Source organism: Carlito syrichta, unplaced genomic scaffold (genome assembly GCF_000164805.1).
Source record: "Carlito syrichta isolate Samal-C Ts95f unplaced genomic scaffold, Tarsius_syrichta-2.0.1 Scaffold315151, whole genome shotgun sequence".
Classification (NCBI taxonomy): domain Eukaryota; kingdom Metazoa; phylum Chordata; class Mammalia; order Primates; family Tarsiidae; genus Carlito; species Carlito syrichta.
In genome coordinates this window covers 486,606-558,694 of record NW_007259247.1, presented here as the reverse complement: position 1 = coordinate 558,694, position 72,089 = coordinate 486,606, and positions in this window count along the sequence as shown.

The following is a 72,089-nucleotide window of genomic DNA, read 5'->3' as shown; positions in this document are numbered from 1 at the left end:
AAATAAAAGTACACCATGATCAGTGGGTTTTATCCCAGGGATGCAAGGATGATTCAACATATGCAAGTCAATAATTGTAATCCACTGCCAAAACATAATTAAAAACAAAAGTCGTATAATCATTTCCATAGATACAGTAAAAGCATTTGATAAAATACAGCATCCCTTTATAATAAAAACCCTCAGCACATAGACACAGAGGAAGCATTCCTCAAAGTAATAAAATCTATATATGTCAAACCCACAAACAATGCCATCATGAATGAAGAAAATTCTAACACATTCTGCCTCAGAACTGAAACAAGGTAAGGATGCCCATTTTCATTACTACTGTTCAACACGGTACTGGAAATTTTAGCCTGAGTAATAAGACAAGAAAAAGTAATAAAGGTATCCAAATTGGAAAAGAAAAATAATTAAACTATCTCTGTATGCTGACAATATGATATTTTACCTATTGAACACTAAAAATTCCTCCACAGACTCTTGAACTTGACAAATGAATTTGGTAGTTTCAAGATACAAAACCAGCACACACAAATCAGTAGCACTGTTATGCACCAATAGTGACCAATCTGAGAATCAAAACAAGAACTCAATACAATTTACAACAGCAGTTAAAAATCTTAAATATCTGGGAATATATTTAACCCAAGAGGTAAAAGATCTGTACAAGGAGAACTATAACACTTTGATAAAAGAAATTGCGGAGGACACCCATGGAGAAACATCCCTTGCTCATGAATTAAAAGAATCAACATTGTTAAAAAGATCATATCACTCAAAGTAATTTACAGATTCAATGAAATATCTATAAAACTACCAATGTCATTTTTCACAGAATTAGAAAAAAGCAAATAAAATTGATATGGAAGCAAATAAGAGCCAGAATAGTCAAAGAAATCTTAAGCAAAAAGAACAGAGGGAGGAATCACATTACTTGACTTCAAATTATACTACAAGTCTGTAGTTACCAAAACAGCTACTGGTACAAGAGCAGATGCATGGACCAAGAGAACAGAATTGACAGTCCAGAAGTACACCCAAATGGCTACAACCAACTGCTTTTTGACAAAGCAGATCAAACATACACTGGGGAAATTACACCCTATTCAATGAATGGTGCTAGGAAAATTGGACAGCTAAATGCAGAAAGATGAAACCTGATCACTATCTCTCCCCATGTACAAAAATTAACTCAAGGTGGATTAAAGACTTAAATGTCATATCTAAAATTATAAAAATCCTAGAAGAAAACCTAGAAAAATCTTTTATGGACATCAGCCTCGGTAAAGAGTTTATAGCTAAAACCTCAAAAACAAGTGCATGTAAAACAAAAATAATTAAGTAGAACTTAAGCAAAAACGTTTCTGCACAGCAAAGGAAATAATCAACATATAGAAAGGGTGAAGAAATAGGCAACATACAGAAAGGGTGAAGATACTTGCAAACTATACATCTGACAAAGGACTAATATCTAGAATTTGCAAGAACTCAAGCAAATCAGTAAGAGAAAAGCAAATAACTCCATTAAAAAGTGGGCAAACACATGAGCAGATATCTCTCACAAGAAGATATACAAATGACCAACAAATATGTTTTTTTTTAATGCTCAACATCACTAATCATCAGGGAAATAAAAATTAAAATCACAATGAGATACCACCTCATACCATTTGGAATGTTCATTATTTAAAAAAAAAAAAAGAGAGATGCTGGTGCAGATGTGGAGAAAAGAGAACTCATAAACTGCTGGTGAGAGTGTAAGTTCATACACGTTCTATGGAAAACAGTATGGAGACTATCTAAAGAACTAAAAATAGATCTACCAATTGATCCAGCAATCCCACTAATAGGAATCTACCCTAAGGGAAATCTACTCTAAGGAACAGAGGTCATTATATAACAAAGACACCTGCACCCACATGTTCACTGCAGCACAGTTCACAATCACAATCATAATCAGCCTAAATGCCCATTGACTGATTAGTGGATAATGAAAATATAGCATGTATGCACCATGAAATGGTGCCATAAAAGTGAATAAAACACAGCCATAAAAGTGAATAAAGCCACGTCCTTTGCAGCAACATGACTAGATCTGGAGGCCATCGACCTAAATAAACTGACTCAGAAACAGCAAACCAAGCATGTGTGTTCTCACTCATATGTGGAAGCTAAGAAGGAAATAATAAACACTGAGGACACAACTATGGGAGAAATGGGGAGGGAGGTTAGGGTATAGAAACTACCCACATAGCACAATGTTCACCATCTGAGGAATGGACCACCTGAGATTCAGTTCTCACCACTACAATATGTTCATGTAATAATTATGTGTGTGTACCACTGAATCTAAAATAAAATAAAATATTAAACTCATCGATATATAGCCAAACTTCCCAAAATGTTGACTACTAACTATATTTGTCTGCTGTGCAGGTGAAAAGTATCTAGTCTGAATTGAGATGTGCTGTGAGTATAAAATTATACCTTATTTAAAATATTCAGTACAGCTGGGCTCGGTGGCTCAGCCTGTAATCCCGCGCCTTTGGGAGGCTGAGGTGAGTGGATTGCCTGAGCCCGCGGGTTCAAGACCCGCCTGGGCAGGCGAGACCTCATCTCTACAATAAATCAAAAAATCAGCCGGGCGTGGTAGCGCATGCCTGTAATTCCGGCTACTTGGAAGGCTGAGACGGAAGGATCGCCGGAGCCCAGCGGGTCGAAGCTGCGGTGGCCGGGAGCGGCCACTGCACTCCAGTCTGGGCGACAGAGTGAGACTCCAGCTCAAAATAAAATAAAATAAAATAAAATAAAATATTCAGTACAAATAAAAGAAAGATATCTTTAGCAGTTTAAAAGCATTAATTACCCATTTAAATATTAATAGTTGAATATTAATAGGTCTAATACAAATATAATATAGTGCTTATTTCATTTGCTCTTTTAACTTTTCTCTTTGACAGAGTTGTTGTAAAAACTTCATGAATTAATACGTTATATATCCTAAAAACTTCTCACAAGACATTTTACCCCAAGCAGACCAGTCTATCTCATCCTTTCAACATGTAATAATGGTTCATGTTGTTTTCAAGTCTTTGCTTCTCCTGTGGCTGTCATTAGGAATATCTCTTTGAACACATTTTTCTGCCATCAGTGTATGCACATATTTCATATATTCTTCAACGGAATTTTGCTGTTTCTCATTCCAAGGAGTAGAAACCATTTCTTCATTTACTTTCATTAAGGCTTGTGATTTTCTTTGACCCACAGAACACAGAGGAAACAAAGCTGTGGAATACTAAGCCTAGACTTTCAGAAGTCTGACAGATGCTATTTTTACTTTCTTGGAATGTTACTCCAAGTCCACTTAAGATGTTTGGACTAGCCTATTAGAGGGTGGGAAACTGAAAGGAGAAAATACAAATCAGTCCTGCTGAGCCACATCAATCATCTGACGGCAAGCCCCAAGCATCAGACAAGAGACCAATGGCATTATTAATGATGCAGCCTCAGTCAAGCCTCCAGATGTCTGCAGCCACCAGAGTAACTCTCAGGGATATCAGCAGATGAACCATCCAGCTGAACTTGACCCAAACTGCTAAATAACAGAATTACAAATTGAATGATTATTTATCTTTAGCCTGGGGCTGTTTTGTTATTCAGTAATAGACATACCATTTCACTTCCCTTTATCCTTCAAACCTAGCACTTTCTTTGAAGCAGGTTCAGCTGATGTCTTTCATGCATACTTTTCTAATTACCAGAGACCTCCAAATGTTTTCTTTTTATCAAATTGACATAATCTTTGAGAATATAGGTTTTGAATAATTATAATTTCAGATTTATTTTAAAAATATAGTCCTTGCCTTCATAACTATGTGTTTTAGTTTTTTCTGTCAGATAATGTGAGATTTGTAACATAGTGCTAGAGTTCACAGTTATGGCAGACATTGTAGTTAACGCTGCTGTCACTTGCCAGCATTACTATATGTCAAACACATATTTTAACGCTCATAACTCTAGGATATAAAAACAGTTATTATACTCTAGAGTACTTGAGACATAGAGAGGTTTATGACTTGTAGAGGGTCACAGAGTGACAGTCAGAAGAGCCAGGGTTTGACACCAGACCAATTATCTGTTGCCAGAACCCATGCTCTTAAACACTTTTGGCTAATGTCCCTGGTAAAACTACTATTTAGCAAATATTTTTCCCAAAAGAAGCAATCTATTCAGTAGTAAAATCTCTTACATAGTCTACCTTCCTAACCAAATGTTTGCAGTCTTTTTCTCTCCTATTTTTGTCATCCCTTTGCAAACTGGGAATCATCAAGCCTTTTATCTAAAGTCCTAGATTTTCTCAATCCATATTAAATTTCAAGAAAATCAAATACTCAATAGCCTTAATTACTAAAGATACCAGTAGTTTTCAAGTTTATATCTCCTAATCAAGCTTCTCTTTGTCCCATTGTTTTGCAAATAAATCAGTCAATTTTTATTACTTCAGTCAATTTTCATTATTATTAGTCAAGTAAAATGACTGTCACTCTAGAACTATTAAAAGTAACCATTTTAATTTATTCTTCATGTTGCAACAAAATATACCTTTTGAGAAATACATATTTAAGTATAACATCATGACACTTACCTGATGAAATGCATTGGAGTCTCTGCAAGTCCTGCATAGACTGGGCACTGTGTATTCCTCCAACCTCAAGTATTCCATTTCACCTATTCTCTCCCTTCTTTTCTTCTGCTCTCCATCAACATTGAACTTTGGTTTCCTTAAAAAAGCCATGCTTTCCAGCAACAGAGTGATTTCTGGCAAGACGATGTTTTTGCATTACAGAGATTATCGTAAAAATAGCGGAAGGTTAACATAAAAGTGTGTCTAAGTGTTGCCTCTGTACCCTTATTCTAGCTGCAAAGAGAATGCAAAAAGTGAATGAAAAGCAAGTCAATTTGAGGAATGACCTGATGGTCCCTTGTAAGAGCAAAATCTTACTGTGTTGCTGTGTCCCCTTTTTTTGAGTCATAGTCTCACTCTGGTGTCCATTCTGGAATGCAGTGGTATGTTCATGGCCACTTCAGCGTCTACCCATTGGGCTCAGGCAATCCTTCTGCCTCAGCCTTTCAAGTGGCTGGAACTACAGCTGGTGGTACCACGGCTGGCTACTTTTTTTATATATTGTAGAGACAAGTTCTCACTAATTTGCCCAGACTGGTCTGAACCCCTGGGCTCAGGTAATCCTCTAGCCTTGGCCTTCCAAAGTGCTGGGATTACAGGCTTGAGCCACCATGCCCATCCATGTTCCACTATTAATGAGTACTTCAAAACACAGGCTTTGTCCAAGAGACTCTGACAGCTGAGGGAAGACTCAAATAAGTGTACATGGTCCTCCATCTCCTGATCTGATATTTCTCAGATAGGTAGAAGTGAAATGCAGAATAAAGGCCACCAGATCTTAGTTTTCAAACTTGTATTTGAAGTAACTGGACAAATAACATGCTATGGTAGTAAAGGCAAGAAAGAGACTACATCAATAATATAACTGGGGTGAAACAAAATGGAATTTCAATAAAAACATACAAATACTCTCTGATTTAGAATAACAGCAAAAAATAGTTATCACACAGAAATATCGCAAAATTAAAAAGCAATATAAAATATACAAAAGAAAGAAGAATGATCTACTTTACAGAAAGAGACATGATTTTTCACAATAAATATTTCATACTCTCAATAACATTTAAGGTTAAAACATAAAACAAATATACTATTTTTGACAGAAAATTTAAGGTATAAGTTGAAGAATAGTAAAACAGAAGTAAAACTGTCATGGAACTTAGAAATAAAGAAAGAAATACTAACACAAAACAAAGAAGAATAGACACAAACCTGAGAATGAGTTGATGACATGAATGGAAGCTCTCTGAGATAATCAGACTATGGAGGAAAAAAAATCATGCAGATGAAAGGAATTAATGTACAGCAGAAATGGTGATGAAAAGGGTGACACAACATCACAGTGACTCATGTAACCAAAGTACAGATGGAAAAACATAGATAGATAATCAAAATGCAGAGAAAATAATCTTTTTAAAAATTCTGATAATGCCAACTCTTTACTGAAAACTAGGCAGTGGATTCTTATTGTCCCTAATAAAAAAGACAGTGTGTTTTAGATGACTTGGAAGTCCTTTCCAGAAAAAAGCCCTCCTACCTTTCCAGCAACATCTTGTGTTACCTTCTCGATGTCATCTATATTCTCCAGGATTTTACAACTTCTAACATGCTCACTATTTCCATTTTGCATATTACCTAAAGCTATTGTTTGTTCAGAATTCTCTTTTATCCTTCCCTATAGTTATTTTATTATTTCTTCCTGTCTTAGCTCAAACATTTTTTTTCTCTGAGAAGGCATCACAAAATAGATGATTCTTTCCATATATGAGTAGGTTTACTTGTTCCAGGGTCTTCTCTACCAAAGAATATTTGATACTATTTTGGATAATTACAAAATATTTAATCTTCACCATAATGCAATACTTATGATAGCATAGAGTGCTTCTCTCTCTCTCTTTTTTTTAATAACACTGAGTCCCTACCTCTAGCATACATTCAAGAAATTGATATTTTCATGACCGTATTTAATTTGATTAAAATAGTTCAATGGTGTTAAGCTTTGTGTCTGATCATTATACAGAAAATTGTGTGATCTAAATTTCTAAGTCAGGACTTTACAGATTTACTGGTCTCAGACGTCATTCACATAATTCATATAACAATAAATTCACAAAATAATATATATCTTGCTTATTGTACAAATTATTAACAGGTAAAAGTATGTTTTGTTTTAAAAACAATAGCATTTATATTTAAAACAATTTAAATAAAATTTAATTAAAAGCAAGTTTTAAAAAAAGTAGCAGTTATTCAATTTTGGCTAATGTTTATTACAGAAAATTTTCAGACAGAAATGTACAGAGGGGAGATAAAGAAAAGACCTATTACATGTTTCCAACTCTCAAAAATTACCACGGTTAACATTTTGCTTTACATACACCATAGATTTTGTGTGTGTTTGTGCGTTTGCATTATGCACTTGATATAAACACATATCAAGAATGGTAATATTGTATAGCCTTTTAAAAGTTGTTGTCTGATTCATCATTATGTAAGCATTTCCCATGATACCTTCATTTAATAGTTGCTTCTAAAATAAGATACCTAAGGCTACATGGTATATTGTATGGATAAAGAGTATTTAATCATTTTTGTTGTTACTGAATATTTAACTTATTTCCAGTACTTTACTAAATGTATTAATATATAAATCTTGTAATTTTTTTAATGTTCTGCCCTTAGAATAAGATTCTAAGAGTTGAATACCTATATCAAAGAATATGATTTTATTTTTATGGTAGCAATTAATTTCTAAATGAACAAAATTTATTCTCAATAATTTCAGTGTTATTTTACAAAAATTATAAACTTCCCCCCAAAAGTGTAAACACATACAGCAACATAATTCTCCACAAAGGTAATATTTGCAATTACGTGAATGTATGAAGAAAAAACATTAATAATTACTATATTACTTTAATTTTAGACAAAGTTTTGCCTGTACTTGAAAATCTCATCAATAAAAGATATAGTCCTTGTGCGTAGATCTGCAATTCACACATAAAGATGTGGTATTTAATTTTATTCAGTAAAGTATCTGTGATTATCACTGTTGTCTACAACGTGTAATTGCAAGTCTGACATATGATGGCAAGGCTCCAATGAGTTTTGAAATGTTTCCTATATTGCACCAGTGATCTAGAGTGTACGTTTAAAATGAATCTTTTCTAAATGGGTTTGTATAAAGCATACAAATGCATGAATTTTCAAAGAAGCAAAACGATTTCTCTTCCAATTCTTGAAATATATTCGTTGGATTTTGCTCCAGTAACTGCAAAGTCAGGCATCTGTTACTGTTTGGTGTGGTGTTGAATTTCATGGTTTGTTAATTTTGCATTTCTGTCTACAAAGCTAATAAAAAGAAAATGGGCAAGACTTTTATACTGCAAAATTCAGAATATTCCCCCAGGTAATTTTTTTTTATGGAATTCATTTCATATTTCTCTTTTAAGTGAATGAGATCAGTTTTCTGCTTGTTTTAGTTATCAAAAACTCTTATAGGTTACTCAAACTTTAGACCTGTTTAAAATAATGAAACTTTAGCTCCACACCATTAATTCTCCAATATTTGTTTCAGAGATTCTTTTACTATATTAAAGGGTAGGATAATATAAAATTTTACATAAAACACATCTTTACACTTTCCCAGTCCACGTTATTACTGTCATAACATTATTTTTATTATTTTCAAAACATATAGTATAATAGTTAATATCTGAGTAAAAATAAACTCAGTTGATACTATTAACATTTAAACTACCATTTTACAGACACTGAACATTTGCTAGCAGTAGGCAGAGGCCCTGCAATACTAGGGACTATGGATCCAAAGTTAAAAGTCTTAGTGTTTAAAAATTCTTACTCTAACAGAAAGAGCTCTACATATTTTTCAAAAGTCTAGTAAAGAGTTGTAGGAAGTTTTATACAAGTATACAGAGGGGAATAAAAACACAATAAAAGCCTAAGCAACCATCTGAAGTGGTCTTTACATAGTTTGGCAACTTCTAAAATTAGATATTATATTAGGGACAAGAGAAGAAAGAACTATTTGTATTCCAAGTATACAAAGTTGTATACAGGGAATTAGCAGCTTACTCACCTGTTTTAAGAGCGGGAAAGGAAAGATCAGGAGAGACAGAAGCCATTGCCAAAAGACACATGCTGCTACAACAAATCAAGTGGATTTACAAGAGGTCTTCCATAGCAGCTGTTCTGAATATCAAGAACCTCCAGGGACCTCCCTCATTACCACAGGAACCAATAATTCTGAGGAACTCCCTGCCAGCCACTTCGGCAGTCACAGCAACAAAGTGCTTGCTTCATAGGAGCTTCCCAGCTGGAGCTTTCTTTGAACATCCCTTAAGTCTACAACGCCCTCTCAAGAATAAGGATCTCCTCTCTTCTTCCACCTCACAAATATCCCACTAGTGCCTCACATTAGCAAACTCTATCCAGGATTCATACCAGAAAGAGGATTGGGGGATTGTAGTTCCCGAAAACAGATGGTGTTGATACTAAATTGATAACTAAAATCCACACAGATATTAATGTTCTTGGATTGGGTATTTGTTAGGATTATATATGCAATAACATGGTTTTAATATATTTTCTTAGCTAAGCAGTATGAACAACATAGGATCTTGATAAAGGTAAGTTAAATTCATTTAAATGAACAAATAGTTGAGTAAAGCAATATTTAGAGCCTGTAACTTTAATATATTTAAACAAACCCAAATTAGTTAAACAAAGGTGACTGATTTGTTATTATTTCATTTGTTCTTCATAATAAAAACTACCTTCTCATGATCTTTTGCAGTCACTAGGGTATGGATGAGAGTCAGGTTCTTTGTTTTTGTTTTGTTTTTAGATTAGAAAATATAGTTTATTTAGAAAGTAGGTGAGAGAGAGATTGAGAGGGAGAGAGACAGAGACAGAGACAGAGAAAAGATTCACCTCTCCAAGGTAGGAGAGAGGGCAGTAGCTCAAAGAGGACATGGCCATACCAGAGTCTGGAAAGGCAATGGTTGAGTGTCAGGCTTTTTGTACACATATTTTAGATATGTTCATTTCTTTTCATTTCTACTATCCTAGTTCATTCTGCAATTGTCTCTCTATAGAGTACTGAATTAGTCTCCTATCTGGTCTTCCTGCAACCAATTGTTCTCACCGCATCCATTTGGTCTATTCTCTATGTTAAAGTTAGAGTGACATATTCAATTTGAAAACCTGGATGATGACATATTCAGGTATACTAACTCTATTCTTACGAAGATACACATGTTATTGGAAAATTTCAGTTCAGTATTTTTCAGAAACCTTCTTTTGATATTGCATTATAAGCTGCAGTAATTTGCTTAATTCATATGAACTTCTGACTCTATTTCTAAAATAAAGTTACTGATTCAATCTTACTTCCCATTCTTGGTCTGTTGAGGATTTCTATTTATTCCTGATTCCACATTGGGAAGTTGTATGTTTCTAGGAATTCATCAATTTTCTCTTTATTGTGCCATTTGTTTGCATAGAGGTGTTCATATTTTCTCTTCTTTCCTTAATTAGTTTAATAATCTATCAATTTTATTTATCATTTCAAAAAATAAACTTTTTGGTTGTTTTTTACTTTGTATTGTTTTTATTTTCTTTCCTTTTTTTTGTTGTAATTTTGCTTAATTCTGCCTGACCTTTGTTATTTCTTTTCTTCTGCTAACTTTTAGTTTAAATTGTTCATATATTACCAGTGCCTTGAGGTATGACATTAGGTTGTCAATATGTGATCTTGAAGAGATTCTGCTCAGCAAAAAAAATAATCAACAGAGTAAACAGGCAACCAGTTTACTGAATGAGAGAAAATATTTGCAATCAATACATCCCACAAAGGACTAACATCTATTGTCTACAAAGAACTCAAATCCCCAAGAAATAACAAATAGCCCATTAAAAAGTGGGCTAATGGGGGAATTCAGGATGGCCATCTAGAAGCAGCTGAATGGTACTTCTCTCATGGAACAAGCCAAGGAAGACAGTTCCAGAGGATGGAGATCCATAGTAGTTGGAGAAGTTTGAGAGGGAGGACAAACCTAACAAAAACAGAGGACCATTAGGATACACACAGAGCTGGAAAGGGTGAGATTGGGTAACCTGTTATGGAGCTAGGGATCCTCCTTTCCATCTGGTTTATGTCAAAATCAGCAGCCTCTGGATGTGGAAAATGGTGAGTGCAGGAAATTAGGTACACAGTATTGGCTTCTGTCATAGACTAGGACTTCACCCTTCTGTCTTATGGGACACAGAAAATGGCCAGGACATGGTATAGCTATGTGTTGCCAGAATTCATATGGAACTGGGAACACATTTGAGTTCTAAACACCTACAGCCAAACCATCCCCAAAACTCATTCCATTCAGGCATTGCTCAGAGATCAGCTATTAGGCCAGAAAAGAACTATTGCCTAGTGGCTTTGGCTTGCCCAAGAGTAGGTTCTACCTATGCAGCCAGCAAGAGACACTGTTGTTGAAAGAACTTTTGATATCTGAATGAAATCAGCCATTAGCAAGGGGAGAGAAGACAGAAAGAACCCTAGTAATCTCTCTCTCTCTTTGTGGGAATGCTGTTGTGCAACAGATAACTCTGTCATTCCTGCAGTGCTGCCACAGTGACCAGGAGACCCATTCCCTCTTCCAATTCCCACTGAATGCAGACAACTGGGGATTGGGAACACAGAGCACCATATTCCAGTCTGTAGGAAAAACATTGCTATGGAAAGACAGTTTGAGCTCTGTGCACAGACAGCCTCAGACAAGAGAAGGGGAGCTGGTGGTGGTGAGAGTGGTGACCTGTCATCCTGGCAACCCTTCTCTCCCCATATGAGATCTTTTGTACAACAGAAAAGACTTGGTCAGCCTCGTAGCATGGCCATGGTGACCAAGGGATCTTTTGCACATCAGTGTTGCCAATCATGTTCGTGAGGAGTGGAGCTGGAGAGTGGTTCAGTTTGACATAGCCTCGTTGACCAGATTTTGCCTCCCAACCCCTTCAAAAACTCAGGAACAGAGGAAATATGTGAGTTTTCACAACCCCACTTATCACCTAAGTCATCTGCAACTTCCCTAGGGAAAGAAATGCCAAAAAAAAAAAAATCCACAGCCACTATCACAGCAGGCTATCTCCTGCAAGTGTCATCTCCCAACTGGAGGTCAACCTGCATGATCCAACATCTGAGACAATAATATAACCCCTGAAAAGAGGATAAGAGCAAAACCTATGCCACCATTCATCTGTCAGACTAGTCCATAGATCAAACATCAGAGAGTTTCTTCAGAGAATCCTCCAGAGGTTTTGATGACCAGTTTCCCTTATAATTCAACCCCTGGGTCTTCACATCATGGGATATCTTGCAGGTACCCTCCAGAGGCAGCAAAATCGTGGCAAACCCATAGGGCAGCTAAACCCAAAAGAGCAGTAGGACTCACAGTGTTTGTGTCCTTATGTACACAATCCCTTGGGAAGGGGAAGTGCAAAACAAGAGGGGAGCACACTGTTGGATAAAATAAAAAATAAAATAATTGCACAAAAGGCCGCCCCAACAATTGTAAACTTATCTAACTAGAAGTGCTACAACACAAAACAAACAAATTAAAAAAGAAGAATCTGTTTTCATGGATGAAGTAGAACCAGAAAAAAAAGCCACCAGCAGTCATCAAGACCTGAATGAATCATCAACCAATGACCCAAAAAGGATGTCCCATAACCTAAGCAATGGAACCCATTCAGAATGACTTATTTCTGATGACAGACATTCAGAATTCAGACTATGGACTGCAAAGATAGTCAAAGAAAACCACATGATGATGAAAGGAAAGGTCATTCAGATAGCAAAAACAGTACTGGAAATAAAAACTGAGCTGGTCAATAGAAGAAAAGTCCAATCTGAACTTGTAGAAATGAATTATTTCCTGGAACTTCAGCACAATGACAAGCCTGAGCAGCAGAATCAGCCAGGCAGAGGACAGAATCTTAGAGCTTAAGAATCAAATGATTGAGCTAACCCAGTATGACAAAAATAAGAAGAAAAGACTCAAGAAGAATGAGAAAAACCTATACAGACATTGGGAATGATGTAAAGAGACCAAATCTATGGCTATTTGGCATTGCTAAGAGAGAAGACATTGAGAACACCCTGAAATGAGTCTTCCAAGAGGGCAACCAAGAAAATTTTCCTCATCTCACTAGAGAGGCAGCCATATAGATATAAAAATTCAGATAATTTTTGTGAGGTATTGTGTAAGAAGAGCATCCCCAAGACACTCACCAATCTCTATCTATAACGTGAACATAATGGAAAAAAATCCTAAAGGCAGCTAGAGAAAAGGGACAGATCACCTACAGAAGAACTGGTACAGAATTCTCAGCAAAAACTCTACAAGCCAGAAGGGACTGGGGTCCCATCTTTAATGTTCTTAAAGAAAGACAATTCTAACCAAAACTTTCCTACACTGCCAAATTAAACTTAATTAATGAAGGAGAATTAAAATCCTTCCCAGACATCCAATACCTAATAGAATAGTCCACCTTCGGATCAACCTTACAGGAGATCATTAAGAAAGTTCCAAACACAGAAATGAAAAAAAAAAAAAAGTGATTCCACCTGCCACAAAAGCACTGGCAAACACAGAGTTAGCAGACCATGCAGTTCAATCACAAAATGTAAAAAGTAAAGCAGTCTCTTATAGCACTATGACAGAAAGTCCAACATCTCAATAATCAATTTAGACTGGGCATGGTGGCTCAAGCCTATAATTCCAGTACTCTACAATATATAAAAAAACTAGCTAGATATGGTAGCATATGCCTGTAGTTCCAGCTACTTGGAAGGCTTAGGTGGAAGGATCACCTGACCCCAGTGGGTAGACACTGGTGGCCGTGAGCATGCCACTGCACTCCAGTCTGGATGACAGAGTGAGACTCTGACTCAAAAAAACAAAAGTTATAATAATAATTAATTTAAACATGAATGAACTGATCTCATCACTAAAAAGGCAGAGTGAAAAATTGGATTTTAAAAAAAATGTGTCCCACTGCTGCCTTTAGGAAATGCATCTCACTGAAAATGATACCCACAGGCTCAAGGTAAAGGGCTGGAGAAAAACTTCCAGACAAACAGAAAACACAAAAGAGAAGGCAAAGCTATTCTTACATCATACAAAAAGACTGATAAAATGCTCAATCAACTAGCAAGACATATTCATCTTGAATATATATACATCCAACATAGGAGAACTCAGATTTATAAAACAATTGAGAGTTAAACTCAGAGAGGACATAGACTGCCATACAATTTTAGACATTTTTAAATTCTGCTAACAGCCTTAGATACATCATCAATTAAAAAAAAATCTAACAAGGGAATTCATAACCTTAATACTTGACAACCTGACCAAGTGGACCTAATAGACATCTACACACTTCACCCAAACACAAAATATACATTCTTCTCATCAACTAATTGAATACATTTCAACATCTGCCACAACTCAGGCATAAATCAAGCATGGGCAAATTTCAAATGCTTGAAATCATATCAAACATCTCAGATCACAGTGAAATAAAAATAAATATTATCACCAAACAGAAACCCTCCCAAACACACCAATACATGGAAATTAAACATGCTTCTGAATGACTTTTTGGTTAATACAGAAATCAAGGCAGAAATAAAGATCCTTGGAAACAAATGAAAACAAAGAAACAACATACCAACTCCTCTGGAATACCATGAAATCTGTGTTGAGAGGGAAGTTTATAACATTGCATGCACATATCAAGAAAATAGAAGGGTCTCAAGTAAACAGCCTAACATCACACAAAGGGAGCTAGGAAGTCAAAAGCAACCCAAATCTAAAGTTAGAAGAAACATGGAAATTATTAAAGTCATAGCTGAATGAAGTAGAGACAAAAAATTATAGAAAGAATCAATGAGACAAAAACCTGATTCTTTATAAAGATAAATAAGATTGACAGACCCCTGGCCATATTAACATAAAAAAAGAAAACAAAAGAAGTTCAAATAAGCACAATTAGAAACAAAGAAGCAATGTCACAACTGATTCTGAATAGATTTAAAAAGATTGTTAGTACTACAAGACCTGTATGCAAATGAACTGGAAAATCTAGAGGAAAGGAAGAAATTCCAGGCATCATATAACTGTGCAAGATTGAAGCAGAAAGAAATTGAAGTCCTAAACAAATCAATAACTAATGAAAAAGTCAACTCATTAATAAGAAATCCCCCTTCCAAAAAAGCCCTGAGACAGATAGCATCAGCTGAATTCTACAAGAAATGCAAAGAAGAAATGATATCAATTATATTGAAAGTATTCCAGACAATTAAGAATGAAGGAATTCTCCCTTGCTCTTTCTATAAAGCCAATGTCACCCTGATATTCCCAAAATGACACAGACTCAACAAGAAAAGAAAAGTACATGCCAAATTCCCTGGTGAATATAGATGCGAAAATTCTCAATAAGATTCTAGCAAGTCACATCGAACAGCATATTTCACATATCATCCATCACAAACAGGCAGACTTCATTCTAGGATGCAAGATTGGTTCAATATACATAAATCAATGAGCATAATTCATTTCATAAACAAGTGTAAAACCAAGAACCATATGATTATCTCATTAGACACAGCAAAAGCTTTTGATAAATTCCAATATTCTTTCTGGATTAAAAACCTCAAACATCTAGACATTGAAGAATCATTCCTCAAAATAATAAGATCCGCCTATGACAAACTTATAGTCAACATCACACTTAATGGATGGGAGCTGGAAGGATTCCCCCTAAGAACTAGAACAAGACAAGGATACTCACTCTCACTCCTTCTATGCAACATAGTACTGAAAGGTCAACTCAGGGAAATAAGGCAGGAGAAAGAAATAAAAGGTATCCAAATAGTAAAAGAGGAAGTTAAATTATCACTCTTTTCAGATGATATGATTATATGCCTAGAAAACCCTAGAGAGTCTATCAAAAACCTTCTTGCACCAATAAATGACTTCAGTAAAGTCTTGGGATACAAAATCAATGCACAAAAAACACTTGCATATCTATACACCAAAAGCAAGGAGGTTAAGAACCAAATTTTTTTTTTAAAAAGCACAATCTCATTCATAGTAACCACCAAAAAATAATAAAATACCTCAGCATCCACATAGTCAAAGGGGTGAAAGACCTTTAGAATGAGCACCACAATACACTTCTCAAATAAATCAAGGATGACACAGACAAGTGGAAAAATTTCATGCTCATGGATTGGAACAAGCAATATTATCAAGGTCTCCATTCTATCCAAGGAAATGTACAGATTCAACAAAATAGCTATCAAATTGTCAGCATTATTTTCCAAAGACCTAGAAAATACAATACAGAAATTTATATGAAAGTAAAAAGGAGTCAAAATAGCTAAAGCAACCCTCAGCAAAAGAACAAAGCTGGAAGCACCACTATTCTGGACTTTAAACTTTACTACAAAACTGTAGTAACCAAATGAATTCCCCAGAAAACAAAAATCTCATTAAAAAGTGAGTAAAGAAATGAGCAGACATTTCTCAAAGGGAGACACGCAAACAACCAACAAAGATATGAAAAAATGCTCATCTTCGCTAATCATTAGATAAATGCAAATCAAAACTACAATCATGTACCAATTAAAATCGATAAAGATGACTATCTTTAAAAAGAAAGAAAACAAAACAAAACAAGTGTTGGTGAGGCTACAGAGTAAAAGGAAAAGACATGCTTTGACAGTGTTGGTGGGAATATAAGCCAGCTCAAGTTTTGTGGAAAGCGATGTGGCATTTTCTCAGAAAACTCAAAATTGAGCATCCATACAATCCAGCAATCCTACTTCTAGGTCTATACTGAGAGTAATATAAGTTGCTGTACCAAAAAGACACCTGCAAACATACGAGCATTGGAGCACTATTCATAATAGCAAAAACATGTAACCAACCCAGATGTCCATCAAGAGTGGACTGAATAAAGAAAATGTGGTACATATACACTACAGAATTCTATACAGTCATAAAGAACAAAATCATGTTCTTTATAGCAACATGGATGCAGATGAAGACCATTATTCCAAGTGAATTATCGAAGAAACTAAAAAAACTGAATGAATACTACATATTCTCACTCACAATTGGGCTCTGATCACTGGACACATGAGCACAAATGTGGGAACATCAGATGCTGGACACTTCTAAAGAAGGAAGGAAGGGAGATGGGAATAAGGAACACACACATAACCACACACTGGATACCAGGTCCACTACTGGAGTAGAGAGGGCTTGCTAGAAGCCCAAACCTTACCTATGTGCAATTTACTTATGCAATAAATACTCACATGCACATACAAGACAACTCTAAACAAAGCTCTGTTTAAGGAAAACAAGCAAACAGACAAAACAAGTGAGCAAATGACTTGAGCAGACATCTCTCAAAAGAAGATACACAAATGGTCAGTAAACAGATAAAAAAAATGTTCAACATCACTAATCATCAGGGAAATGCAAATTAAAACTACAATTTGGCATTTTTATCATCTTATGCCAGTCAGAATTTTCATTATTTAACAATTAAAAATAATAGATGTCAGCATGGAAGCAGTGAAAAGAAAAGACTTATACACTGTCAGTGAGAGTGAAAATTAGTACAGCCTGTATGGAAATCAGCATGAAGATTTCTTAAAGAAATATGAGTAGATCTACCATTCAATCCAGCAATCCCTCTACTGGTATGTACTTAAAGGTAGAGCAGCCATTATACAAAAAAGAAACCCGCATTTAGATGTTTATGGCACCACAATTCACAATTGCAAAGATATAGGATCAACCTAAATGTTTATCAAGTGATATGTGGATAATGAAAATAGTACCATGGAATACTATTTAGACTTAAGAAAGAACAAAATAATGTATTTTGCAGTAACTTGAATGGAATTGGAGACCAACATTCTAAGTGAAGTAAGAAAACAGAAAACCAAACACCATATGTTCTCACTTAAAATTGGGTGCTAAGCTAACGGTCTACAAAGGTATATGGAATGAGATAAAGGGCGTTAAAGACTTCGAAAGGAGAGAATGCAAAGAATGGGAGGGATAAAAACTTACCTATCAGATATTTGTTCAAGAAATACTTTGTTCTTTTAAAAAATCTATTTTATGTGCTAAAAGTTTTTTTCTAAATTGTTGATAATAAATGGATACTACAGACTGAAATAATAATATAAAGGACTTTTTTTAGTCTTTTTTATTTTTATAGCTTTAATGAATATAGGTGACATGCAACAAAATACATATTTAAAGTTAAAAATTTGAGAAGCTCTGACATATACTCCAAGAAGCCATTACCAAAATTAAAAATATCATGTTTTAATCATTCTTCAAAGATACAACTTTACATATTCCCTAATTAAAAAGTAGTCTTTGATATGCTTTCTGGCACTATAGATTACATTGTAATTTCTAATATTTTGTATATATGGAATAAGCAAAACTTATTAAAAATACTACCTTTTCTCACTGTTACATCTTTTGTCTGTTGTCAAAAACAATTGATTGTGTTTTTTTGGATCTGTTTCTGGTCTCTCTTCTCTTCCATCAATTTTTATGTCTAAACTTTGCAAATATCACACAGATATAATTACTGTAGCATTATAGTTTGTTCAATATTAATTTATGATAGTTGTTCAATGTTTTTTTTCCTCACAATAGCTTTAGTGATTTTAGTTTCTATGTCTTTTCTTTCTTTTTTTTTTTTTTTTTTTTGAGTTGGAGTCTCACTCTGTTACCCAGACTGGCGTGCAGTGGCTGCTCCCGGCCACCTCAGCCTCGACCTGCTGGGTTCCGGCAATCCTTCCGCCTCAGCCATCCTAGTAGCTGGAACTACAGGCGCGCGCTACCATGCCCGGCTAATTTTTTGATTTATTGTGTAGATGAGGTCTCACCAAGTTGCTCAAGCGGATCTTAAACCCGCGGGCTCAGGCAATCCACTCACCTCAGTCTCCCAAAGCACGGGATTACAGACTGAGCCACCAAGTCTGGTTTATGTCTTTTCATAAAAATTTTCAGTTAGCTTTTCAATAAATATAAAGAACATCCTTAGATAATTTTTGTTGTTTGCATTCTAGTATTGCATTTATATATAAATATATTTAAATGTATATATAATATATATGCATTGTATTTATTTGGGAAGAACTCACTTATTCAATATGTTTAGTCTTCCAATCAATGTACATGGTATATTTATCTGTCTATTTTTGTCTTTAATTTGTTGTTTTAAGGCCAAAGTTTCTGCACATATTTTATTAGAAATATATCTCAACCATTTCAATTTTTGGCCTATCGTTAATAGCATTTTCAAAATTTTTGATTTCCATTTTTTTCAATGTTAGTTTATAGAAACCAGATGTATTTATACATCTTTATATTGTATGCTATGCATTTACAAAACTCATTATTTTCAGGAACTTTTCTTCAGTAGATTACTTGAAGCCTTTTAAGTAGTTATCCTATCATTTGTGAATGGGGAAAATTTTATATTTTTCTTTCCATTTTGCTTGCATTTATATTTTGTTTCTCACCTTGATGCTCTGCTAAAACTTCCAATAAAATATTGAATAGATGTGATGAGGGTGTAAACATTCTTGTCTTTTACCTGAAACATTTCATCTATTACTGTAAAGTATGATGTTGACTTTAGATATGTTTTAGATACCTTTTATCAGAACAAAAACCATGTATGTATGTATGTGTGTATGTATGTATGTATTAATTTTTGATTCTGAATCTCACTCTGTCACCCAGGCTCGAGTGCAGTAGCATGCTCATGGCCACTGCAGTCTCAACCTGCTATTCTTAGTGGATCCTTCCACCTTTGCCTTCCAAATAGCTGGAACTACAGGTGTGTGCTACCTTCTAATTTTTTTATTTTTCATGGAGATGAGGTCTTGCGAAGTTACCCAGGTTGGTCTCGAAATCCTTGACTCAGGCAATCCTCTTGCCTCTGCCTCCCAAAGTCCTGGAATTACAGGCATGAGCCACTGAGCTGGGCTAGACAACTTTTTTTCTAGTCCAAGTTTGGTGAGATTTTACCTTGAACATATATTCAATGCTGTCAAAGATTTTTTCTTTTTTAAAAAACTTTTTTATTATTTTATTTTAAAGATGTGGAGTACAATTCAGGATTAGGAACATAGGTGGTCAATGTACAGGTAAGGTTTGGTCCTTATTTTGCCCAGTTTAGGATCAGGTACCTTTACTGATGTTAAGTACTCCTCTGTCCCTCCCTTGGTAGTGTCCCACTACTGCCAGTCCCTTTCTTGCAATGTTATGATAAATGTTCAGGGTTCACCTATGAGTGTAAACATGTGGTACTCATTTCTTTGTTTCTGTGATAGATCACTGAGTATGATAGACTCTAAATCCATCCAAGTTGCTGCAAAGTTCATAATTTTGTCCCTTATACTTTTCCTACATCAAATGATATTATTAAAATCATGTGGATTTTAAAGTCTGATAAAGTGGTAGAAAAATTTATTTTAGAATAGTTTTAGATTTACAAAAAAAGTTGTGGACATAGAACAGAGAGTTCCATATCTTCCACAGTCTTTCTCTCTTATTGTTAACATTTATGTCTGTATGACAAATTCCTCACAGCCTATAAGTCAAACTTATACATCATTATTAATTATAGTCCATACTTTTTCAAATTACCTTAATTTTTACCCATGGTCCATTTTTCTGCTCCAGGCTCCCATCTAGGATGCCATACTGCAGTTCATCATTATTTCCTTTACCCTCCTTTAGACTGTAGCCGTTTCTCAGACTTTTCTTGTTTTTTTAATGACCTTGACAGTTTTGAAGATGACTGGCCAAGTGTTTTATATACTGTTCCTTAATTAGGATTTTTCTGATGATTTTCTCATGATTAAATGGGATATGGGATTTTGAAGAGAAGACTATAAAGTGCCATTCTCAATATGACATATCAAGAAAACATGCTACTGACATGATTTTCCATGGCTAATATTTCCCTTCTTCCCTTGGCTGAAATGGTATTTATCAGGATTGCCACTGTAAAATTATCCTCTCACATCCCCCTTTTCATTTTCTCCTATTTGGAAGAAAGTCACAATGTAGAGTCCATATTTAAGATGGGAAGCTATGCTTCAACTTCTAGAATGGAGCATATCTATCTACAAATATTCTTTAAAATTCTCTGGCTAGTTTTGTCTATTTTCCATCTTTTATTTTTGTAGACTTTTCTATATTAGTATTGGCTAATGGACATTTCTTTTTAGTTACATAGCAATTTAAGGTAGTACAATTGAATACCACATTATTGTTCAAATTATTCCAGATTTGGCCATTATTGTCTCTTTCACATGGACCCTGTGTCCTTTTGTCATTATTTTATATTATGACAAATATATTTGTGGGTTTCTTTTCTTTTTATTGTGGGAGAACATTTCCTTGCTTTCTGGCACTGTGCAACATGCTCCAGACTTGATTTATCTTGTATACTCCATATCCTTCCCCTAAAATAAGCCCTTATTTTCAGGAGCTCTGCTTTCCGTTTATTGATGAATGGTATTGAAAACAAAGATCTAGACATTGGGTTTGCTTGTAACCATTAATTAATTTCTGAATGTTGCACCAGACTTACATCTTTGGTGTGATCCTTTTTTAAATCTAAGATTTTTTTACACATTCTAGATTTGATGTTCTAAACTCTTTATTATTAAGCATTGTTAGTGTATGCTCATGATGACTATTGGTCTGTGGACTTATCTATTTATTTATTTATTACTTTGTCTGAATTTGATATCATAGTAATGTTGGCCATCTAAAATGTGATAGTAAATATTTGCTCCTTTCTATTTTCTACTGAATCTTTTATACAATTGGTATTATATTCACATTTAAGTACTTTGTGTAATTCACCAGGGAAGAACCTGAACTTGATAATTTTTGCAGATAGAAAAAGAATATTTACTGTGAATTGAATTTTCTTAAAGATGTAGGGCTAGTCAGGCTATCAATATTTCCTTGACTTTTTGTTTGTAATTTGTGTCTTTCAAGGAGTTTATTCATTTAATTTAAGTTATTAAATTTATGAAATTAAAACTGGTTGTAGTACTCCCATACTATCTTTTTAAAGTCTATGAAATAAGTACAAATGACTAATTTTTCATTTCTGTTATTGGTCATTTTTGTCTTTTCTCTTTTTTGTTGTTTAGCTTGAATAGAAGTTTATGACATTTTTTATTGAGCTATTGACCATTTCAAAGTATAAGCTTACTTTGTCTCTCTCATCATACTGTCACTTTCTAGGACCCTCATGGACAAATATTTATACATCTGAAACAAATATTACACTTGCCTAAATTTTACACCAATTTATTTCGGCACATGACTTATGAATACACTGAAAACATTTCATGACATTTTTTATTTTTAAACTGTTGCACCATGAATGAATTTGAAAAACAAAGTTTATTGATAATGATGAATTATCCTTTTCATATATCAATTTTTTCATAAATTACCATTATGTATTATTTGATTTTGTTTAGGATTATTTAATATTTACCTATGAGAAGTATAGATAATCAATATTGCCTTTCTTGTAGTGTCTTTGTCAGATTTAGATTTCAAAGTTAAGCTGAATTCAAAAACAGCTTGGACATATCCCTTAAAATATATTTTATTACCTGGGAGGTTTTGGATAAGATTGTTATTATTTCTTCCTTACATGGTCTACATAATTAAATGGTGAGTTTACTTTGCTAACTATATTTGTTTATGGATAAATTTTAATAATTAATTAAATAATTCAACAGTATCTTATGCATGTTTTCAATTTTCTTTTCTATAGGTTTTGTATTGTATTGAAATAAATTTTCTATTTTAAGTTGATTGATGAATGTACTGTAAAATAGGTTTATAATATTATTTTATTAATTTTAATACCTTACAGACTGTATTGCAGTTTTCTTTTATGCTCTTGATAGTAAAATTTTCTAAAATTTCTTTTATTCTAAAGTAATATAAGGATTTACCAATTTTGTTAATACTTTCAAAAATCAACTCATGGCTTTTTAAATAATTTATATCTAAATATATAATTTTATTTAACTAATTTATGCTTTTATTTTCTTTGTTTTATTGTTTTTGTATTAGTTTCCATTTTATAATTTGTCTATCCTTTCACTAATCAACCAAGACTAATAAAAGTTTTTTATTTTTCTATTTTCATCTCTATATAGTTAAGCCTGAATTTTAATAAATAAATATATAATATAAAAATTCAAGAAGGTGGTAAACTTGATAAAAACAATTATATCTACCTATCTTTAAGTCTATCCATTTATCAATTTGTTTAATTATATATGTAAATTTACTAAAATTAAAATATTCTGGAGAACAGGCATTGTTATTTTCTAGAAGAAAAATGACTATTAAAGCTACCAAATTTCTTGAAGAAAATTGATTGTTCTTTACTTTCCTTATATTTTATATTGTCTTTCTATTTCAAGGTTAATAATGCTTGACCTTCATGTTTATGGCTGTGCTCTAAGAACATGTCCACAAAATTACATAAGATATTTTATTTTTTGGGAGGCTCACATGTTTAAACTATTCCATTGTAATATATTAAAACTCTCTAGTGATATATAAAAATAAATATGCTATATGTAACCTAATATTTCTCTATACTAATGCTAAAATATAAAAGTAGCAATCCTTTTGTCTATTAAAAAATAAGCTCCATATTTTGTAGTAGGTTATGAATATGAGGAGTTTGAGATTTCCACTGTAATTGTACCTGTGATCCTTCTCTTTTGAAATAAACTGTGTGCTCCAGAACACTTCCTCAGAAATCATTCTTGCTGGTTTCCAGATTGGTTTGCAGAGAACAAAGTGCAATTAAACTTAGGAAGAAGTTGTTCATTTTAGAGAAAACAATGAATATGAAAGACATGGGTGATAAACTATATTGAGAAAGATAATATTTATTTGAACAGAATTTGCATACATAATTGTGCAAAATCTATTTTCATGATGGCAGCATTTTATATTTAGATGATCAATGTACATATCATATACATATATTTGTATTTATGTATAGTCTTCCAAGATGTATTTACTTAAAATAGACATATGATATCATTTTGTTGATTTTCAGATACATTGTATTTTTTCTGATCTTTTCTTTTTGTAATTGAAGCAATGTTAGACATAGAAAATATAATTACTAAACAAAGATTAATTTGTGTATGTATATATTTTTATGTATATGTAAAACTCAGCATTTTTATTTTACAGCTTTATATTATTTTAAGCACTTTATTATGGTTTGTCATATATATTTCATCATTAATTTAAGAATAATACTTTTGATGGGTTACAATATGACATGCCTGCATCCACCCACCTACAAAATTTATATTATCTGTTAATTTAATTGTCAAACAACAGCAATCATATCTATATTTATGTCTTAAAAGGAGAAGCCAGTGCATGCATATGTCACAGGTACATAGATTTATGTGTTCAATTTTTAGTTAATGATTACTTTTCCAATTGGTATATTCTCCAAGTTAGATCTTTTTTTCACACAAGTCCAAGAATATTTGAAAATATTTTCTTTTCCAGACAAAATAGTATTTGTGAGATTCATCAAGTTTTTTTTCTTGTTTGTGATGTCATATCAGCATTCAGTTTAAAAGCTCTAATTTCTATCATGATGTAAAGGTCAGTTGACCAAGGTATGGATGCTTATGGACACATTAAGATGAGTAGGTGCATCCTCAGCAACTATTCCCTTGTATTACTAATGAAGCATTTACACAAGAACCTTAGAGTTACTAGCTTATGTTGATGCTCTCAGTGGATTTGCAATGTCTTTCCACATACACAAACTATACTCTATAAAACTCTATATTTTGTACTGTATACTACTGTAAACAATGCACTAAAATTACAATATAAAGATTCAAACTACCTGATTTTGATAAGTTATTCCAAAGCTTTTATAATTAAGACAGTGTGGTGTTGGTGAAACAATGAACAAAAATGTCAATGGATGAAATTAGAGAGTTAAAAAGCAGATCCTTTTACAAAATTCGTTGCCTCCAGAGTGCCAAATTGATTCAAAGAAAATAAAGGTAGTCTCAACAAAGGCAAATGTCACTGAAAAAATTGAGTATCCATTTAAATTAACTGTATGTAAAATTTAACTCAAATATAAGCTATAAAACTGTCATACCTTGGGAAGACATCATAGACAAAATTTTTATGATAGGAAACACAAACAGTAATAATTAACTTAGTGAAACACAAGTCTTGAAAACAGAGACCTTTATTTTTTTTTGCCATATTAAAAGATATCTACAAAAATCCAACAGTAATTATTTGACAATGAAATCTTAAAAGGTCAGAAATAAAACAGGTACTCTCATGATTATAATTTCTACCAAGCAACTGATTAATAGGAAACTATGGAAAACATGAAAGGTAGAACAATTAGACATACGAAAAATATTAGCAATATTCCAGTATTGGCTACTGAACTTAAACTATTTCATAGAACATCAACATCACATAAGGCTATTGTTTATCTGTGATAGAGTGAAACAAAAATATAGTCACTCTATAATAATGTATGTGTAGAGACAAAAATAAAAATACCATACAAAACACAAAAATGACCAAATATCTTCCTCTTCCAGAGGAGTGATAATTCATTTTTTTCTTTCTAAACGAATTTTAGCATATCCATGTTGCATTCCTCCAGCAAATGAAGTAAAAATTGTACATTAAGATACTCAATTCTAGATTTGCATTCACATTCTAACACTTCCTATTATAGATTAAAATTATACGCTGATGAATACTTCCCTAAAGTCTTGGAGTGACAAACATAAATCTCCTAACAGACACAAACAAAAGCAAATACTGTCCAAAAACCCAATTGCTTCCCCATGGTATACAGTTTCTCTTGACACAATATATATCAACAACAAACAGACCTCTGCTCAAATACAGAAGTGTTCTTGTTTCCCTTTATCTGTTGGGTATTGTTGAAAGAAAGAAAACATTCCTAATTACAGAAGAGATGAGATTATTTTCAACACAGAGAACTCACAATAATCTAATAGTTGCAATTAATGACAATTTAACTACATACACTACTATAATCTAGCAATAAAAGAGATAAAATATAAATAAAAAACCCACTATCACTTCTAAATGGATGGCCTATATAAAAAAAATTAACAAAACATGTACAAGAGTATGCTGAAGAAAATAATAAAATATTATTAAAACAATAAAAACTAAAAAAGGAGCATAGCATGATAATAAATTAGAATCGTTAATATAATAAAAAGGAAAATGTGTAAAAGGTTTCTATGAGTTTAATGACATTACATTAACATTTCTAATATTTCCAATTCACTTTTTCAGATATCAAAACCAACAAATGATTAATATCTATTGTATATAGAAATATAAAATACATGAGTTAAGAAAAATATTTAGGTTCTTTTTTAAGACTGAATAATATTCCATTGTATGTTTGTACTAAACTGTATTTATTCAGTCAACTGTTGATGGACATGTAGGTTTTTTCAAAATATTGACTATTGTGAATGATGTTGCGATGAACATAAAAATTCAGATATCTCTTTAAGAATCTGATTTTAATTCTTTTGGATATATATCCAGAGTTAATATTGCTGGAACATATAGTTGTATTGTTTTTAATTTTTCTAGGAACTTCTATATTGTTTTATATAGCAAATGTACCATTTTACATTTCCACCAACAGTGTCCAAGTCTTCCGATTTCTCCACATCCTCACCAGCAGTAGCTATATATATATATTTTAAATAATAGCTGTTCTAACAATTGTGACATCTGACTGTGGTTTTGATTTACATTTCTCTGATTATCTGTGGTATTGGACATTTTTTTTTCAATTTCTTTTTGGCTATTTATATATCTTCTAAGTGAAATTAGCCAGTTACAAAATAGCAAATACTACATGATTCAATTGTTATGAGATATATAACCAAACACGTAGAAACAGAGAGTAAAAGGATAGTTGCTAAGATATTAAGGAAAGGGAAAATAGGAGTTTACTGAACTTTATATGTAAAGTTATTCTAGAGATCTGCTGCACAACATTGTGCCTATAGTTGACAATACTATAGTGTGCACATTAAAACTTGTTATAAGGCTAGATATCACAGTAATTGTTCTTACCACAACTTAAAGTTTATTTTATATATGTGTATACAAAATAATAACACAACTTTATATCTATAAAATATACATATATAGACCCAAATAAGGGAAAAATGAAAGAGGTGTGTGTTTGTATATAAATAAGTGGACAATGAAGTATTTTTTTCAAATCTTAGAATAATAAATTCCGGTAATTATAGTACTTTGCTTTAAAAGTCTAAATTTTAAAAATAATATAATATTCAAAAAATAAAGTCTGGCACAAAAATCAGTGAAACACCTAAGAATATTTTAAAAGATGAACACATTACTAATAAATATTAGAAATGAAAAATGCAAAGTAAAGTCAAAATGTGATAAAATTTTCAAGCAAGAGACTGACAAGTCTTTTTTTAAAATTATTTTTAGAACTTGGTAATTCTATATGATGGTACAGATAGAAAAAAAAGAATACTCTCTCTCATTGCCAAAGTGTAAATTGAAATATTCATTTTGTAGTACAGTTTGTCATTCCCTATTAAAGTTGAAGATGTGCTTCTCCTAAAATCTTTCACTCCCCAAGACCATCAGAAGACATGCACAGGAAGATTAAAACCACTACTGTTAAAAATAGCAAAAAAGCCAGGCTCGGTGGCTCAGCCTGTAATCCTACGCCTTTGGGAGGCTGAGGTGAGTGGATTGCCTGAGCCCGCGGGTTCGAGACCTGCCTGGGCAACGAGACCTCATCTCTACAATAAATCAAAAAATCAGCCGGGCGTGGTAGTGCATGCCTGTAATTCCAGCTCCTCAGAAGGCTGAGGCGGAAGGATCGCCGGAGCCCAGCAGGTCGAGGCTGCAGTGACCGGGAGCGGCCACTGCACTCCAGTCTGGGCGACAGAGTGAGACTCCAACTCAAAAAGAAAAAAAAATAGCAACAAATAGAAATACAAAATTATTTTAATATTAAGATGGACTAATCAGTTGTGTTACATCTATAATAAACACCTTTCTATGGCAATAAAAATGAATGGACTATGACCATCTCTCTATAAACAAAATGAATATTAGAAGAATATGTGAAGCAGATTTTATTTATATAAACATCAGAGGCAAGAAGAAATATATTTGGGTAGGAATACATGCAGCAATGGCAAACACTTTAAATAAATGAAAGGCAAAATTGATGCAAAATTCCAGACAGTAGTTGCTCTTTGAGGGAGAAAGAAGCTGTCACAATGAGGAGGGCACTTCGAGGTCCCATAGAGTGTGGAAAGATCTGCCATAGGATTGAGCAGGCAGTATTACTCAGTTATCATTGTTCTTTAACTTGAACGTAGTTTTTGCATTTCTTGGGTATATGCTATATTTCATGTAAGTGTCATGAGAGAGAGTAGAACACTATTTACATCTTTCATTTTAAATTTTGAAATAACAGTTAAAAACCTTTTAAAATTACTCATTTGTGTCTGTCATTTCTAAGGAAGTGAGACAGTTGTTTAGTCTTCTATTCTTTACACTTTGAGCCATGGTGCAAAGTTCTAAAAAGATGTAAATAAATTTACCTAACTACTGGGAGATATCAGCTCTATGTTTAATATTTCTACGTCTTTATCTCTGGATAATTTTCAGCTCTACCTAAATTCTACTCTTAAAATTAAAAGACAAACACACAAAAATTGTTTCCTGAAAGACAGGGCAATTATTCTTGAAATGCAAGTCAACAATAAAAATAATAATACTGACTAAAGCAGCAACAGCAGCAAATCTCAAAAGTCAAAAAATTGTGTGTAAAAAGTAACATGTAATTGCCACTAAAGGGAAACATTACGACGTAAGAAAATTAATTGGTGATTAAGCATATTTAATCAATAAGAAAAATTTGATATGACTAAAGTCTATTTTCTGCAGTAAAATAATCTACTGATTATAATCATATTAATTTGTGCACATTTTGTTTTGAAATTATAGCTCCATCTTAGTAAAGAAAGAGATAAATTACAACTGCATACAAACATAGCTGAAGAAAACATGCAGATTTTGAGTAGTAGACTCAAGAATCAAGTACGTTCCCCAAAACTCATAATTTTAACAGTGGGATTTTCTGTTTCCAATTAACCAGTGTTAACCATTCATCTGGAGGTGACTTCCCCAAATTAAAAATTATATTGCTAAATTCTACAATCTTTTAATACACTATTTATCAACAAAATTACACATTATTTTTCAAAGTTAAGGTTTATTGACGAAAAACATGCTTTGCCTTCAAGGCAAAAATAAATAAAGTAAAATAATAGTTAAGCAGGCTTCTTTAGAATAAAGAGAAATTACATATTTTGCAACTAGTGCAGTTATCATGTTAGAGCATATTTTAACTCAAATATGTTCTTTTTTAAAAAATATATTTTTGGGTTAACTCTATCAGAAAGGTCAATGAATCATTCCCTTCTCTAATATACTTTCCTCTCTTTTGCCCTTGATCTTTTCGATCCATGATTGGCAGATGTGAGGCCCTGAGGCAAAGTCATTGACTTAGAGAATCCAACAGAGCTGAAGACTCAGACATTCTATTTTTGGAATGTTCCATTCACCAACTAGGGCATTTACTTTGGTGACTGAGACCTGTGATACAAACAGTTCAACATGGCATAATGAGCAAGAGATTTTACTATTTGATTTTCAGGGAGTTCTGATACCCCATCTGTTGTGTTCTTCCTCCTGGTTGGCTGTCCTCCATTTACTTGCAGCATTCAGTACCTGCTGGAGTCACTTTCTACGAGTCGCCAGTACTTTGATTTTTTGTGTGTCTGGAATGGTGTCTAACTGTTACAAAATTGTCTTCTTTCATTTTCAGTGGTAGTTTTTTTTTTCTTATACAGGTGACTGGGTTTCAAATGAAATGCCTGACTCAGTAACGGGGGTATATTTATGTATGCTCTTTGCCCAAACATTCTCAAAACCGACCATCCTTCCAGAGGCCTCCCTCACTACTTCCTTCAAAATCTCCCTAATTGTCTATACATATATTTTTGTTAATAGGGGGAAATAAATTAGTTTTTCTGGTCATCTCATTTTTATATCTTAACTTCTCATTTCTGTAATATTTTTCAAATAACTAGGCCATAACCAAGGCTAATCCATTTAGAAGTCTAATGCTATTTTACTTTGGTTCTCTGGTTCCTTATATTCTTATACTTCCACTAAAAAAAAAAAAAATTCTCAATCATGTGTAAGATTTCTTTGTAGTTATTACTAATCAAGTAATAGATATAGAATATATTTTCGAGAAAAGCAATAGTGCATTAATGGTTTGCTCCAGGAATAATATTCTCCAGAGTGATATCCAGGAAAGATAGCAGCTCATAGCTAAAGCAAAAAACAGCATATGTGTTTCAAGTTTCAATAGAATTCCTCAAATTCATGCTAAAAAACACAAACTATTAGAGTTTTAAAAAATATTCCTGTGTTAATTTCTGCTCAGTCAGTGTCAAATATACACCATCTTTGTCAAACACAACCACCTAGCATAACTTAAGCTTCAAACACAACATGCACTTCTGAAGATTAGGATAACAAGCCTCAGAAACTTTTAAATACTGCCGAGTTCCAGTATTTCTATATTTGTACACTTCCTTGGCCAGCTCACTCCAAAAACCTACAGAACTCTTGCTCCTAACTATCAAATTCAGAAAATCGATTTCAGTGCCCTCTTTGAATTTGCCTGCATGACAGAGACTCGGATTCATCCCGTCTAGGATATAATGTCAGGAACATTAGCCCAAGGACTACAAATTTGCTTTAAGACTCGTGTTTTATGCAAATATTGTTTTTCTGTTATGCTGTCTCCAAATGGTTATTGTAAACCTATTCCTCTAATTTTTTACTTTATTATTAGAGTCATGGCAAGACATGGAATAGACACACAACTGATTGAAGCTTAGACTATAATGCATCTACTCAAAGTTAAGAGTTATCGCTTGGGCAGATTTCTCTAATGCTATGGAAAATGTTCCTATATAGTATTTACTGGAAACATGAAATTCTGGGAAAACTTTGACCATATTAAACTTCAAATGAAAAAAATGTTAATATAACAGTTTTGGGATATACACTCATGCTTTTATATTTTGTTTTACCTCAAGACAGAGATAAACCTAGCTTTTTGTTATAAATTTACACAAAAATATTTATTAACTTCATTTCAAGTGTAAGACACTGCAGGTGATATCAATCCATATTTGCCATGGACTCTATATTCAAGGAAAATGCAGTCTAGTAGCGAGAATCAGATTAGTATATTTTTGTTTAGGAAGTAAAATAATGAAAAGTTACAAGTATAGTACTGCAAGATTTCAAGTGAAGAAAGAATACCTTCCAATGTCTCTCATATCAATATAATCTCACTTATGTTATTTGATAGAAATCACTAATCTGTACACTAGCTGTCTGAATTACAATATTCAGTAATATTCAGTTTATTTTTAATTTCCAGAATTTGGAGAAAAAATAATGAGTTCTGATAGCAACAGAAATTTTACATGAACTTATCTGGAATATTTCATCTATTTCCTCAATAATGAGATTCAATTTCTAAATAAAAAATGTGTGAATGAAGTAATTGCAGGTTTTATTGCAATGTGTGTATGTGTGATTTTGCTAACTGTTTTTGTTTTCTTTATTGAGGAAAATATACAGGAACCAAAATAGCCTATCGGCAAAGAATCTAAAACTATATATATCAAAGTAAAACATAAATAATTTAAAATATACTGCTATTGTACAACAAATAAGTTAAATTTCTTTCTGAAATTTTCTCGCCGGGCTTGGTGGCTCAGCCTGTAATCCCATGCCTTTGGGAGGCTGAGGTGAGTGGATTGCCTGAGCCCGCGGGTTCGAGACCCGCCTGGGCAGCAAGACCTCATCTCTACAATAAATCAAAAAATCAGCCGGGCGTGGTAGCGCATGCCTGTAATTCCGGCTACTTGGAAGGCTCAGGCGGAAGGATCACCGGAGCCCAGCAGGTTGAGGCTGCGGTGGCCCGGAGCGGCCACTGCACTCCAGTCTGGGCGACAGAGTGAGACTCCAACTCAAAAAAAAAAAAAAAAAAGAAATTTTCTCAAGTTTTGTTCCTTTTAACAATTTCAAAGGCCTTTTTTATTTTTCTTAAATTTAGTGTTTCATTGGCAACCCCTAAGTGAGATGGTTGCAGGCAGATGCCATTATTCTTTCTGTCGAAAATGCAGTGTCGAGTATTATGCTAAAACTCTGATTGTCTTTTCTCTACTGATGAGGAGTTACTCAGATAACATGGGTCAGTGTGCAGCATATTTATCTTTCATCTTGATTTTCTAATGTTCTTTTACAAAAATGAGAAAGGGACAAATGCTAACAGTATACATGGATTTTAGGAGTGCTGTCATTTTTTCTCTCAATAAAGAAATCTAGGCAATGGTCGAGGTCAAATAAATGAATGTATTGACAGAAGTTTCTTCATGACAGGTGATAATTCCTAGGCATGGCATATTCAGTCGATAGAGAAGAGATGGTGACTGGCAAGGATATATAAATTTTTCTTCGTGTTGAAGATATCCTCAGGTTTCTAAAGCATTCATAAAATAGATGAGCCTTGCCAGGTGCAGTGGTCTATGTCTGTAATTCCAACATTTTGAGAGGCCAGGGCTGGGGGATGACAAGCTCAGGAGTTCGAGACAAGCGTGGGTAAGAGAGTGAAAATTTGCCTCTATCAAAAATTGTTTTAAAGAATTGCTGGGTGTAGTGGCATGTGCCTGTAGTCCTACCTACTTGGGAGGGTTTTTTGTTTGAACCCAGGAGTTTGAGGCTATAGTTGCCATGATTGTGTAACTGTACTCTAGTCTGAGTGACAGCACAAGACATTGTCAAAAAATAAAAAAAATAAAAGATGAGCTGAAACAAAATGATGTGTACAGATGTTTCCCTTATTTAAGGGAACCCAAGTCAGCAGTATCAGTAAGATAAAGAAAGGTTTCTTGATCAGAGAAGATTTTAAAAATGATCAAAGATGGTAAAATTAATTAAAAACATGTTGATGGTTAGTCCATGAATATTAAAAGTAAGAGCCAGTACCTGGTTTTCAGAAATTGCTCAGAAACCAAAACCACAGTCTTCTTATGTGCCTGTTCAAATAAGATACAAGAAGGTGGAGGAAGCCTGATATAGGAAGGGTAGGCAATAAAGATAAATTTATGATAAACATGTGGCGATCAGGATGTGATATGTCCATCTCTAGGGATTAATGTGAGACTCAGACTTGCAGACAAAACAAGAAGTACATTTAAACAGATTTATAAATTTGGATTTTTTTTTCTATAGCTGCAGGGTTTAGGCAAGGCTATTAGCCTCCTGTAGTGAGTTAGCCAGAGAGCATGGACCTGAGGAAAGTTAAAAGGCTTTGATGATTCATTTTATTGAATTTTAGAAACTATGATAAAGTGCTGAACTAAAAGTTTAAGTGGAAAGTGCAGCCTCAGGTAACAGAGGTATGCAAGTTGTACACACACTTAAAAATATTTACTTTTCATACTGTTACTAAGTCTGTTAAAGTTCCTAAGTCAATTAAAGTCTCCAGACTCAAATACCTGGAGGGGGTGGTGATTTTTCCTTTGAGAGGCAAGCAATGAAATATATATTTTTTAGAGAATATAGAAAGGTCTCTAAGTATTGATGATGGTCTAAATAAAATTATCAATAGCTAAAACAAAGAGTGAGTCCACTAGAAGCAGTGATGGCACAGATAAGGAAAGGCTGGAATAAATAAATGAACAACAAATAAATTTAAAAAGTGTCCCTTAAAACTTTGACTGTAGTGGAAAATGCCCTAAATATCAGTATGTGGCTCTTTTAGCATCCCTACACTAGTAGTGGACAGAGATGACACTAGATATTAACATTATCTAACAGAATGCTTTTCTTGAAAAGTCAAAAAAAACTGGAGCGGATGTGGAGAAAAGGGAATGCTACTCCACTGTTGGAGAGAATGTAACCTAGTTAAATTCCTGTGAAAAGCAGTTTGGCGATTTCTCAAAGAACTAAAAACAGACTTACTGCTCGACCCAGCAATCTCACTACTGAGTATATACCCAAAGGAGCACAAATCACTCTACCAAAAAGACATCTGCATAACTCTATCAATGCAGCACTATCCACAATAGCAAAAACATGAAAACAGTCTAGGTGACCATCATTGGTGAAATGGATAAGGAAAACATGGTACATATATAGCATGAAATACTATACATCCATAAAAAAGAACAAAATCACGTGCTTTGCCACAACATGGATGCAGCTGGAAAATATCATTCGGAGCAAAACTGAATACCATCTCATCTCTCTGATATGGAGAAGCTAAATACTGTATGCACATGAGCACAAGGATGGGAATAACAGATATGGGAGCACTCCTACAGGCGGGGATGGAGAATAAGATCTGAAAATTGTTCACTGGGTACCATGTCCACTACCTGGCTCATGGGCTCAATTAAAGCCCAAGTCTCACTCTCATGCATTAGTTCTATGTAACAAACCTTCACATACACCCCCAGAATCAAAATTAAAAAAATAAAATCTAATAGTCATTGCTTTGCTTCAAAGTTCATTAAGAAATCTTCTAATTATACATGATGGTATATTATGCAGACAGAAAGAAGGACTTTGCAGCAACTTGGATGGATTTAGTGCTTTACCACAGAAACAAAGAACAGAGTTCCATATGTTCTCACTCATAAATAGACCCTGAAAATTTCCCATAATACTATAAGAAAGGGATTGACAGCAGTGGGATACTGCCTGGGGGTGGGGGGGTACAACATCAATAAGGGTACCTGATCTCAAACCAGGCAAAGTGGAGATCAAAGGGAGGACCAAACTTTACCTGTATGGTGTCCACTTGTATACCTAATCCTGAATTGTACCCCACATCTTTAAAATTGAAAACACACACACACACACATATAAAATTTTGGTAGACTTTACTCATGGGAAACAAAAAAAAGAAATCTTCTAATTAGAATCTGACTTCCTATGGATTTGCTCACAAGGAGAAAATAAGCAAATTGGTAATTTAAATATTCAGTTCACTTGTTCACTCTGTTTAATTGTATATAAATGCATTGTTATTTATTATAATTTTATTAGTCTTAATGTAAGTAAGCACACCACTTCAGATTCTGATTATCTCTTAAGGTGATAGTAGCAGAAATCCTGAGACTACTGAGGTGAGATTCAGCTCATGGAATGTAATTATCTGATTTAGTGCTAAGGTTTTATAACAGTATTGAACTAAACACTATTGGTAGCTTACTTCCTGTAGATGATACTCCTGTCTTGATTAAACGTTCTCTTCAAATAAAATTGTAGTCTAAAACTCAGTAGAACAACATTGGTTAGTCAAAAAGTCATAAAATAAATTATTTAAAAACACCGAAATTCAAGAAGGAAAAGTTGAAGCACTAAACATTCTAGTGGCTCACAGAAAGAGTTAGTCCTAGACATGAAGTCCAGAGCAAAACACAGCTAGACTACATTTGGCCAATTCTATTAGTCACTTGTCACTCTCTGTTTCTAAATACCAACTATGCTTTAAAACTTATGCTAATATAATTACTTAATTTTTACTTAGAAAATTATTTAAATAATGTCTAAATAAAAAATATTATGGGAATTTAATATATTAATAAATAATAGAAATTGACATACCTATGACAATATTTATGTATGCAATGAATATAAAAGTATATTAGAAATAATCTGCAAAAGGTGTGAAGGATGAACTATTAACTTTCTTAAGAAGCTCATTGAGTGTTTCTACAGAAAACACTTCAGTTCTCTGAGATTACTTATGTACCTATAAGATGCCATGCAAACTTAGCTTCTTGTAATTTGCCAGATCAAATTACAATGTAAATTTATTTACAACCAAATGATAGAACTTTAGGGACGTATAGAGAAAATCCAAATTTAAAGATGAGAAGATTTGGTACAATAAACATTTCTAGCATATATCAAATTATGCAAAGCAGTGTTTTAAGGAAAATGTTTTTCATTCTAAATTGTTCTATTACCTAAGATTTCTATTTACACCTGTGTTGGGTAAACCTAGCCAAATCACAGCACCCTTAAATTCTCCTACCACTCATGAGATGATAAAATTATTTTGGAAGACTATTCGTTTAACCATATCATTTTCAAACAAATCCACTCACATTTTATAAACAATTTTTAATGTTGACATAACTGAGGATTCCTCACAGAAAAATAACAATAGGCTCAAAACCAAAGAAAAGAAAAAGAAAAAGAAAAAAAGAAAGGTAAAAGTAAAAAATATAACAAAAAGCTGGCTAACCATTGAATTCAATGACTAAGCATATCATTTCAAAGGGGAAGTTAGCACAGCAAAAAAGCAGTATTAATAACAATAAAATAATAGTAGCTCTAAGTTAAATAAGTACAATCAGACTGAAAATGAAATGTAAGATTTATAGAGATTGGGGTAATGACAAGGGTTAAAAGCAAGATGGAGAGGCAGAAGTATGAAGGAGATACATTGTAAAGAATATTAAAAAGTGAATATCTAGAGTGCAGCAAATCAAAAGCCAGAAGATGCACAGTATCCAAGAAGTTGAACAGAAAACTGGTTTGTAACAGAGATAAAATATTTGGAAAGTACCTTGATGAAGAAACCAGGTAGTAGAATGAATATTTCAATACTTAATCTAACAAAAGGTGCCTTTAACATCCTCTGTAATTCTAAGGATTAAGATATTGAGTTTGGCCTCAACTTCATTTAGCTGGTATTTCACAGGCACACACATACATATAGGACTTTAATTTATCTAATTTTCACATTTACTTGAAAAATATTTTAAAATACATATGTATATATGTATGCATAGATATACACAAATATATACATGTATGTATGTCTATATATACATGTATAATGCATGCATATATATGTGTGCATCCTTTATATGTATATATGTAAGCAGATATATATACACAAACATATATATAGTGCTGAAATTGTATTTACTTTCTCATTTTAAAAAATATGTGGATATTTGGTATAGGTCATTATTTTAGTTGAAGAAAAGAATACATCCCATAATACTTAAACCTGGTTGTCATTCAGATTATCTGGCACACATGTCTTTAGACCCATCTGTTAGGTTGTCATGGTGCCATATTGAGGAAGTGGCAAGCTAGTTTCAAACAGACATAAATGCCAACCAAAGATTAATTTAGCAAGATAGCTTGTTGAGTGCAAAATGTGACATCTCCTATAAGAGGAAATTCTTGACTAGCAATGCCAAATTGGGGCCTTGTGCTTCATTACATGTGAGTGCATCTGTTGCCACTTGTAGGTCTACTGCCATAAAAGAGAATGACTTTCACTGTGAAAACTTCTTTGGAAAAAAATGGAAGCATAGATATAGCATAGTTTATGGAGCACAGAACTTATTGCATACCTAATAAAGTTACTGAGACAGAACACTGAAAAGTGTTAGAATAAATTAATATGCAATATTTCTCTGAGTTTTAACCAATTATTCAAAGATTCAATGTTAATTAGTAAGAAATATAAAGAAGAATATTTAATTATTAATGTCATATTAAAGAAATAGGCAATATATGAATGGATTTTAGCAATATAGTTTATGCACCAACACCATGCAAAAAAGAGATAAGAATAGAAAAAACAGGATAACCTCAAGCATCAAAATTTGCAAAATTTGTGTAATTTCAAAACTGATATAAATCAATTAATATTAAAAATCATTAAGAAAGGGTTAATTGGAAAAAGTATAGCCAAGAAATATAAATAATTGATATTTCAATTTTGAAAAATGCAAGTGTTGATGAATATTTACAATGAAATTAAGTTAGAATATAATTTTTTGAAAGTGGCAATGCCCAGAAAAGTCATCTCTTCAATTTACTAGTAATAATTTATTCATAGATTTATTGATACATTTTAGTGAGGATTTGCAATGTGTAAAATTCAGTGATTGAGTAGTCTTAATCAGTGACTGACCTGAAATAAATCTTATTTGAAGAACTTTTTTATTAACTTGTAGATGACTAGTTTCTTTAAACTTGGATGTTAGTAAATGCAAATAGATGTGCAGTTTTTATTAAATAACAAAGGTCACAAAATAATTACTAAATGAAAAGTTATAACCAAATTTTCTTTCTTTTGTTTCTATAAACAGATACATCAAAGATTTGTTTTATATTTCTTTAAAATCATCTTAGCTGTGTCTTTGATTTAAAATCTTAAAATGGATAACTAGAGAGCTCTATTGGTCTAATATCACCATACTATAATATTAACACACATATTTCATGTTATAATTTTCCAGTTAACAGTAAGATTCCCAAGACTGGCCATCAAATCCTCAAATACTTTTTCTTCTTTAGAAACGTGGTCTTTTTTAGAAATATATTGTACTATAGGAGTTGAGGCTTTTTCATATTGCACAATATAAATAAATGGCTTCATTACTTTGCAGAATAAATCTACAACTTTGATTCCAAAATTTTAAGTCATAAGCATCATAATAATTATTTAAAACTGAAAAGTCTTATCCTACATCTTTAAAGTTAAGAATTTTGCTTCTTCATATTATGATGAGAAGAGCAGAATTATGCCCTTTGCAATGTGGTAATTTTCCACCACACTTACTGACTGAAAAAAGTTGTATTGTCCTGAAATCAAGTGATTCCAAACAATAAACTAATTTAAAATCATTTTTGTCCTGATCCCTGAATAATTGTTTCTATTTCTTAAAAACCTTATGCTGATTCATGTGGCTCTTTCTTCTAATTTTAATACTGAAATCTAATCATTTTATTGTATTGAAAAAATAATGGGATCTTTCCATTTTTGCAATATTTAATACCAAGTTTCCAGCAATGTTGAGGCCTAAATGTCTCAAATAAGGTAACCTATACATGTATCCTTCATAGCATGCCATGATGTAGTTACCGTTATTTTCCTCCCTTCCAAAAACAGATGAAGAAACTGAGGATCATACAAGCTATCCCATTTGTTTAGGGTCTTAATGCCAGCCAGGAGCAGTGGCTCAAGTCTGTAACCCCAACACTTTGGGGGGCTGAGGCGAGTGGATTGACTGAGCCCGCGGGTTCGAGACCCACCTGGGCAGCAAGACCTCATCTCTACAATAAATCAAAAAAAAAAATCTTAAATTGTTAGGAGACACTTTTATTTATTTTTCATCTACACTTAGACATGTATCTCTCTTTTAAAAAACAGGAATTTTTTGGTATTTGTTTTGTACTGGAATTATCTTCTGAAGGTAAATTATTGTTTGGGAAACGTGAAGCAAACTCACCCTGCTAGATTTGATGAGCAAACTCATCCTCAGTCTAGGTGTTGTCTCCTGTCCCATGCAGACCACATCTGATGACATCAATGCTTTGGAATAGTTACAAGAAAGTAGGTGACACCCTCAGGAAAATGATCAGACCCTTCACAAATTCATTTCCCTAGATTTCTCTCTTTATGGTGTTTCTGGTCTCTCATTTCCCCTTTATTTTCAAATTAGTAATATATTTTAAAACTATGACTCACATTTTATTCAGTTTGTTTTCAGAACTTTAGCAGCACATTATTTAAGAATTAATTTAGCTAAAGATTATGAATACAGACTGTCTACGTGTGAATCTTTTTGGGAAAGAAAGTATTCCAATGAAACAATCTTATTTTAGATTGTTTCATTGGAATATTGTGTGATGGTGAGGTTTGAACTTCTGTGGAGTCCACTCCTCAGGTGGCAAGCATGGACCCTGATGGGTGGTTTTTCAACCCATAGTCCATCCTTCCTTCCCCTTTTTAGTAGTCCTCAGTGCCTAGTGTTCCTTCCTTGTGTTCTTGTGTTCAGTGTTTAGCTTCCACTTAAGAGTGAGAACATTTTGATTTAAATTTTCTCTTTCTGTGATAATTTGCTTAGAAAGATGGCCTCCAGCTATATCCATGTGGCTGTAAATGACATGATTTCATTCTTTTTTATGGCTATGTAGTATTTTATGATATATATGGACCACATTTTGTTTAAGCAGACAATCATTGATGGGCACTTAGGTTGGTTCAATGGTTCTGCTATTACAGTTATTGTGATAAAGATATGAATGCAGTTGTCTTTTGTAGACTGATTCATGTTCCTTTGGGTATATACTCAGTAGTAAGATTTTTGAGTTGAATGGTATATCTGTTTTTCATTCTTTGAGAAATTTCCAAACTGCTTTCCACATGGATTGAAGTAATTTACATTTCTACCAACGGTGTATAAGTGTGTATAAGTGTTCCTTTTTCTCGGCAACCTTACCAACATCTGTTGTTTTTTGACTTTTGAATAATGGCCATTCTGACAGAATGGTCAGAATATGCAAAAAGGTATCTCACTGCTTTTGATTTGCATTTCTCTGATTAGTAATATTGAGCATTTTTCCAGTGCTTGTTAACTGCTTGTATGTGCTTCTTTGGGAAGTGTCTGTTCATGTCCTTTGTGCACTTTTTAATGGGGCTATTTGATTTTTTTTCTTGTCAGTTTAAGTTCTTTATGGATTCTGGATATTAGGCCTTTGCTAAATGCATAGTTTACAAATATTTTCTCCCATTATGTGGGTTGTCTTTTTACTTTGTGGCTGATTTCTTGTTCTGAGCAGAAGTTTTTAACTTGATAAGTTTTCACCTTTTGTTGATCGTTTTCACTGCCTTTGCTTTTGAAGTCTTAGTTACAAAATCATTGCCTAGATAGATGTCCTGGAGAGTTTTCCCTAGGGTTTCTTCTAATATTTTAATAGTTTGGGGCTATTTTGTTTGTTTTTGAATCAGAGTCTCATTCTGTTTCCTAGGCTAGAGATAAGTGGCATGCTCATGGCTAATGGCAGCCTCAATCTGCTGGGCTCATGTGATCCTTCCACCTCAGCCTTCCAAGTAGCTGGAACTACAGGTGTGTGCCCATGCCCAGCTAATTTTTTTATTTATTGCAGAGACAAAGTCTCAACAAATTGTCAAGGTTGGTCTTGAACCCCCGAACTCAGGCAATTCTTTTACCTTCTCCTTCCAAAATGCTGGTATTACAGGTGTGAGCCACTGTGTCTGCCCTGTTTGGGGTCTTATGCATGTCTTTAATCCATTTTGAGTCAATTTTTGTGTACTGTGAAAAGTAGAGGTTAAGCTTCATTTTTCTTCATTTGATTGGCTAGTTTTCCCAGCATAATTTATTGAATAGGATTTATTTTCCCCAGTGTTTGTTTCTGTCCACTTTGTGAAAGATGAGTTAGTTGTAGGTCAGTGGTGTCATTTCTGGGTTCTTTATTCTGTTTCATTGGTCTATGTCTATTTTCATATGAGTACAATGTGGTTTTGACTACTTGTTACTATAACAATGCTGCAAATTTTGAAGTCTTGCAGTGTGATGCCTCCAGCTTTGGTCTTTTTGCTTAGGATTATTTTGGCTATTTGGGATCTTTTCTGCTTCCGTGTGAATTCAAGATTGCTTTTTCTAGGTCTTTGAAAAATGCTGCTTGTAGTTTAACAGGGAGTGTATTGAATCTGTAAATTGCTTTAGTCAGTACGGATATCTTAATGATATTGACTTTTTCAATCTATGAGCATAGAATATTTTTCCATTTGTTTGAGTCATCTTTGATTTCTTTCAGAAATGAAATGATTATATATATTCTGATGTATTTTAATTTTTGTGGTTATTAAATGGCATTATGTTTTTAATTTTGTTGTCAGCCTGTTTTTTGTTGGTGTATAGAAATGCAACTGATTTTTGTGCATTGATTTGTATCCCAAGACCCAACTGAAGTTTTGCATCAGTGCTAGTGAGAGGACAACAATAGATTTAGGTTAAGAGCATGCTATTGAGAGATCCAAGAAACCAAGAAACTTATTTGCTGTAAAAGTAGCGTTTAGTTCACTATATTTCATATATCCCCACCTCATGTTTACTATATATTTTGTGTATTCCTACCTCATGCATTTTATGACTACCTCATGTATTTTATGAAATCTTAGTACTTTGAATCCTACCTCAGACCCCGTAGAATTAGGCATATGTCGGGTTTTAAGCAGTGTTTGTATTTAGAATCCTTGGGTTAAGCATTGTCAAACCCAAACCAGTAGGCTAACTTATGCTTTTACAACGGGATGTAAAGGATAAAGCGATAAGCCTCTTTCAAACATTCCTACAAGGTGGCACCAGACTTAGAGGAGCCACCTCCTCTCTAGGTGGGCTTTATCACCGGTTTATATCTCAGTGATAATTTACAGCAGTGGCTATGTAAACCTGCAGGGAACAAAGACCTTTATAAAAGTAACTGCCTTGCTATTATAAGCTTGCTATTATAAATTCCCAGAATTAGTATATGATTTTCTACCCCACATTCACTGTATGTGTTTGCAGCATTCATATTTAAAACTTTGTTAAGTTTGGCTTTTGTTGTCCCATAATGACTATGCAAAAGTTAAGCAAACAAGCTTTCCTAAGTAAGCCTTGGGCTGGATCAGTAAACTAAAAGGGCTAATGTAACCCTTTGTCTGCCGGCCCAGGTTACTTCATAAACCGAGATTGTATGGACCTAACTTATCTAACATTTCACTCGACCCATTACGTGGGTTTCTGTCAATCACGGGCAGCACCCACCAATACCAGGTATTCCCGTACCCATTAGGAGAAATTACCCAATCATGTAAAATCAAGTTTGGAGTGCTTTCCCCTCCCTCTGTAATTGTGCATAAAACTGCTTGCATTGTGAATCGGGGGCTCTGGTCCCTGAGCTGCTGCTTCGGGCGTGAGCCCAGACTCGAGCCTGAATAAAGACCCTCGTGTGATTGCATTGGAGCTGGCTCTTTGTGGTCTCTATATCTCTCTCATTAGAGTCTCGGGTTCAACACTAGGAGTATTTTGGTAGAAACTTTTGGGTTTTCTAGGTATAAAATTATATTATCTTCATACCAAAAAATGGTAAAGGCACAATAAAGAAAGAAAACTACAGGTTCATCACTGATGAACACAGATGCAAAAATTCTCAACAGAATACTAGCAAACAGCATCCAATGGTACATTACAAAGATCATTCACCATTTATTCTCAGGATGCAACACTGGCTAAACATACACAAATTAATAAATAATAAATAAAATAAATTCTCTTTTTAAAAAACAAAAGTCTGTTTTCACAAAGATTTGAGACCACAATACACAATATACTATCATTTAAAAATAAATCAGCTGACAGTCAATTAAGAGTGATCATGGGTTTTTTGTTCCTTTCAGACACCTGACAGAACAAAACCAAATACTCTCTGGAGTAAAATAGTTTATAAGCATATCTAACAAATATATACTGTTATAATTGCACATAGTGTGAGTTCAGTTTTTAAAAAGTCAAGTGGAAATAAGCCACTACAAATGATAGCTTGGAAAATTTACCAATTTAGAATTGTACCTGCCAATTCTATGCTCTCCAGAATTATCTGTTACAGAATATTAAGTATATGTAACATGTCACAATATCATTAAACAGCAAGAACCCATCTAATACATATATGATCACATTTTTTAAAAAATATGAGATAATAGAGAAAAGTAGCGAAGCAGCAGTTGAGATTATGAGAAATGGAGTATACTGGAAATTCTCAGATTCAAAAATCCCAGTGAATCTCAAGAAGTAATAATATATAGAAATTCATACCTAGATGCATATGGAAACTTCATGATATCAAAAACAAAGGAAATAAGAAAATGATCAGTCATAAACAATAACCGTTTTTCTACATATAAGTTGCACCCAGACTTCCAATTAAATACTCAATACCAATATGGAAGCTAGAAGAGAATGAAGGTTTATTCAAGGGATGAGATAAAATAGCTATCAACTCAGTATGCCTTATTTAGGAAAAAATGTATGTTAAGCATATAAGTAAAATAATGATTTTCTCAAATAAAGACAATCAAGAGAGTTTCAACCAATAGAATTTCACATAAATAAATCAAAAAATGATAGGAGATTAAAAACATGACTTGATTAACTATTAGTAAATGTAGATAACTTCACATATATTGACTAAGTTTATTTTAAACAAATGGAAGATGAAAAACTAATATATTGAAAAGAAGTAATTTAGATTTAAAATTTTGTATGACTTTTCTAACTCATTTCATGAAGGAAATCCTTTATGCTTTACTGACTTAAAGCATTTGTTTTTTTGTTAAGGTAGTATTTATTGCCTATTTACCAGGCAATTACTGTTTTCCTTTTTTAATGCTTAAAGATTTTCCATGACAATTATAAATTTGGTATGCTTCTATTTATCTAACAATGTATGCATAAGAAAAAATTGAATGCATAGAAAAATGATCACTTTTTCCCCCCAGTTGAAATGTTATAGCTTTCTCAATCTCCCTTGCGGTTTAGGTGTGGTTATCTGACAAACTGTTTCCAGTGTGATGTTAGGGTAAATTTGATGAGGCATCTGGGAAAAAGATAATCGACTATAATATAAAGAAGTGTCTAATTTTTTTCCCAAGCTCTTCATTTCTATTTGGGGATTGATTCAAACACTCTGCTGGAAACATGAACAGAACTTCAGATGTTACCTCCCAACAGCTCCGCACGGTCGAGCAGTGAAGTGTCATCAGCACACTCCTATGTTCAGAGCACATATCCATGACACAAAACAAATTCTTCTTTTAGAGGGCAGGTCCCTTGCAGTATAGGCTTCCCCCACTAGGTAAGTGTTCTAGGAACCCATCAGCATCAGTATAGCAGCTAGCTTGTTGGGAGAGATGATTTGTGGAAGAAACATCCAGAGTTGTGTCAAACAGGTAACTGGCTTTTACACCATGACAATGTACCTGCCCACACCACTCTGAGCATTCAGCAGCAAAAATATTTCTCAAGGTCAAAACAGCATGATTCTCATGCCCCATTCTTCCTTTTCACCAAATCCAGCCCCATGTGATATTTTATTTTTTGTTTCCCCTGATGGCGGCAGTCCTCAAAGAAAAATGTTTTGCCAACGTGGAAGAAGTGAAACAAAAAAAGTCAGAAGTGCTAAAAGGCATCAAAATTGACGAGTTCAAAAACTGTTTTGAGGAGTGGAAAAAGCGTTTTCATTGGTGTATTGCATCAAATGGAGAGTACTTTGACTAAAATTTAAACGTGTAAGAATAAATACATAATTTTTATAAACAAATTTAAGTTGATTTGGGTCTTCCCTCATTTGTGTGTGTTTGTGTATGTGTGTGTGGAGCATATATAATTATAAAATACAGTCATTTGATTCCTTAGCTCTTCCTTATGGACTCAGAGTGGTTAGTACTTTAATGACATGCCTGGGTTCTTTTACTTCACCTAATTGTTTAAGATTTCTATTAACTTCCTTCTCTTTAAATACTCCTCAGCAGTTTCTATTACATATACCCTAGATAGTCTCTCAGATACAGTTCTTACAAGGCATTATATAAATTTATCTCATTGACTCTATTCCATTTGCCAATGCATATTTATCAAGAAGTCTCTTGAAGGATCACAATGATTTGTACAGTGCACTTTATGAGAATAAAAATGGTTGTGCCACAAAAATATTTCTCAAGGTCATTTATTCACTAAACAAAATGATACCTTGATCCTGCTACTATAGTATATTTTGATCCTTAACTCAGTGACTAATTTTTGAAACATTATTGTTTCCTGGATCCATAAAATATCTTAACAAATTCAAAAGGTGCCTACTCTTTAATAATTTTTCAAATAAAAATGATGTTGCTAATACATAAAAAGAGATAGCATTATAACTTTTTAAAATAATATAATAGTATATCTGAGAAGAGATTCAAGTTATAGAATGGTGTGTATAATTTAATTCCATTAAAGTGTGTCTAGATCAATCTAAAATATATCTATATATTTCGAAAGGTATCAAATAGCTATTCACATATGCTTCTATTTATCTAACAATGTATGCATAAGAAAAAATCGAATGCATAGAAAAATGATTTATAATAATACTGGAAAAGGGTTTGGAGGCCAATGTATGCAGAGAATAGACGTTTATTCCTTACATTTTATACTTACAAATATACTTTTCCAATGGACTTGGTTAATTACATTTAAAATAAATATAAAAACTAAATTACTGTTTATGTTGGAAACTGGTACATTGGACTCAAGTGTAATTTTGCCAGTCTCTACATTTACTCTCATATAATCAATCAATAATTTGTATGGTTATCTGATTTTGAAAATGAAAGACTAGGGAATCTTATAACACTTCCCTTAAGGAAAAATATGAAATATGTTTTTTTAACGCAAAAGGTATCAGATATCAAAAAGGCAGTGAAAAATTATAGGACTAATTGCTAAGAGAAGATGACAACCCAGAGAACAAAGCACAGCTAATGTGGGCCATTTACCACCTAAAGGTGTTTTTCAGTTTTGGATGAAGTAGCCATGAAGCCAAACCACACACTTAACACTGTTACTTTAATAGGTAGTCAACAATTACAGTTCAGGAACTTTCAACATCAGGAGATATACCTAGAAAGCCTGTTTATTCTTTTTTTGCTTGTTTGTTTTGAGATGGCGTGTCACTCTGTCGCTCAGACTGGAGTGCAGTGGCATGCTCACAGTCACCCCAGCATTGACCTCCTGGGCTCTGGCAATCCTTCTGCCTCTGCCTTCCAAGTAGCTGGAACTTCAAAGTAGCTGGAACTACAGCCATTCGCTACGACGACCGGCTAATCTTTTCATCTGTTGTGGAGATGAGGGCTCACCAAGTTGCCCAGTCTGGTCTCGAACCCACGGACTCAGGCCCCCCAAAGAGCTGTGACTACAGGCTTGAGCCACTGCGTCCAGCCCTATTCATCCTTTGAATTGACATACTTTAAGGGTAACACCCTAGTATTAAGGATAAACCTAATCCTTAACTCTTTTTGAGGGTTTCTGGATCGCATTCATAAAACCTCTCAAAAGAGAGCTAATATAATTCTAGGTCTTCAGTTATATTTCCAGAATAAATAGTGTCTAAAACAAAATAAATAATTACCAGGCACAAAAGGAGGGAAGACAGCAAAAATGAAACAAACAAACAAACAAAAAACAATAAGTAGTAAGAAAACTAAAAAATTGCAAGATTATGGAGTTATTAGATACTACAGGCTTTAAAACTTTCTTTGTAAATCAGGTTACTTACCTAGGTAACATTTAGACATATTTTGAGCTGCATGCATATTCCATTCTACCTAAATTCTTTCTTTACACACTAGCCTAGTACTATGACATTAACCTGAAAACATGGATTTTACTGGTCAACAGTCTTCTATTTAAAAATCTTAAGACATGATATGTTTTGGAATTCAAAATATTTCAGAATTAGGAAAAGAGTAACATAGCACAAAATATGTAACACTCATGAGGACAGTACTTTATAAGCAAATGGTTTAATGTTTCTGGGAGAAAATAATGAGTATTTCAAAGTAGTTAAGATTTTTAAAAGATTATACATAGGCTAGGCCGGTAAATATTACATATTACCACCAAATGAGTTAAGCTTTACATTTTAAAATAAAAATTTCAAATTTTCAGAGATTTTAAGGTTTCTGAGTTGTAAATAAAAACATTGAGACCTATAGTATGTCCACTGTTGACAGAAAAAATAAATTAGAAATGATTTTCCTGTTTTGTCAAATTATTTGTTCGTAACATTTATACTCCAAGTGAAAACATAAACTGAATTAAATGCTTATGAATCCACAATATTTGCAATTCTAAATAAGTAGACCTTTGAACAGTTTAAAATATTTACATATTTTTTTAAATATAGTAAGCTAAAAATTAAATCCAATTTTAGTTTTAGGCTATGACACTTATACAACCTTAAGAGACATTTAGAATTCATTGTAAGCATGTGAGACTAGAATAAGGCATTTATATTTACATATATTTGTATTTATGTTATCCTACAAAAAGAATACTGAGCATTTGTTTTGAATATACTTGAAATATAACCTTAGGACACTATAACAACATTTCAGCATCCAAATTTAATTTGAGAAAATTTTTCTTATGAGAGATTATGACAAAATGCACTTTATTATTTCATCGACAATTGCATAGATTACAGTATGTTTTATTTGTGTATTCGCCATGAATAGTCAATGGAATATGTATGTAGGCTTATGTTCATGTATGATTATAAAAAAATCTAATATGAACAGATATTTTTAATTTAAATGTTGGATAGGGAACAAATTATAGGTCCCTTGCATAAAATTTTCTTAGAAATGTTTAGATATTCTCTTTCTCATTTAATTATCCTTGCATGAATGATTTATAATACACTTCTAAGAAAAATATATATAGAAAAAAATTGAGTAATTAAATATTTAATAACTCTTTACTAATTAATACTTTTATTTGGGCTTTTGTCCTTTTACAATGAATTCCTTAAGTTTGTAATAGAGCAAATAATTTTCCTTAAGATTTAATTTCTGGTAATTCAATATTATTGAAGACTTTGAAGTAGAGATGAGATCTCGTTGATGGAGAAATTTTACATGGACCTTGAGGGAAGACTGAAAAGAAGAAAATATCACACTGTTATAGGGAAAACTTTCTAACAACATTTACAATATCTCTGTGAGAAGGTTATGGTAGATATAATTAAAATTTTTTATTCATATACTTTTTAGTTATGATAAATTTTGGTGGTTGAATTATTTTACTAATGTCACAGAATACTTTGAAGTGTCATAAATACAAATTTTTTATTGTTATGTCTAGGTCTCTGAAGAATGATGTTAGGAATTTTTATTGGTATTGCACCGAAACTATAGATTGCCTTGGGTATGATGAACATCTTAACAATGTTGATTCTTCCAATCCATGAGCATTGGATGTTTTTCCACTTGTCTGTATCATTCTTGATTTCTTTGAGCAGCATTTTGTAGATCTCATTGTCAAGATCTTTCACTTCTATGGTTAGGTGACTGCCAAGGTATTTTTTTCTTTCTTTCTTTCCTCCCTTCTTTCTTTCCTTTTCTTCCTTCCTTCCTTCCTTCCTTCTTTCCTTCCTTCCTTCCTTCCTTCCTTCCTTCCTTCCTTCCTTCCTTCCTTTCTTTCTTTCTTTCTTTCTTTCTTTCTTTCTTTCTTTCTTTCTTTCCTTTCTTTCTTTCTTTCTGTCTGTCTTTCTTTCTCTCTCTCTCTCTTTCTTTCTGTTGTAGTTATTATGAATGGGATTGTGTCTTTTTAAAATTTAGTTCTTAGCCTGCTTGCTGTTGGTGTTTAGAAATTCAACTCTTTAGTGCACTGATTCTGTAACCTGTGACTTCCCAAAGTTGTGTATCAGTGTGAGGACGTTTTTGACACTCTAGGGTTTTCTAGGTATAGAATCATATCGTCCACAAAGAGGGATAACTTAACTTTCTCTTTTTCTATTTAGAAACCTCTGGTTTCCTTTTCTTGACTGATTGCTCTGGCTAGAATATTCAGTACAATGTTGACTAGGAGGTATGAGAGTGAGCATTCTCATCTTTTTCCAGTTCTTAAGGGTAATGCTCCTACCCATTAAGCAAAATGTTGACTTCAGATTTTCCATAGATGGCTCTTATTGGGTTGGAGAGGTTTTTTTTTTGTTTTTGTTTTTGTTTTTTTTTGAGTTGGAGTCTCACTCTGTCGCCCAGACTGGAGTGCAGTGGCCACTCCCGGCCACCGCAGCCTCGACCTGCTGGGCTCCGGTGATCCTTCCGCCTCAGCCTTCTGAGTAGCCGGAATTACAGGCATGCGCTACCACGTCCAGCTGATTTTTTGATTTATTGTAGAGATGAAGTCTTGCTGCCCAGGTGGGTCTCGAACCCGTGGGCTCAGGCAATCCACTCACCTCAGCCTCCCAAAGGCATGGGATTACAGGCTGAGCCACCGAGCCCGGCTGTGTTGGAGAGTTTTTATCAAGTAGGCATGCTGGATTTTATCTAATGCTTTGTCTGTGCTTAATGATTCAATCATGTGGTTCTTGGTTTTGCACCTGTTAATATGCTGAATTACATTTATGGTCTTGCAAATGCTGATCTAGCCTTTCATCTTGAACATGAAGCCTATCTGGTTTTGGTGGATGATCCTTGAAATGTGTTGTTGGATATGATCTTCTAGATTTTTTTATTGAAAATTTTGGCATTTATGTTCATCAGGGAAATTGTCCTGTAATTCTCTTTCCTTGCTGGGGCTTTGGCAGTTTTGGTATCAGGATGATATTGGCTTCATAAAATGAGTCAGGGAAAATTCCTTCCTCCTTGGTGTCTGGAATACTTAAAATAAGATTGGTATCAGCTCTTTCTTGTATGTCTTATAGAATTCAGCTAGGAAGCTATCTGGTCCAGGGCTTTTTTTGGTGGGGAAGTTTCTTATAACTAAGTGGCTTTCCTGGATTGTTATTGGTCTGTTTGGAGTCTCAATTTCTGCTTGTTTCAACCTACAGAAATCCTTATGGAAGCAAAAAGAGAGCACAAATAGACAAAAGTGATCCTCAGCAAAGGGAACAAAGCTGGAGGTATCACACTTCCAGACCTTAAACCATATTACAAGGCTACAGTAACCAAGACGGCATGGTACTGGTTCAGGAAAAGGCATACAGACGGAAGGAACAGGACAGAGGTGCCAGGTATAAAAACACAAGTTACTCAACCAGCTGATTTTGACAGCGCCATCAATAACAAACTTTGAGAAGGGAAATCATATTTAGCAAGTTGTTCTGGGAAAACTGGCTAGTCACATGCAGAAGAATGAAACTGAACCCCTTCCTGTTACCATATACAAAAAACAATTCAAAATGTGTCAAATAGTTAAATGTAAAACCTCAAAGTATAAAAATTTTAGAAGAAAATGTAGGAAACATGCTTCTGGACATCGGAGTAGCCAATAAATTCATGACTAAGTCTTCAAAAACAAGTGCAACAAAGCTAAAATAGACAGGCGAGATTTTATCAAACTGAAAAGCTTTTGCACAACAATAGAAATCATCAAGAGAGTAAAGAGACAACCTCTGGAGTGAGAAAATAGATATTTGCAAGCTATGCATCTACCAAATGCCTAACATCCAGGATCTACAAGGAACTTAAATTAACTGAAAGAAAAAAAATAAGAAGAAGCTAGCAAAGGACATGAATAGACACTTCTCAGAGGAAGACACACAAGCATCCTACAAACATATGAAACAATGATCAACCTCACTAATCATCAGAGGAATACAAATCAAAAACAGCAGGTGCTGGCACAACTGCAGAGAAAAAAGAATGCTTTGACACTGTTGTTGAGAATGTAAGCTAGTTCAGCCTCTATGGAAAGCAGTGTGACAATTTCTAAAAGAACTAAAAATTGAGCTTCCTATATAGTCCAGTAATCCCTCTCCTGGGAATATATCCAGGGGAATACAAATCGTTCTACCAAAAAGACACCTGCAACATGCATATTTACTACCGTGCTATTCACGATAGTGAAAACATGGACCAAACCCAGATGATCATCAAAAGTGGATTGGATAAAGAAAATGTGGTATATGTGCACAATAGAATACTATACAACCATAAAGAAGAACAAAATCATGGCCTTTGCAGCAACTTGGATGCAGTTGGAGACCATCATGCTAAGTGAACTACTACAGAAATGAAGAACTGAATACCACATGTTCTCACTTATAAGTGGGTCCTGAACACTAGTTATGTCAGCACAAGTGTGAGATTGGCAGACACTAGGCACTGCTAGGTGAGGGTAGGAATGAGGAGGAAAGGGGACACCTAACATAAAAGGTGAGTGATCAATTACCAAGGGGAGAGAGGTCCAGCTAGAAACCCAAACTTTACCTGTATGCAGCCTACTTGTACAGTAAATCTTCACTTGTATCCCATAACACTAAAATAAATCAAATAAATATATACATATTTTTAAGTGTCAGAAACAAACCTTAATCTAGGCCTTCTTGCTCTCATTCTCTGGCATTTTAGCAAGACTGCCAGAAAAATAACTTTGGCCATAGCTTTCTAGTCTTCTTATTCTTTTTGTAATGAAACTCTTTTAAAAAATGCAGTAGACAATTATATAATGTTATGAAAATTGTGAGTGTTGGTTTGAAGTTTGAATATGTATATTAATTGGTTACAAGGGCATGGAAGACAGATCCAACTGAGTACATGCATTGATGTCTGTAAAGAACAGAACAGTTCCACGCTAACTTCAAAAAATTTTTATAAAGAAAGGTTTGCAACTCCTTTTAGATGCTATTAATTCAATCATATTGATTTCTAGCAGTGATGGGAGCTATTGCCAGAAATTCTGCATATCCCCTGACCAGAAAAATTAAAACACTGACAAGTTTAAGCCAATACTGTCACTATTTCAATATTTAACTTGTCTCAGACCTAGCTGGTAGGAGCTCCTTCAAAGCTGGCTCTCTGATACTTTTAAAATTAGTATATATTTATCTGTTTCTTTATTTCTTCAGTTTTCTATTTGGATAAGTTATGTTTATATATTTTCATTTGTACATACATATTTATATTTTTGTAAGCTATCTATATATTTAGTTCTCTGTCTTAGGAAACATGAATTCCTACATGTAACTTCAAACCAACATCCCATTCTAATCTTTTTTTTTAACTGGACCTTTCTTTCCCAACAGTGAGAAACCCACATAAAATTATCTCTAATATGGTTATTTGTTTGCCCAAATTCACCATACACAGCAGTTCAATATTTGCTAACCAATACCACAGGGAATTTCAAATTTAACAAGTAGAGAGCAATATTTGTTTATAGTTATTTTATATTTAGGTATTTGTTTATACCTTGATATTTAATTACATATACAATTGGTTCCTGAACAGCACACGTTTGAACTGCATGTGTCCACCTGGAAGGAATAAGACTTTTTCCTTTTCCACTGTCAGCAAGACCAACCCTCCTCTTCCTCCTCCTCTTCCTCCTCCTGTTCCTCCTCTTTCTCCTCCTCCTCTGCATATCCAACATGAAGATGATGAGGATAAAGATCTTTAGCAAGATCCATTTCCACTTAATGAATAGTAAGTTTGTATTTTCTCTTCCTTGTGACTTAAACAATACATTTTATTTCGAGTTTACTATATTAAAGGAATATAGTATGTAATACACACAGCATACAAAATGTGGGTTAATTGACTGTTTATTCTATCAGTAAGACTTCCAATCAATAGTAGACAATTAATAGTTAAGTTTTGGGATTATCAAAAATCATATTTGTGTTTTCTACTGCATGGGTGTCAGTGACCCTAATCTCCATATTGTTCAAGTCAACTATAGTTAAAGATATTTTCTTTATTATTAGGCACTTATACACATTAAGTGTATCACACAAGTTTAAGTGTGCTATTAGATAAACTTGGAAATATTTGTTTGCCTATGTAACCATACCCTTAATAAAAGTTAGATCATACCCACACAAAATGTTTTCTCTGTATGTGAAAGAGATATCTATTTGCCCATCTTTATTGCAGCACTATTCACAACAGCCAAGATATGGAATCAATCTGAGTGTCCATCAGGGAATGAATGGATAAACAAAGTGTGATGTATATACAATGATATATTATTCAGTCAAAGAATGAAAAATATCCTGTCATTTTACAACAGCATGGATGGAACTGAAGGAACACTATATCAAGTGAAATAAACCAGACGGAGATAGACAAATATTGTATGTTCTCACTCATGTGTGAGAGTTAAAAATGGATTTCATGGAGGTAGAGAGGATAATGATGGTTACTGGAGGCTGGGGAGAATAGTAAGTGAGAAGAGAGGAAAGAGGGGTTAGTTAATGGGTGCAAAAATATAATTAAATAAAAGAAATAAGATCCAGTGTTCCATAGCAAAATAGGGCAATTGCAGTTAACAATGATTTCTTGTGTATTCAAAATAGCTGAAAGAATGTCACCAAAACAAAAATATATATAAATGTCTGAGATGATGGATATCCCAATTACCCTGACTTAATCATTACATATTTTAGAATTACATTAAAATATTACATTTACCCCATAAAATATACAACTATGAAGTATGCATAAGTTTTGTTAATGTCTTCTTGTGTCCATCCCTGTCAACCCATGCTCCTACAATTAAGAACCATACCACATGGACTCTGGTCCTAGATTTAACTCAGCCTAGAATTTTAAATATTTATCTATGTTGTGAAGTTTATCAAGTGTTTTGTCTTTTTGTTGTTTAAATACAGCACATATTGTTTGAATACACATTTTATCTCTTTTCATGCTGTATAATATGATATTTATTTGGATAATTTACATCCAAAAACATATTTTGAGCTCAGTATAACATTTTACTTTTAAAGAATTCCCAAATGAATACCTTCAATGAATACAGCTAAAGTTGTGCAAAGGTTCTCGTAAAAGAATTGTAATGTATAAAGATTTCTAAAAGTAATCAATTATTTTCTTAATGAAAAATAAACTTTTTTACTTTATATTGTATTCTTTAATGTTATATTTCATTCACAATGTTACTTAGGATAAAATTTTTACTAAATTAATAAGAAAATTAATTTATATTATTATAACATGCATCATTTCAAAAAAATTGAAGGGAAATTTGCTAGCATTAAAGGCCAAAACAGGTTAATTGTCCCGTGACTGATGTGTTTTTCTATTAATCAGGTTATCACTGGATCACTGAGAAACTCTCACTTTCATGTTTACCTATATATCTCTATAAAGGTACCTGAGGAATTTCATATTGACAGTACTTTAGCTAGTTTATCAGAATAAATTTTTTGAAATGTGTATTCTTATTTGTTTACTATTTTCACTCATTCGCTTATCAGCTCTCTGCATATTGCTTGACAAAATTGATGTAAAATAGCAAAGTGGTGAGTTGTGCTCCTATGTCTTTTAATATCTATTTAAATCCTTTTAAAGGATTTGGTCACTATCTTCGCTGGATTATTTTAGCTAAAATCACTTTCACTTGAGAAGCAGAACTTTCCTACGTATATTTCTCTGTCTTTGTATGTATGTGTGTATTTAGCCAATAATCTCCAAAATTTATATTTACTCTTTCTAATATACTTTCACTTGCTTTCCTTTTAAAAACTTTTTCTTCCAAGACAATAAACTCAATTAATATGTGATGCTGTTAAGTACCACAAAAATCCATTCTCTATTAAAGCTCTCTAATTCTACATTACACGCTGACTTTTCTTTAAAATGACTGGAAGATTTAAAACTATGGCCTTCTTACTAATTATTCATGTTATCAGCAATAGTTTAATACAATCTATCCAAAATTGTTTGGATTTCTGACGGGTATACAGATTATTTGACTGAATATTTTATTTTATTTTGCAACGCTTTTATTGAATATGATTGACATGCAAAAAAAACCCTGTACATTAAATTATTGTATACAACTTGAGGGTCTGGAAATAAGTATAAGTCCATGAAGCCCAGACCACAATCTCTGCCATAAACATATCCTTAAATCTCTTCCCACCCTCTCTATTTATTGTTCTTATTTTGTGTGATAAGAGTACTTAACACATCTTGCATAACTACAATTTTGTACTCTTTAAGTTATACTTTCGTATTTCCTTCTCCTCCCACCCCCAGCAACCACTATTCTGCTCTCTGCTTTTGAGTTTGACTATATCAGATGTTTCCAATTCGTTAACACGTGGTATTTTGTATTTGTCTTTCCATGTCTCCTTAATTTTACTTAGCATAATAGCCTCAGGTTAATCTATGTTGTCAAAAATGGCAACATTTCCAAATTTTTAAAAACAGAATAATTTTTCACTGTATGTATATACCACATTTTTCATATCCATTCTTCTTTTCATGAACATTAAGTTGTTTCCATATCTTGCTATGGGAGTGAATATGGGAGATGGGAGTACAGATATCTCTTTGAGATCCTGGTCTCAATTTCTTTGACGTGGGATTTCTGGATTATATGGTAGTACTATTTTTAATTTTTTGAGGAATTTCCATATTGTTTTCCATAGCAACTTCACCATTTTAACATTCCCCCAACAGTGTAAAGGATTACAATATTATCATAAAAATAAAATGCTTAGAGATAAACTTGACCAAGACGCTAAAAGAATTGTACATTGAAATATACACGATGTGAGTATCCATACAAACATTCATTTTTTTGTTTTGAATTAATACTTAATCAATCATATAAGATATTCAATACTTTACTATAAAATAGGCATTGTGTTTGATGATGTTTTCTCAGCTATAGGTTATCATAAGTGTTCTGAGCACAATTTAAAGGTAGGCTAGGCTAAGATATGATGTTTGGTTGGTGGTGTATTAAATGCATTTTTTACTTATGTTTTCAACTTGCTATAAATATAGCAATATGCAATTCCATCATAAATTGAGGAGCATCTGTATATACCTTCATTTACTTTATTATGTAAGAAGTATTTTTAAAGGCTTTTGATATGTTCATTAAAAAAACTTTGCAGGTGAAATATTTTGGAAGCTATATTGTAGTTTAGAAACAATCTATGGTGAAGAGTTTTATTTTTTTCTTTAAATTCATAGGAGATAGATACTTTCACAAAAAATAAACAAATTATTTAAAAAGTGAATTAAAAAGTCCCATGTTTAGTAAATTAAATAGATATAACACTGCTCAATCAAATTGTTCATTTAAATATTTTTCTTTATTTTTTACTGGCTGGTAAAAAAGCGAATATACACTATTATCATTTGTTGTGGATATCTATTGTTTTTGTCTCCTGATTGTCCCTTTCTTCTTTTTTATGATATCTAAAGTTCTCATTTACTTGGGATATTGACCTTCTCCTAAATTACACTACTCTGTTCAAAGTCCAGGAAGAAGTATCTGAATCCAAGTGACCAATCAAAATATACAAAGTCCTTCATTAAATAACTAACCCAAAGTCAGGCCAATAAAGCTGAGTATGCCAAGTAAAAAAATAATTCTTAAAGAGGTTTACAGATATTAGAGAAGATATGATCTATCTTGGGTAGTATAGATAACAGTATAGATAACAGTTTCAGTTTGCCAAGACCATCAGTGGCATTGATATATTACTTATATGACTATGAAAGTCACTGAGATGATAGAAGCATAAAAGATAGAGAAAGAAATCAATGGATAGTTTTTGTATTAGGTAACTGAGTTGTTGTAAAATTAATGCTAAATCTCAGTATTTTACACAATAGAAGTTTCTCACTTGAGTCTCAGTCTGATGTAGTTTGGAGACTCTCTACCACACAGTCATTCAGGGAAGTGGAGTCTTCCTTCGTGTGATTACTTTGTGTATCTTACTCCTCGTCTATATTTAACTTTCAAATTGGAAAAGAGTTTGGAGAGGAACACTAGAGACTACTACAGGGCCCAGAAATGCTATATATCAATTCTACCCAAATTCTTTTTTCCATAATTGTCACACGGTATTCTGATACAAATGTATCTAGTAATAGAAAAACTGAAGAGCCATATTATTGGGGGACAGAGGAATGAAAAACTTTATGTTTTCTAGGCTTAACATGAAACATATGCATAAAGTCATATGTTTATAGCCCTATAATATGTCACAAGTAAATATATAACATTGGCTATCTAAATAGTATGAACATTGAAGTAGGTGAAACTCGCTTTTGATGGTTAAATGTTTCCATTGAGATTTGATATTTTTGAAAGTTATATAATTAAATATCTGTTAACATAACTCTCTAGCAATCCATATTTTAATGTTTGAACCAGCTCCTTTGGAGATATTTTTCTCCCTAATAAAGTCACTAAGGCAATATCTCACTTTCCTGACAGCAAATATTTTAAATCATATATAAAAGGAAATATATTAATCAGAAAAATAGTTTTCTTTGTAGCAAGCAAGATTTATTAACATGGTCAATGTCATTCTTTTTTACAGTTGAAATTTTGTAATATGATAAATGATAAAAAGTGTTACTCTTAGGCAGACTCCTGAGTTGATGATGAATGGAATTTGGTGATTGTTTTTAATGGAGAACTTGAAATGTCTTTCAGTGAAGGAATTAACCATATTTATATAGAGAACAAACGTACTAAATGACACAAATCAAACTATTTAATTCTGCTTTATACTATAGTGCAGAATCCTACATTCTATGAATTATAGAAATTAGTACTAGTAGTAATGATTCATTTTTAGTTCCCTCTTGTGTATTTTATAAAATTAAAACTGATATAATAATTGAATGTGACATTCATATAAATTTTTTCTTGGCCAAAACACTACAAAGAAACCAATTATCTGCTTTGCATATTTTTTTAATGTGGAAATCACTTTTTCACAGAAGTTGAAATAACTACTTCCTTTGTAGCCATCTCTTCTTCCCTTTAACTACACAAATTTAGCATGTTTCAAATCAATTACTTCAACTGAATATCGTGTCAGTCATTTGTTCAACTTCTATCTAGAAATTATTTCCTCACTGGTGTTTTGTAAATGATTAATACTTTATTCAATAATTGATGAATATATTGATATTTTAACAGCTTCATCTCAGCTAAGATTCGTATTCTAAAATGAACTAGAATGATTTTTTTTTCTGGGTTGAGAGAAATCTTACTTTTTTATTATAAGTATAAATTTATAACTTTGAAAAAAACCACTTTTAACTGTTTTTTTAATTTCTGGGGTAAAGCTTTAATTCTATACTGTAGGTCACATTGGAGGGATACCTTGTACGTGAATTTGACAATAATAAAATGCTATTCCTTGGAAAATTCAATTAACAAGTTGAGGTTATAAAAATCTTAATGGTGTTTCTCATCAAAATATCTCAAATCACTTTTTAAGCATTAACTCATTAATTCTTATAGCACTCATGGGAGGTAATTATGTACTCAAAAATATGTCTCTGAGTTCTGTTCATGGTCTTCTGTAAAATCCTTTCATATTCTCTAAAATAAATATTTGTAATTGTATGATTTATTTATTAATTTATATCCTCATATTATTTTTTTCTGATGTGTACAAGATGCTATGTTAAGTTGAAGAAAGAACATGAAATAAAAATAAACTAAATGTGTGGTAGTTTTGGTCTTTAGTTTTAGAACTTGTGCTGACTCATCATCTGTCCCAGTTCATAACTGTGTTTCAGTGTTCTTTGAAGGAATAGGAAAGATAATGTATTTGACATTAAGAAAGATAATAAAATGCCTGGACTCTGGAAGGTAACTGGATTAGACAAAAAACTGTGGTGATATCAAAGCCTAGTAAGTCCTGTTATTCAAAGACTTTCCTCATATATTTCACAAATACAAGTATTACTGGATTAAAAAACTCTATCAAAACAACCATACCTTGAGTAACTGCTTGGTCCTTTACAATATAATACAAATTATCTTAATGGAATTATTTTATTTAGTTTTAAAATAATACCATGTTCATGGAGCAACGTATGATAGATTAATACATATTTATTTAATGACTGACTAAAATTCATAATAATTGCTTAATAGCTCAAATAAGACAAAAACTCATTTTGGAGGTGAAGGGACAATTTTTTCAGAAGTAAAAAGAAATACTGACAAGAAGAAGTAAATTAAAGTACTGAAAGTATCAAACCTTTGCTTTATGCAACATTTTATGTGCAATCTTAGTAAAGGCTAATAAACTACTACAATTCACACAATGTAGTATCAGCTCTTTCATTCAATTAGTTTAAAATGTGGCAGAGTTTAAGCTTCACCAGTTCAAATAAGTTAATAATCCAGGTTGGCTTACTCTAACATCTTTAGTATTGCTGTTAGGCTTGCTGGTCAATCCTGACGCTTTCCTCTTAGCGATGAGGCCATAGAAAAACTAATAATATAGTACTTTACATTTTTAAACATCTAGGAAACACAAAGGAGTATGATAAAAATTTTGATCATCTTGGGTAGGTAGTATTACTATTTTTACCCACTACATTTATGATCAAAAGAAGTCTTAAAATGGTTAAGCAACTTGTTCTAGATCTTATCACTTGAGAGTGCTAGATCCAGGATTTGCACATTTGTCCAATTTCAGATGTCAAATTTCCAGTGATTCTTCATCTGGGTACCATAAACCAGGCAGGGGCATCAGTAGATATATTTTTCAGGATTTTGTAAATTCTTTATGAAATGTTTAAAGTTTGTGAGGTGTTTTAGTAAATATGAAAATGTACATATAAACTTAAGATTATCTGGGTAACCAGTAAAAAAGGAAAGCTACTGTCACATGTCAATATCTACTATTTTGTAAGTGGCTTGACTCTCATTTGGTATTTTAGAATCATGCCAATCATTCTAAATGTTTCCTTATTTACTTATCTTCTTTGTATCTACTACTTATTATCTAGTCATTTACTATAATTTTTTACTATATTTTATAAAATGTATATCCTTGATATGTCTTAAGTATATAACACAAATTCGTGAAGCGTTTCACATTTTTAAAAAATAAAAGTATATTTAACTCATTCTGATTACATTTCAGCATTCTTGCTTTTGTCTCTCATGACTTCTCACATAGCATCTGTCTAGTATCCCTTCGGAGAGAATGAAATATTGACATTCCTTCATATTCTATGAGTATTATTTTTCTGCAATGCAAATTAGAGTTAGTAGCATAGCTACTAAGGACATTTGAATGCTTTGCGATTTTTATACTAAAGTTTAAATTTCTAAATTTATTCTGGAAGACATCTAATGACAAATATTTTCTACCTTTTTTTTTTGAGTTGGAGTCTCAATCTGTTGCCCAGACTGGAGTACAGTGGCCGCTCCTGGCCACCACAACCTCCACTGCTGGGCTCTGGTGATCCTTCCACCTCAGCCTTCCAAGTAGCTGGAACTACAGGCGCGTGCTACCATGCCTGGCTAAATTATTTGATTTATTGTAGAGACAAGGTCTTACCATGTTGCCAAGGCTGGTCTTGAACCCACGGGCCCAGGTAATTCTCTCACCTAGGCCCCCCAAAATTGCTGGGATTACAGGCTTGAGTCACCACGCCTGGACATTTTCTATCATTTTTACAAGTCCCAACCCTTCCAAAACCCCTTCTTTGTTCACTTATAGTGATTTAATTGTAGTTTTAATGAGGGTTCATGAATTTTTTTTAGGAAGAATCCTCCTCTTGAAATGTTGTTCTTGCCCTGGTTCCCCTAAACATTTGCAAAGTCTATCATGCCTATGGAAATGAAAGTCAAACACCACCTACTAAAATTTCCTTCTTTTTCATATGTAGCAGAGAATGAGGCCAGCTCATGTAACACTAAATGTCAGCAACTTTCTCTTAACTAAGTAACAAGTAATTATCCTTATTGTTAGAGATGAGTATGTGGTAATTGTGACAAATAAATTGTAATCAGAAAACACATGGAGAAGACTTCCCTTCAGAAATATTAAGATAAATCCTCAGATACAAAGAGTCCTTTACCTATTCTTTTTATAATTTGGGGGCAGGAGGTTGTACCTGGAAAGGAACATGGTCCCTGGAACAGCAGCAACAGTCCATTTGTGAATATGAATCAAGAATCAAGAAAAATATGCAACAATGTATTGACAGTTTATAACATAATTGAGATACAGAATCATAATCTCATAAAACACCCTGCTAGTGTCTCCTGTTACATTTGGCAAACAATAGTATGATATATTTTGTCAGTTGCTCTACTTGTCTATATCTTTCACTTTATTTGTGGAGGTCAAGAACAATGTTTGCCTCTCAAGCACTAGGTCATGTATTTGGAAGACCATGTGCACTCAGTAAAAATTTATTACTTAAAATGAATAATTAGCCGGGCACGGTGGCTCAGCCTGTAATCCCGTGCCTTTGGGAGGCTGAGGTGAGTGGATTGCCTGAGCCCGCGGGTTCGAGATCTGCCTGGGCAACTTGGCAAGACCTCATCTGTACAATAAATCAAAAATTAGCCGGGCGTGGTAGTGTGCACCTGTAGTTCCAGCTACTTGGAAGGCTGAGGCGGAAGGATCGCCGGAGCCCAGCAGGTCGAGGTTGCGGTGGTCAGGAATGGCCACTGCACTCCAGTCTGGGAGACAGAGTGAGACTCCAACTCAAAAAAAAAAAAAAAAAAAAGAATAGTTATTCATACTAATTCTTAAATGAATAGATAAATGTGCTGTACTTCTTGAGTGATAAAACTGTTAATCCTCAAAGATAATCAAAACTGCAGAGAAACTCTTAATTTTAATGGATTGCATCTGGCTTTTACTCTCTTGTTTGTGTATCTTTTCAAGACTCCATTGAGTGTACTTACTGTTCTTTGTGCAGAATATATATCAGGACTCATCTTCATAGAAAGGGCTTTATGTTTACTAGATGTCCCAGTAATGCAAAAACCTGTAATAGAAAAACCTCCATTGACAAAGGATGTCAGATAGAGTCAAGTAAGTACTGATACTTAATCTATGGCATATGATTTATTACATTTCCTCTTCATTACTCATTTTTAATACCATTTTCTAGCAATAAGCATCATTTTTGATTATTTTAATAAAAATCCTTATATGTCTATGTGTCATTGAAAAGTATGTAATATGTTTTATGAGGGAATGTGCCTAGAATTTATACCAACTTTATAATATCTACCCTATCTTAAATAATAATATGGCTCTTACTTTTTCTTTTTTCACTAAAAGCTTTCTTTTCCTTTGAAATATTTATATTGTAGGATATATATGCCGTTTAGTACTTTTGAAAAAAGTGAGGACTTCCATTGTACTGAATCAAGCTCAATTTTATTTTACTTCGAAATTAAAGGGGGGTGCTTACCATTTCTACTAGTATTGTACTGAAATGAATATCCTTAAATAAATGCCTCTGTAGCTTCTTGTGAAAGTTTATTGGCATGCAAATCCAAGAGAAAGATTTCTGAGTCTCAGGACATTCACAACAGTTATTTTACCAGTCTGCTAGATTGCTCTCTAGAATGGCTGTACAAATTTAACTTGCCTTCTATGTGCTTGTGGGTTTTTTCTTTCAATCTTTGCAACAAAACTTCAAATTTATGTATTTAGTATTTTTTTTCCAAATTGATGATTTAAAGGGCATCTACTTTTAATATACATTTTGCTAAATAGACTTTAATTTTTAGAGCAGTTTTAGGTTCACAGCAAAATCAAATGGAGAGTACGGAGTTCCCATGCATGTGATCTTACACATGCATAGCCTCCCCCACTATAAACATCCCACAGAACAGAGCTATAAATACATTTGTTACCAATTGATGAGCTTTCTTTAGAAAATTAGTACCACCCAAAGTTCATAGTTTATACTAGGGTTCACTTTTGGTGTCGTGAGCAAAACTGAGTGTACTTTCCACTCAATTTTGCTATGAACCATTATATGTATATTGAAAGATATATAACGACATGTACACAACCATATAGTATTATTCAAAACTGTTTCATTAACTTAAAAATCCTGTGTTCTATTTATCTGTCCCTTCTTCCCCCCAACCCTAAGCAACTAACCTTTTTTTCTGTCTCCATAATTTTGGCTTTTCCAGAATGTCATGCTTTTGAAATCATACAGTATATAGCCTTTCCAGGTTGGCTTCTATTACTTAGTCATAAGTATTTAAGATATTTCCATGTCTTTTTGTGACTTCATAGGCCATTTCTTTTTAGTGCTAAACAATATTTTATTGGTTAGATATACCACATTTTCTTTTAATCTTATAGGAAATCTTGATATCAAATTTTTGGCAATTATAAATAAAACTGATACAAACATCTATGCACAAGGTTTTCTGTGAACACTACTTTTCAAATCTTTGGGGTAAATGCAACAAGTGTGATTGCTGAATTATATGGTAAAAGTATGTTTAATTTTATAAGAAATTGCCAAATTGCCTTCCAAAGTAGTTATACAGTTACCATTTTCATCAACGTTGAGAGTTTATGTTGCTCCACATCTTCACCAGTATTGGGTATTGTCAGTGTTCTGGATTCTGACTATTGTAATAGATATTTAGTGGTATCTTATTGTTTTAGTTTGTAATTCCCTAATTTTGTATGATATGGAAAATATGTTCATATTTTTATTTGTGATCTGCATATCTTCTTTGGTGAGGTATCTTTTCAAGTCCTTTGCCCATTTTTAAATTGTATTATTCATTTTCTTATTATTGAGTTTTGAGAGATTTTTGTGTATTATGTGTGACATTTCTTTATCAGATGAGTCTTGTGTGTATATTTTTTCCCAGTCTGTGACTTTTCAGCTTATGCCCTAGACAATGTTTTTTCAAGATCTGAACTTTCTAATTTTTATTTCAGTCAAGCTTATCAGTATTTTTAAATGGATTGTTCCTTTGGTGTTGTATCTAAAAAGCCACTACCATACCTAAGGTCATCTAAAACTTCTCCAATGTTATCTTCTAGTAATATTATGGTTTTGAGTTTTACACTTAGGTATGTCAGACATTTTGAGTCAATTTTTGTGAAGAGATATAGTCCATATTGTCTATCTAGGTGTTTTCAGCACCATTTGTTGAAAACTATCTTTTCTGTAATGTATTACCTTTTTTTGTTGTTAAAAAAATCACTTGATAATATTTTTATCAGTCTATTCCTAAGATTTCCATTATGTTCCATTGATCTATTTGTCTGTTCTTGTACCAGTATACAGTCATGATTTTGTAGTATACAGTTGAAATAAAGTCATTAAGTAGGATAGTGTCAGTCATTCAACTTTGTTATTCCCCTTCAATATTGTGTTAGCTATTTTGAGTCTTTACTGCTGCATATAAACTTTAAAATGAGTTTGTCAATATTCACAAAAAAATTTTTCTGGAACTCTGATTGGATTCATATTGAAACTACACATCAATTTGGGGAAAAAAAGGTATCTTGTTAATAATGAATTTTTTATCCATGGATATAAACTATTTCTCCATTTATTTAGCCTTTCCTTTATTTCTTTCATGAGTGTTTTTTAGTTTTCCTCTTGTACATATTTTGTTAGATTTATGCCTATATATTTATTTTGGGGGTATATGCAAATGCTATTAAATTCTAAATTCCATTTACTCTTGTTGGGATACAGGAAGCTGACTTTTTTTAACTTTTAATTTTTTATTTTAAAGATCTGGGGTATAATTCAGGGTTAGGTAAACAAATGTTCATTATGCAGATACCTTTGTTGATGAGGTGTGCCCCCACCTTCCCCAGGCAGACTTCCACTACTGACAATTCCACTTCCCTGCCCCCCTTCCAGAAATTTCCCACTACTGCCCATCCTTTTCTTATAATATTATAATTGTTCAAGGTTTGCTTATGAGTGAAAATGTGATGCTCAGGTCTTTGTTTGTGCAAAGATCACTCAGTATTCTAGACTCTAAGTCCATCCAGGTTGTCGTTGAAGTTCATGATTTTGTTCTTCCTCATGGTTGTGTAATATTCCATCATTTATAAGTACCACCTTTTTTTATCTGGTCCTCTTTTGATGGGCAGCATGGTTGGTTCCATGTTATTGCTACTGTGAACAAGGCTGCAATAAACATATGTGTGCAGGTATACTTTTATAGAGTGATTTGGGTTCTTCTGGGTATATTCCCAGTATGGGGATTGCAGAATCGTAAGGAAGGTTGATTTTTAGATTTTTTAGGAATTGCCACACTGCTTTCCACAGAGGTTGTACTAGTTTATACTCCCACCAACAGTTTAGAAGTGTTCCCTTTTCACCACATCCTCTCTAGCATCTGTTGTTTTTTGTTATTGATGATAACCATCCTGACTAGAGTTAGGTGGTATCTCAGTGTAGTTTTAACTTGCATTTCTTTGATGACTAGTTAGGCTGAACATTTTTCCATATTTCTGTTGGCTGCTCATGTCTTCCTTTGAGAACTGTCTATTCATATCTTTTGCCCACTTTGTAATGGGATTGTTTGTTTTTTTCTTCTCGATACATTTGAGTTCCTTGTAGATACTAGATGTTAGGCCTTTTTCAGACATACAGTTGGCAAATAATTTTTCCCAGTCTGTGAACTGTCTCCCCACTCTCTGGATGATTTCTTTGGCTTTGCAGAAGCTCGACAGTTTGATGAGGTCCCACTTGTCTATCTTATCTCTTATGGCATGGGTACTTGGGGTTTTGATCAGGAGTTGGTTGCCAGTCCAATTTCCCTAAGGGTGTCTCCTGCATTTTCTAATGTTCTTACAGTTTGAGGTTTAGGTCTTTGATCCATTTTGAGTTGATTTTTGTGTATAGTGATAGGTAGAGATCTTGTTTTAATCTTCTGCATGTGGTCAGCCAGTTTTTCCCACACTATTTACTTAATAGGTTCTCCTCTCCCCAGTCATTGGTGGTGGAGGTTTTGTTGAAGATGAGTTGGTTGAGAAATTAGGGTTTGCTTCTGGAATCTCTATCCTGTTCCATTGTACCAATATATGCCTGTTCTTTTACAAATACCAGACCGTCTTGATTATTGTAGTGTTATAATAGAGTTTAAAGTCTGGGAGTGTGATATCTCCTGCTTTTTTTTTTTTTTTTTTTTACTGAGAATTGTTTTGGCTATTCGTGGTTGTTTATGTTTCTGTATGAATTCATGTTTTGTTGTTTCTGCTTCCGAGGAGAATTCTGCTGGTAATGTAATGGGTATTGCAGTAAATCTGTAGATTGCCTTGGGAAGGATGGAAATATTAACAATATTGATTTTTTCAATCCATGCGCATGGAATATTTTCACATTTGTTTGTGCTATCTTTGATTTCTTTGAGCAGTGTTTTGTAGTTTTTATTGTAAAGTTCTTTCACATCTTAATGCCAAGGTACTTCATTTCATTTTTTTTCCTAACTATTGTGAATGGGACTGTGCTTTTGATTTGGGTTTCTGTTTGTTTACTGTTGGCATATAGAAATACGGCTGTCTTTTGCACTTTGATTTTATATCCTGAGACTTTGCCAAGTCCTTTATCAGTGCAAGGAGGTTTTTGACAGATTATCTTGGTTTTTGGAGGTATAGAATCATGTCATCTGCTAAAAGTGATAGCTTGACTTTCCTCTTTTCCTATTTGGATACACATGATCTCCTTCTCTTGTCTGATTAGTCTAGCCTGGGCTTCCAAAACTATGTTAAAAAGAAGAGACAAGAGTGGGAATTCTTGTCTTGTTCCAGTTTTCAGGGGAAATGGTTCCAATTTCTGTCGTTTGGCAGAATGCTGGCTTTAGTTTCTTGTAGATGGTTTCTACTATTTTGAGGTATGGTCCATCTATGCTAGGGTTTTTATCAAGAAGGGGTGCTGAATTTTGTCAAAAGCTTTTTCCGCATCTAATGATATAATCATGTGGTTTTTGTTTCTACATCTGTTGATGTATTTAATTAAATTTATGGTCTTATGAAAGTTGAATCAGTCCTGCATCTGGGGGATGAAGTCTACTTGGTCATGGTGGATGATTTCTGAGATGTGTTGTTGAATCTGGTTTGCTAGAATCTTGTTGAGAATTTTAGCATCTATGTTCATTAAGGATATTGACCTGTATTTCTCTTTCTTTGTTGAATCTTTACCTGGTTTTGGTATCAATGTGATGTTAGCTTTGTAAAATAATTTGGGGAGAGTTCCTTCTTTCTCAATAGTCTGGAATACTTTCTGTATGATGGGAATCATTTCCTCCTTGTATATTTTGTAGAATTCTGCTGGGGAGCCACCTGGTCCATTTTTTTTTCTTTTGTAGGTAATTTTCTTATGGCATAGTCAATTTCCTGAATTGTTATTGGGCTATTTATGGTCTCGATTTCTTCTTGTTTCAACTTGCAGAGGTTGAGTTATGTTACAAAATTCTCTATTTCCTTTAGGTTTTCAAGTTTGTTTCTATGTAAGTTTACATAGTAGTATCTGATAATCTTTTGCATTTCTCTCTTTTTCTTGGTCAGTCTAGTTAGGGGACCATTAATCTTGTTTATTCTTTCAAAGAACCAGACTTTTGTTTCATTGATTTTTTTGTATTATCTTTTTGTCTTCTATGTCCTGAATTTGGGCTTTTATTTTGGTGATCTGGATTCTTCTGCTGAAGTTAGGGTTTTGGTGGTCTTGCTTTTCCAGCTCCCTTAGGTGATTTGTTAGTCTGTTAACTTTGATCTTTCTATTTTCTTCATGTGTGTTTGTAGAGATATGAATTCCCCTCTTATTACTGCCTTCGTGACATCCCAGAGGTTTTGGTAATATGTTTCTTCATTTTAATTTGTTTCCAGGTGTTTTTTAGTCTTTGTTTTTATTTCCTTGTTGACCTAAGAGTTGCTTTGCATCGTGCTGTTTAGTGTCTATGTCTTTGTTACCTCTGGGGGAACTTTGTTGGTGCCAATATTTATTTTTTATTCTACTGTGTTCTGAGAAGGAGCATGGAAAAATTTCAATCTTATGGAATCTGTTTATGCTTTATTTATGTCCAAGATATGGTCAATTTTAGAGTACATTCCATGTGGTGATGAGTAGAATGTATATTCTATGGTCGTTGGGTAGAATGTTCTGTAGGTATCAATTAAATCCATTTGGTCAAGTGTCATGTTGAGGTTCCAGATTTCCTTGTTGATTTTTAGTCTTGATGATGTGTCTAGGGTTGTGAGTGGAGTATTTAAGTCCCCAGCTATGATAGTAGTAGAGTCAATATCTTTTTAAAGTTTATCTACAAGCTGCTTGATGAAAGTTGGTGCTCCTATGTTGGGTGCATATATATTTAGGGTGGATATTTTTTGTTGATGGATTGAACATTTTATCATCATGTAGTAACCTTCCGTATCTTTTTAAAATTTTTGATAACTTAATGAGTATTTTGTCTGATATTAAGATCATGACTCCTACTTTCTTTTATGTTCCATTCACCTGAAATTTTGTTTCCAATCCTCTTACTTTGAGTCTGTGAATGTCCTTTCTGCTGAGATGAGTCTCTTCAAAGCAATATATTGTTGCCTCATAATATTTTATTCATTTTGCCATTGTATGTCTTTCCAGTGGTGTATTTAGTTTATTCACACTCAGGCTAATTATTGAACTTTAAGAGTTTATCCCCGTCATGTGATTGTTATAGAATTTGTTGTTGTTGTTGCTGTTTATTGTCTTTCTTTTCATTTTTGTATTGATTCATGTGTGTTTTCAATCTTTTTCCTGCATTTTTGTAAAGGGCTTTGTCATTCTTTTTTCCTTTCTTCTCTGATTAATACTTTCTTAAGTGTTTCTTGTAGAGCTGGTTTGCAGGTAGTGTAAACTCTTAGGAATTGAATGTCTGGGATAGATTTAATTCTCCATCATTAATGAAGCTTAGCTTAGCTGGGTAGGCAATTTTTGTTTGAAACTGGTTATCTTTGAGAACTTTGAAGAGTGGGCTCCAAGCTCTCCTAGCCTGAAGTTTTTCTGTAGATAAATCTGCTGCTATTCTAACTGGTCTTTCCTGGTAGGTAGTCTGACTTTTTTCTCTTGCTGCCTTTAGGATTTTTCCTTTTATACCTACTTTGTTTAGGTGAATTTCTATGTGTCTAAGAGTTGGTCTTCTCATTTGTTCTGAATTTTTAAGTTTCTTTTGTATGTTTTTGAAAAACTAAGTAACAGCTTAGGTTAGTTCCATATTTTGGTCCCCAGGCTCTGAGATTCTTCTGCTTGGCTGATTCTACTTTCCATGTTTATCAGTTATTATTTATTTTATTCACTGTATTCTTTACTGCTGTTATCACAGTTATTAACTCCTTAATACTTTCCTCTTATTTCTCTTCCATTCTTTTTTTTTTTTTTTGTCTTTATTCATATCTTGATATCTCAGTTTGCGGTTTGAAAGCAATCATTCTCTGAGTTCTTCATTATTTGCATTCTGAATTCTCTATTCTCAGTTTCTGACCTCCCAAGGGGCTGTGCAAGACTCTTATACTCTTCTTTTGGTTTTTCTTCATTTGTGTAGATTTTCCCCTCCCTCTCCCTTTTTTTTTTTAACCTCTTCTTTAATTCTGTTGTTGAAGGATGAGAGGTAGCTTAAACTTCTGTTTACTCAATCTCCTGTTTTTCCTTATGTGGATCCCCTGACTTTATTGAATTTTGAAGCTGGACTGTGGATTGGAGGCTGTTCTTTTTGCAGTTCTGATATTTAATTGAGGGGGAACTGTGATTCTATCTGCAGATCCTAGTATCTGCTGACAGGTGTGTGGGCCCCCTGGAACCCACTTCCTCCTGCCCATGAGGTGGGGGTATAGGTTTGCTCCCTGAAAGCAAAATGTAATAAGCAAAAAAAAAAAAAAAAAAAGGAAGGGGGGGCAAGACGAAGGTGGAAGGTGGAGAGAGAGAAGAAGAAGAGGGAAAACAGACGGATGTGCCAACTAACAAATGAAAAGTGACACAAACAAAGCCAGAAACGATTTTTAAAAATCTAAATCATACAGACAATCATACAAACACACAAACCACCACCGACAACAACAAAACCCTGTTAATGTACTTTCCCTCAAAAATATCCATACACAAACAGGAAGTCTTTTTAAAAAGCAATAAAATAACAGAAACAAAGCAAGTACAAAAAAGTAATCGAAAACAGAAAGAAAAACAAAAACTAATACTAAAACAAACAACCAAATGAACAAAAATGAGCAAAATAAACAGACAAGAAAATCTAACTTGCTCTGAGGTCATTCTTGTAAGTCCAACTCTCTTTCAGCTCTGATTTCCAGCTCATCCCCTCTGCTCTCTCTACAAGCTGATAGGATCGCTCTCAGCATAGGTCAGATGCCCCACGCCTACTGTGGGAAGAGGGTGGATGAGATCTGGCCTCACTGAGCTCACTGCCTGTCAAATCTGCCACTCAGATCTGCCATGTCTATGTCTGATCCAGTGTGGGAGAGGGGTGTCTGTCTTTCTGAGTTTGATGAGATTAACTCTAGGTCCCAAGTTGGAAGCTAAGTGGAGCTGGGTGGGACAATGCAGGTCTCTGCCTGGTACGTGGACAGAGAAAATGGCTTTGGTTGGCACTTCCTCACCGGTGGTGGAGCTCCTCTCTCCAGCTCTCCCCAATCTTCTCTCTCCACCTATGGGATTTGGGAGTACAAGCCACTTTGCTGTGGCAGGTAATGGTGTAAACCAGGTGCCAGGTAATGAGGATCAGCTATATTTGGCAGGCTTTTCTCAGAAGAGTCCTGAGAACAGCAGATAATCCTATGTGCTGATGGCTCCAATCTCATGGCAGTGGGGGGTGGCAGTCACTTCTGGAGGAGAGCCCTGGGTGTACCTGAGACTCCCCTCAAATGAATTTTCACTCATCCACTGGCACATGCCTACTCACCCAGAGAGTCTTTATGGACACTCGCTTTTGCAGAGACTTTCACAGTCCAACCTGTCCTGTCACCATCTTGCTGGAAGTTTGAAGCTGACTTTTGTATATTAACTTGTATTCTGCAACCTTGTTATAATCATTTACTAGTTTCAGAAGTTATTTTATTGCTTCTTTTGGAATTTCTGCATAGAATATTATGTCCTCTTCCAACTAAACCAGTTTTATTTAATTTTATTTTATTTTTACTTTCCAATATATACACCTTCCCTTTTTTTGTTTGTTTCATTGCATTCCCTAGGACTTCCAGTATAATGTTAAAAGCAGTGATGAGGTGAAATATCCTTGCTTTGTTTCCAATCTTAATGGGAATGTTTTGAGTTTCTTAATATTAGTTATGATGTTGTTTGTAGGTTTTATATAGATATTCTTAATTCAGTTAAGGAAACTCCTTTCTATTCCTAGTTTACTGAGGGATTTTATCAAATGGGAGTTTTGTCAAACTTGCCAAACACTATTCTGCATTTGTTAACATAATCTTTTAATTTTCTCTGTTTCGTGTTGGTGTAATTAATTACATGAATTAATTTCAAATATTGAACCAGATTTGCAAACATATGACTAATCTTCCTTCATTATGATTTATTATATTTGTATAATTTGTTTTATACATTGTTGAAGTTAATTTGCTAACATTTGGTTGAGAATTATTGCATCTATGTTCATGAGTGA